At 39.2% G+C, this 72,089-nt stretch overlaps 2 protein-coding genes and 1 long non-coding RNA gene across 5 annotated transcripts in view; 1 reads left to right on the forward strand and 2 right to left on the reverse strand.

The window, feature by feature from the left end:
- The window catches only part of LOC128696559 (ferritin heavy chain), an 18,638-nt gene extending 997 nt beyond the window's left edge, over window positions 1-17,641 (forward strand). The window contains exons 2-6 of one of the 2 annotated variants that reach the window (XM_053787876.2): window positions 2,379-2,432; window positions 2,729-2,826; window positions 8,910-9,083; window positions 10,217-10,282; window positions 16,504-17,641. In XM_053787876.2, the coding sequence (XP_053643851.1) occupies window positions 2,379-2,432; window positions 2,729-2,826; window positions 8,910-9,083; window positions 10,217-10,282; window positions 16,504-16,743 (632 nt within the window). In that variant the 3' untranslated portion in view covers window positions 16,744-17,641. The remainder of the gene's footprint in view (window positions 1-2,378; window positions 2,433-2,728; window positions 2,827-8,909; window positions 9,084-10,216; window positions 10,283-16,503) is intronic. The other variant, XM_053787877.2, reaches the window with a different exon arrangement.
- A 3,499-nt stretch (window positions 17,642-21,140) lies between these two features.
- On the reverse strand, window positions 21,141-50,227 carry ENGase (cytosolic endo-beta-N-acetylglucosaminidase). 2 transcript variants are annotated; one of them, XM_053787875.2, is made up of 12 exons: window positions 49,995-50,227; window positions 46,698-46,904; window positions 45,890-46,038; window positions 45,469-45,632; window positions 43,043-43,182; window positions 38,175-38,340; window positions 36,502-36,708; window positions 34,876-34,938; window positions 27,686-27,780; window positions 25,348-25,488; window positions 24,579-24,755; window positions 21,141-23,921 (listed from the first exon to the last, which is right to left on the reverse strand). In XM_053787875.2, exons 1-12 carry the CDS (start codon window positions 50,141-50,143, stop codon window positions 23,795-23,797), a joined length of 1,785 nt encoding a protein of 594 aa, XP_053643850.2. In that variant the 5' UTR covers window positions 50,144-50,227; the 3' UTR covers window positions 21,141-23,794. The 2 variants fall into 2 exon arrangements, with proteins under 2 accessions (XP_053643850.2, XP_053643849.1); XM_053787874.2 differs by having other exon boundaries at window positions 49,999-50,138.
- A 19,671-nt stretch (window positions 50,228-69,898) lies between these two features.
- The window catches only part of LOC128696560 (uncharacterized), a 9,247-nt gene continuing 7,056 nt past the window's right edge, over window positions 69,899-72,089 (reverse strand). Inside the window, exon 3 of the long non-coding RNA XR_008408176.2 lies at window positions 69,899-71,402. This is a non-coding gene — a long non-coding RNA (uncharacterized lncRNA). The remainder of the gene's footprint in view (window positions 71,403-72,089) is intronic.

The raw sequence follows: 72,089 nt of genomic DNA on the forward strand, positions 1-72,089 counted from the left end.
CACCGCGTGTAGTTCACCATGTGTAGTTCAGTCATTCACCGCGTGCAGTTCAGTCATTCACCGTGTGTAGTTCAGTCATTCACCGTGTGTAGTTCAGTCATTCACCGTGTGTAGTTCAGTCATTCACCGCGTGTAGTTCAGTCATTCACCGTGTGTAGTTCAGTCATTCACCGCGTGCAGTTCAGTCATTCACCGTGTGTAGTTCAGCGTGTAGTTCAGTCATTCACCGTGTGTAGTCATTCACCGCGTGTAGTTCAGTCATTCACCGTGTGTAGTTCAGTCATTCACCGCGTGTAGTTCATTCACCGTGTGTAGTTCAGTCATTCACCGCGTGCAGTTCAGTCATTCACCGTGTGTAGTTCAGTCATTCACCGTGTGTAGTTCAGTCATTCACCGCGTGTAGTTCAGTCATTCACCGCGTGTAGTTCAGTCATTCACCGCGTGTAGTTCAGTCATTCACCGTGTGTAGTTCAGTCATTCACCACGTGTAGTTCATTCACCGTGTGTATTTCAGTCATTCATCGCGTGCAGTTCAGTCATTCACCGTGTGTAGTTCAGTCATTCACCGCGTATGGTTTATATGGAAAATTGCATTTATCTGAATGTAACTCATTATATACATAACAGAAAATGATAACAAAGATAATTATTATTTATCAGAGTTACATAGACAAGTAGGAATTTGGGACACCTAGGTCGCAAAAATGTCCCCCTTCGATACCTACCACTGTCATATCCACAAGTTGCTCTGGACCTATTAATTAAATGAAATATACATACACCAGGAATACTGGTAAATATATAAATTTGTGGACTGTATATTAAAAATTAAAGAATAATTATAGATATACACAATTACCTAACAGAAAGAGAATATCTTAATATCACTCACCAATTTGACTGGAGATTAAGTTGTATCATACTCAGAAAAACCTCACTAATAAATTTATGAAAACACTGGCCAGAATTATACACAAATCTAGAGAGCTTATCTGAGGTTCCTGGAGCTGTCGTCCAGTCGTCTGATATCTCAAGTTATGCAGGAATGCACATCCACCAATTTCGCCTCCTATTTGAGAGGTGTCAGCCCAAATTTAACCTCTAGAGCACGAAAAATTCTTCCCATTACTCACAACGTGTTATTCAATTCAAACAAAAATGGCGACTGTCCCTTCTTTTAAAAATACACTTTTATTAATACAATATAGGGCATCTATTTACCTATAAATTACCGTATTTCCGGAAAATATACAGTATTTTCCACAGTTTAGTCATTCACCGCGTGTAGTTCAATCATTCACCGCGTGTGGTTTAGTCATTCACCGTGTGTAGTTCAGTCATTCACCACGTGTGATTTAGTCATTCACCGCGTGTAGTTCAGTCATTCACCGTGTGTAGTTCAGTCATTCACCGTGTGTGGTTTAGTCAAGCCCGAAATGCACTGCATGTTAGTGGCTTTCTTTTGTACTTAATATTTTAGTTCATGTAAACTACATTTTGTAATATTGCAGAAGGAAATAAAGTTTATTTGTGTAATTTAGTTATTCAGTGTGATTTACTTGAGGATTAAGGATTTTATTTCTTTGCATAGTTTACTATGTGTAATTTATCATCCTGGGGCATTTCGGGCAGTTATTCAGTGTGTGTGGTTTAGTCATTGTGGTTTAGCAGTCATCTACTGCTTGGTTTAGTATTCACAGTATATGGTGTAGTAGTTATTGTATGGGGTTTTCAGCTATTGACAGTGCATAGTTTGGTAGTCACTGCATGCAGGGACGGATCTACTATGAAACTAATGAAGCTTAAGCTTCAGGGCCCCTAATCCCGAAGGAGCCCCAGAAGAGACTTTAGTCCACACTGCTTAAAATTTTTGGGTCTACCGTATGAGAAGGTTCTTTTTTTTAATAATAATATTAATAATATAGTGGAATTCAATACAAAATAATAGCTAAAATTAAAAGGCTATTAAAGTACCATGTAGGCTAGCTGTAACAGTTCAAGCTTCAGGGTCCCAAAAATGTAGGTCCACCATTGACTACATGTGGTGTAAGTCATTTAGGAAAATCAGTTAGCTGGAGTTGAATTTGCTGGAGTTGAATTCACAAAAATAGTGCCTGCACTCTGAAGGAAGAGTAATGTGGTGTGGAGGGTATCTGATGTTACGTATGCATATTTCCTGGAGGATAGCTGCATTATTACTGTAAAATTTGTAAGCAAGGGATCATACATCGCCTGAGGAATAAGAGGTAATGAAGGGAAAGGTAGAAACCGTAGAGTAGCCCCAGTTCGGGGAATCAAAAACCCATCTTTAGGTCATTACCTTGGCAGGAAATGACAGACGTGTAAAATAACAACATTGTTTTTTTTCTGTTCAACAGGTTGCATGGCTTCCCAGTCTGCATCGGGGGAATTCAACTGTGTAGCTACTACTGGTAAGGAGGGTACAAGTAAATTAATAATATTCACTCAATAGGGAATAGTAAAAGGTGTTTTTGTTACAACCCTACTGTTGAAGAATGGTACGCTTTTGATACACTTGAGAACCATTATTAAAGAAACGTTTTGCCAGCCAGTGGCTTCTTCAGTTCATTACAGAGAAGAACGGTGGAGGAGGAGGAGTTTGAGGTAATCAGTCCCTGAGCCTGGAGTCAATGTGTTCAGTCTATCAATCTTTGAGAAAGGTACAGGCTAGGGGACTGATTACCTCTAATAAATATTTCCTTTACAGGTTACCCGAAGGAAGTTTGCCACATCTCAGCCTGTACTACTGCCATTAATGACCACATCCAGCATGAACTGAATGCAGCATTTACATACATGTTGATGGTGAGGGCAATTATATTATTATTATTCTTATATTCAGGGACTGTCACACTCCTGGGTCTCATCAGGAGGTTTTGGGGGTTCATTATTATTACATTGATGGGGGAGTTTTAAACTCGCAGGGGTCATACAGTGCATGAAGAATGAGAGGCATTCAGGTTCAATCCGAGGCAAGAGAGAGCATACATGTCCAATTCCTTAGATATCAAGAAACCTCCCACAAGAAGTTAAGGGATTCAGTCTCAGAAGGACGAATGGAGTAGGCTTCAGAAGGAAGTTCATCTCCATCATTTCACAAAATTACATAAAATGAGCATCATCACTTACGAACAAGTTCCATGAGAAATATGTAATACATAGTTATCTTACAGATGTCACTCTGCAGTTACAAGTGTCACACACAGCCATCCTTTGTACTAATGTCACCCATGTAGGTGAATACAAATAGGTAGTGTGTCTCATGCTCAGCAGATGGAGGATCAAGCCTCCACGTTGTCTTGTGTTGAAGGGCCGACATGGGTTTAGGTAATGCTTAGCATGAATTATTACTTCTTGTACTAATGTCAATGAATAAACAGACATTTACTAAAACTTGAGTTTATAAACTCTATATAGTTTTGAGGGTTATTAGTGTAGATGTACCATGAAAGCTTCTTGGGCTGTGGGAAGAGGAAGTAGGGTGACAGTTGGTGCCACTGATGCAGTCTTTTCACAGAAGTGCTGCTGAAGAATCATCCTATTGTAAGCTATGTAGCTAAGTGAATATGGTGAATATATATTGGCCAAATTCACATCCAAAAACCTAAAAAAAAAACATAGCAGTTGGAGCAGTCTACAGATCACCTCACACTAATACTTAAGGAACACAATAACTGACTCAGAGATGAATAAACACCACCTGTTACTTGCTGGTGACTTTAATATAAACCTCAGCCAAGCAGCTGACCCCCCAAGTAACTGATTTCATAAACACTATGAGCAACTGCTTGCTGGAATCACAGAGACAAGTGCTTCATTACCCAATCATATCTGGACCAATAATATGTCCCCACTAAAAGCAGGGATATTCACAGACAACACTATGGACCACTACCCAACTTTTCACATAACCAACTTGGGTAGACTTCCTAAGGACATGACTAAAATCTTTTCAACTACATGATGGGCCATCAGTAAATAATTTTATAACTGCCTTATGTAACAATGACTGGCTGGGTGAGCTAGCAGACAGCCATGATATTGATGAACGTGTCAAAATATTTCTACACAGAACCCAAAACCTCTATAATAGATATTGTCCAATGAAAACGAAGCAGATCTCAGCAAAGAGACTAAACAGCCCATGGCTTACAAATAGTACACTTAATTCCATCGACAAAAAAACTATATGAAAAACAATTCAGACAGGGCCTATTAACAAAAGAACTAACTAAACGATATGCATCAATACTCACTAAGCTAATATGGAAGTCCAAACAAATGTATTATGTAAACAGGTTTAATGACATAAAAGGTGATTAGAAAAAGACCTAGAAAACCCTCACTGAAATTTTGGGCTCTAGAAAACTGTCTAGAAACAGATTAATTTAGGGAAAACAGACAAATCACATACAGCCTGTAGACACTGCCAACAAACTTAATGTCTTCTTTTCTGCTGTGTATATAATTAAAGCTAGCAAGCAAAATCCTAAACGCAAATACTCAGCCATAAGACTACCTTGCCGGTAATTACCCAAATACTCTGTATCTCACACCAACAAATCCTACTGAAGTCTCCCAATCATATATAAAAAAGCAGTTCATGTGCTGTCCCCCATTATTGCAACACTGTTTAACAAATTTGTTGAATCTTCAACATTTCCATTCATACTCAACACAGTTAGGGTTACCCTGATCCTCAAAGGAGGTGATCCTACAGAACTAAATAACTACAGACCAATATCTAACTTGATAAATTAGACACGTGCAACACTTTGGTATCTTTAATGAGGAAACGTTTTGCCACACAGTGGCTTCATCAGTCCATACCAAGGAGAATGGTGAAGAACAGGAGGAGTTTGAGGTAATCAGTCCCTCAGCCTTGAGTTGATGTAATCAGTCCACCAATCTTGAAAAGAATACAGCATATGTGTGAAGAAGTGACTTATATACTGTAGGCAGGAAAGATGCAGCAGTCATAGGTGGTGTCACATATGACAAATGTGGAAGTAGGTCGTGCCTAAAGGTTAGGCAAGTGAAGAATCCCCTGTATTAGATACTCATGTGTTGCACACGTGTCTAATTTATCAACTATCGGTTCTCTGAACCATTCATCGATATCTAACTTGCCTCTACACTCTTAAAATCTTCGAAAAAATAATACATAAACAAATCTACTCCTACCTCGTATCTCATCACATACTGAACCCCTGCCAGTTTGGGTTTAGGCCGAAAAAAAAGCAAAAATGATGCTGTTATTCAGATGCTCGAACTTCTATATACATGTACAGCACTTGAAAAAATTAATATCCTCTGGGGCTCTTCAAAGACCTACGGAGAGCATTTGATACAGTAGACCACAATATCTTGCACCTAAAACTAGAACATTACGGGATCAGGATACTCCCTCAGTTACCTAAAATCTTATCTTAGTGATAGACACCAGTATGTACATGTATATACAAATGACCTCCAATACTCAGCCTGTAGTTGTTGGAGTACCACAGGGAAGTGTCCTTGGTCCTCTGCTCTTTCTTATTTAAATCAGTGACCTCCCAAATGCATCTTGACTCCTGAAACAGTTCTATTTGCAGATGGCACCACTTACATCATCTCCCACCAAAACCCGGCTATATTTAGTGACACTGTAAACAGTGAGCTAATGAAATATCAAATTGGATGATGACCAACAAACTCACTCTCAATACAGACAAAACCTATTTATGTTTTTTTCCAAACAGAGCATTAAATATCCAGCACTAAATCTCCAGATACACTGAGGGCAAATTTCTAGGTCTCCACCTTGACTGCAGTCTTAAATTTCAGACCCACATCCAGCATATAACTAAGAAAGTTTCCAAAACAGTAGGCATCCTTTCCAAGATATGATACAATGCACCCCAAATGGTGCTCCTTACTTTATATCACTCTCTAATATACCCTTACCTCACCTATGGTATTTGTGCTTGGGAATCTACCACGGCCCATCACCTTAAACCTTTAATAACCCAACAAAAAACTGTGGTGAGGATGATCACAAATTTCTATGCCAAACAACACACCTCACCACTCTTCAAGAGCTTGAACTTACTTAATACAGCCTCTCCTCACTTAGCGATGTACTTGTTTACCAACACCTCAGACATACGACGGGCTCTCTGACCAGTATTTATACCTAAATAATGTATATTAGAGCTGATTTCCTCTATTCTGCTTATTTCAGTATACAGTACACTACTGTATAAACATTTAAAAATATACCAAAATGTTGTAAATGGTGCAAAGGTGACATTAAAACAATATCAAAGTTGGTTGACACAAACCCACTACCATTATAGTATGGTCCTTACATAGCGACGAATTCGTTTAACGACGTGGTCTCAGGAACGGAACTCTGTCGTTAAGTGAGGAGAAGCTGTATACAAAATATGCACACTTATTATTGTGCCTACTATATATACAGAACATTAAACTCCAATATAAACCCTCCGCTCAAACGTCTCCTAGACAGTTACAACAGAACACACACACATATCACAGGCACAAAACACGTTTTGACATCCCTCGTGTCCGTCTCACACTGTGCAAAAATTCAATGCAAATAAAGAGCTTGAAGATCTGGGACTCTTTGCCTGAACCAGCAAAAGGTCCCCTGCCCACAAATCAATGTAGGACTATACTTAAAAATCATCTCATCTCTCAATAATAACTATACCCACACTATGCTAATCTCTAACCAAATTAGAAGCAACTCTCCCAAATATTATTACAAACCTAAAAATGTATATTTGTGTCAGAAATTCTACTATCTCATATTAAAAACTGAGTAAAATGTTGAATATTTGAAGTTTGTCTAGATTTAAGTACTAGTCTAAGTATTAGGTTAAGTCTGCTTGAAATACCTCAGCATGATAGTGGCTTTCTTTTTTTTTTTTTTTTTTTTTTTATTATCACACCGGCCGATTCCCACCAAGGCAGGGTGGCCCGAAAAAGAAAAACTTTCACCATCATTCACTCCATCACTGTCTTGCCAGAAGGGTGCTTTACACTACAGTTTTTAAACTGCAACATTAACACCCCTCCTTCAGAGTGCAGGCACTGTACTTCCCATCTCCAGGACTCAAGTCCGGCCTGCCGGTTTCCCTGAATCCCTTCATAAATGTTACTTTGCTCACACTCCAACAGCACGTCAAGTATTAAAAACCATTTGTCTCCATTCACTCCTATCAAACACGCTCACGCATGCCTGCTGGAAGTCCAAGCCCCTCGCACACAAAACCTCCTTTACCCCCTCCCTCCAACCCTTCCTAGGCCGACCCCTACCCCGCCTTCCTTCCACTACAGACTGATACACTCTTGAAGTCATTCTGTTTCGCTCCATTCTCTCTACATGTCCGAACCACCTCAACAACCCTTCCTCAGCCCTCTGGACAACAGTTTTGGTAATCCCGCACCTCCTCCTAACTTCCAAACTACGAATTCTCTGCATTATATTCACACCACACATTGCCCTCAGACATGACATCTCCACTGCCTCCAGCCTTCTCCTCGCTGCAACATTCATCACCCACGCTTCACACCCATATAAGAGCGTTGGTAAAACTATACTCTCATACATTCCCCTCTTTGCCTCCAAGGACAAAGTTCTTTGTCTCCACAGACTCCTAAGTGCACCACTCACTCTTTTTCCCTCATCAATTCTATGATTCACCTCATCTTTCATAGACCCATCCGCTGACACGTCCACTCCCAAATATCTGAATACGTTCACCTCCTCCATACTCTCTCCCTCCAATCTGATATTCAATCTTTCATCACCTAATCTTTTTGTTATCCTCATAACCTTACTCTTTCCTGTATTCACCTTTAATTTTCTTCTTTTGCACACCCTACCAAATTCATCCACCAATCTCTGCAACTTCTCTTCAGAATCTCCCAAGAGCACAGTGTCATCAGCAAAGAGCAGCTGTGACAATTCCCACTTTGTGTGTGATTCTTTATCTTTTAACTCCACGCCTCTTGCCAAGACCCTCGCATTTACTTCTCTTACAACCCCATCTATAAATATATTAAACAACCACGGTGACATCACACATCCTTGTCTAAGGCCTACTTTTACTGGGAAAAAATTTCCCTCTTCCCTACATACTCTAACTTGAGCCTCACTATCCTCGTAAAAACTCTTCACTGCTTTCAGTAACCTACCTCCTACACCATACACTTGCAACATCTGCCACATTGCCCCCCTATCCACCCTGTCATACGCCTTTTCCAAATTCATAAATGCCACAAAGACCTCTTTAGCCTTATCTAAATACTGTTCACTTATATGTTTCACTGTAAACACCTGGTCCACACACCCCCTACCTTTCCTAAAGCCTCCTTGTTCATCTGCTATCCTATTCTCCGTCTTACTCTTAATTCTTTCAATTATAACTCTACCATACACTTTACCAGGTACACTCAACAGACTTATCCCCCTATAATTTTTGCACTCTCTTTTATCCCCTTTGCCTTTATACAAAGGAACTATGCATGCTCTCTGCCAATCCCTAGGTACCTTACCCTCTTCCATACATTTATTAAATAATTGCACCAACCACCAGTCAAATTATGAAATGTAAACACATTGTAACCTTTACAAAGAAATAAACTTTTGATTTGATTTGATAAGTGGTTACAGTATTGGGCCCACATTTTGCACTGATGAAGGTTCGAGTCCCTACCTATTCTTTTGTTCATTCAGCACTATCCAAACTGGAAGACCAGGAATGCAACTTGTTCTTTAGTTGGGATTCCTCACATGAATATTCTTTTACTAAAAAAAACATGTTTTTTGTCATGCTTCTGGTAAGCCCTTGAGGTTATTCAATTTTTATTTATTTTAGGGAGTTCAATTTGGCCAGTACACAATAGACAGACCAGGTATTTCCAAGTTCTTGCTGGAAGCTGCAACAGAAGAGCGAAGCCATGCCATCCAGATGTTAGACTACCTCAACACTCGGGGTATCAAGTCAAGTATGATGACCAGCCCTGCCTACAACTTTAAAACTATTGAAAAGGTCAGTTCATGCTTTCATATGCAGTTTGCATTGATACACTATAAAATAAATACTTTTAGTGCTGATACAAGATTTGAGTTGTTCTATGATATTGTTATTAACCCTTTCACTGTCAATACCCACCCTTTCCCAAATTGAAAGCCCCTTTTGTGTTGCTGTTTTCAAAACATAAAAAAAAATAATTTTATCTTCTAAAATTGTACAGAATCTTTTTTCTAAAGGTAATGACACCAGAAATGGAAAAATTGATGTGATTCTTACATAGTTACACAGATGTGAAATTGGAGGTTGAAGACCATTTGATGTAACAGTAATTTTGTTCAATTTGAGGCCTATTTTAGACCAATAACAGTTTTCAAACTACATACTGGTATGCCTTCTATATTATTCAGCGATTGCAAGAAACTAACCACTTAGTCCTCGATCAGTAATTTAGCCAATTATACACTAATTTCAACAAATTCCAATTTAAAAATAGTCCAAAACAAACATTGTAGGCATTCCAGCCACTAAAGCAACTCTCCCTCTGTTTACTGATCATGTTCCTAGACTTCTATATAACACTTGCCTTCATTTTGAATCTATCGTCAAGCAAAAATAAAATACAGTACCTGTTTTTCCTCAATTTCTCAGATAATAAATCATATTGCTACTGTATATTAAATAGTATAATGTCGCCATGGTTGTTCAATATATTATAGCTCGGTAATTATGTTTCATCTCCAAAGTATGTACAGTAATTGCCTTGGCATCATCATGGTCAAAATATCATAAGCTGAACTATCGTAAGTCGAGGAGCACCCGTATATACAGTATTCTTTTATTTTTACTTGGCAGTTTGGAGGGGTATGTTATATGTCTTTATACACTGTATATGCTTCTAAACTGTTGTATCTGGGTGCCTCTGCAAAGATAGTGATTATGTGTGAGTGAGGTGAAAGTGTTGAATGATAACGAAAGTATTTTCTTTTTGGGGATTTTCTTTCTTTTTGGGTCACCCTGCCTCAGTGGGAGACAGCCGACTTGTTGAAAAAAAAATTAATAACTTTAAAAATTTGGGCAATATTTTTTAAGGCAGTATTTAATGTACATGTATTCATACACAGTAAAATAATTTATTGTTTGACTTTCAGATCAATGGAATTAAAAACATGACATACGACAAAGCTTTACAGGACGCTCTCGATATGGAAATTCAGGTTTGTGATTGAACAGTACCATAATAATGCACAGTATGACATTACCATACTGAGTAATGTTCAGTCTAATGTTTCTCCCAATATTTAAAATGGTGTAAAAGCAGTAAAGTCAAATCTATTGGGAGTTCCTCTAAATCAAGATGTACAGTATATTTAGCAATTAGTTATTTTAGGCAAATATACATTAAACCACTTATACCCAAGCTTCTTTATTGTATCTTATTCTGGTGCCCCGTGGCCTGGTGGTAAATGCTCTCGCTTCACATGGCGAGGGTCCGGGTTTGATTCCCAGCGATGGGGTGGAAACATTGGGGATGTTTCCTTACACCGGTTGTCTATGTTCACCCATCAGTAAAATGGGTACCTGGGCATTAGTTGACTTGTGTGGCTTGCATTCTGGGACAAAACTGACTTATTTGCCCAAAAAGCTCTGCATAGCAAGTGGCTTTCTATATAGTAGTATGTCATTGATGTCAGGTAGGCCTATATACCTTGTACATGTTTTTTTTTTATTTTATATTATCACACTGGCTGATTCCCACCAAGGCAGGGTGGCCCGAAAAAGAAAAACTTTCACCATCATTCACTCCATCACTGTCTTGCGAGAAGGGTGCTTTACACTACAGTTTTTAAACTGCAACATTAACACCCCTCCTTCAGAGTGCAGGCACTGTACTTCCCATCTCCAGGACTCAAGTCCGGCCTGCCGGTTTCCCTGAACCCCTTCATAAATGTTACTTTGCTCACACTCCAACAGCACGTCAAGTATTAAAAACCATTTGTCTCCATTCACTCCTATCAAACACGCTCATGCATGCCTGCTGGAAGTCCAAGCCCCTTGCACACAAAACCTCCTTTACCCCCTCCCTCCAACGTTTCCTAGGCCGACCCCTACCCCGCCTTCCTTCCACTACAGACTGATACACTCTTGAAGTCACTCTGTTTCGCTCCATTCTCTCTACATGTCCGAACCACCTCAACAACCCTTCCTCAGCCCTCTGGACAACAGTTTTGGTAATCCCGCACCTCCTCCTAACTTCCAAACTACGAATTCTCTGCATTATATTCACACCACACATTGCCCTCAGACATGACATCTCCACTGCCTCCAGCCTTCTCCTCGCTGCAACATTCATCACCCATGCTTCACACCCATATAAGAGCGTTGGTAAAACTATACTCTCATACATTCCCCTCTTTGCCTCCAAGGACAAAGTTCTTTGTCTCCACAGACTCCTAAGTGCACCACTCACCCTTTTCCCCTCATCAATTCTATGATTCACCTCATCTTTCATAGACCCATCCGCTGACACGTCCACTCTCAAATATCTGAATACATTCACCTCCTCCATACTCTCTCTCCCCAATCTGATATCCAATCTTTCATCACCTAATCTTTTTGTTATCCTCATAACCCTACTCTTTCCTGTATTCACTTTTAATTTTCTTCTTTTGCACACCCTACCAAATTCATCCACCAATCTCTGCAACTTCTCTTCAGAATCTCCCAAGAGCACAGTGTCATCAGCAAAGAGCAACTGTGGGAACTCCCACTTTATGTGTGATTCTTTATCTTTTGACTCCATGCCTCTTGCCAAGACCCTCGCATTTACTTCTCTTACAACCCCATCTATAAATATATTAAACAACCACGGTGACATCACACATCCTTGTCTAAGGCCTGCTTTTACTGGGAAATAATTTCCCTCTTTCCTACATACTCTAACTTGAGCCTCACTATCCTCATAAAAACTCTTCACTGCTTTCAGTAACCTACCTCCTGCACCATACACCTGCAACATCTGCCACATTGCTCCCCTATCCACCCTGTCATATGCCTTTTCCAAATCCATAAATGCCACAAAGACCTCTTTAGCCTTTATTTACTACAAGTACATGTACTTGTAGTAAACAAAGATTTTTTTTTTTTAACACGTCGGCCGTCTCCCACCGAGGCAGGGTGACCCAAAAAAGAAAGAAAATCCCCAAAAAGAAAATGCTTTCATCATCATTCAACACTTTCACCACACTCACACATTATCACTGTTTTTGCAGAGGTACTCAGAATACAACAGTTTAGAAGCATATACGTATAAAGATACACAACATATCCCTCCAAACTGCCAATATCCCAAACCCCTCCTTTAAAGTGCAGGCATTGTACTTCCCATTTCCAGGACTCAAGTCCAACTATATGAAAATAACCGGTTTCCCCGAATCCCTTCACTAAATATTACCCTGCTCACACTCCAACAGATCGTCAGGTCCCAAGTACCATTCGCCTCCATTCACTCCTATCTAACATGCTCACGCACGCTTGCTGGAAGTCCAAGCCCCTCGCCCACAAAACCTCCTTTACCCCCTCTCTCCAACCCTTTCGAGGACGACCCCTACCCCGCCTTCCTTCCCCTATAGATTTATATGCTTTCCATGTCATTCTACTTTGATCCATTCTCTCTAAATGACCAAACCACCTCAACAACCCCTCTTCTGCCCTCTGACTAATACTTTTATTAACTCCACACCTTTTCCTAATTTCCACACTCCGAATTTTCTGCATAATATTTGCACCACACATTGCCCTTAGACATGACATCTCCACTGCCTCCAACCGTCTCCTCGCTGCTGCATTTACCACCCAAGCTTCACATCCATATAAGAGTGTTGGTACTACTATACTTTCATACATTCCCTTCTTTGCCTCCATAGATAACGTTTTTTGACTCCACATATACCTCAACGCACCACTCACCTTTTTTCCCTCATCAATTCTATGATTAACCTCATCCTTCATAAATCCATCCGCCAACATGTCAACTCCCAAGTATCTGAAAACATTCACTTCTTCCATACTCCTCCTCCCCAATTTGATATCCAATTTTTCTTTATCTAAATCATTTGATACCCTCATCACCTTACTCTTTTCTGTGTTCACTTTCAACTTTCTACCTTTACACACATTCCCAAACTCATCCACTAACCTTTGCAATTTTTCTTCAGAATCTCCCATAAGCACAGTATCATCAGCAAAAAGTAACTGTGTCACTTCCCATTTTGAATTTGATTCCCCATAATTTAATCCCACCCCTCTCCCAAACACCCTAGCATTTACTTCTTTTACAACCCCATCTATAAATATATTAAACAACCATGGTGACATTACACATCCCTGTCTAAGACCTACTTTTACCGGGAAGTAGTCTCCCTCTCTTCTACACACCCTAACCTGAGCCTCACTATCCTCACAAAAACTCTTTACAGCATTTAATAACTTACCACCTATTCCATATACTTGCAACATCTGCCACATTGCTCCCCTATCCACTCTATCATATGCCTTTTCTAAATCCATAAATGCAATAAAAACTTCCCTACCCTTATCTAAATACTGTTCACATATATGCTTCAATGTATTATTTTTTAAATACACTACCTAACAGAATCACTACCTAACTGAATGCAACCATATGACCTGTCTTTGTAATACTCACTTGTGCTTCATAGTAATCTGTTTACATTAATGTTTTATCACTGATTTCATCATTGCTTAGTTAATCTTAAGTTAATTTTAAGCCAGCCCGTAATGCTATGCATAGTATAAGTGGCTTTGGCATGCTGCTCTTATCTGTATTTTTTTTGTACCTCTGTATGTTTGCTCAAATTGGAAATAAATAAATAAATAAATAAATAAACACTTGATCTACACATCCCCTACCCACTCTGAAACCTCCTTGCTCATCCACAATCCTACATTCTGTCTTACCTCTAATTCTTTCAATTATAACCCTACCGTACACTTTTCCTGGTATACTCAGTAAACTTATTCCTCTATAATTTTTACAATCTCTTTTGTCCCCCTTCCCTTTATATAAAGGGACTATACATGCTCTCTGCCAATCCCTAGGTACCTTCCCCTCTTTCATACATTTATTAAACAAAAGTACCAACCACTCCAACACTATATCCCCCCCTGCTTTTAACATTTCTGTCATGATCCCATCAGTTCCAGCTGCTTTACCTCCTTTCATTCTACGTAATGCCTCACGTACCTCCCCCACACTTACATTCTGCTCTTCGTCACTCCTAAAAGATGGTATACCTCCCTGGCCAGTGCATGAAATTACCGCCTCCCTTTCTTCCTCAACATTTAAAAGTTCCTCAAAATATTCTCGCCATCTACCTAATACCTCCCTCTCCCCATCTACTAACTCCCCTACTCTGTTTTTAACTGACAAATCCATACTTTCCCTAGGCTTTCTTAACTTGTTTAACTCACTCCAAAATTTTTTCTTATTTTCATTAAAATTTCTTGACAGTGCCTCTCCCACTCTATCATCTGCTCTCCTTTTGCACTCTCTCACCACTCTCTTCACCTTTCTTTTACTCTCCATATACTCTGCTCTTCTTATAACACTTCTGCTTTGTAAAAACCTCTCATAAGCTAACTTTTTCTCTTTTATCACACCCTTTACTTCTTCTTTCATCACACCCTTTACTTCATCATTCCACCAATCACTCCTCTTTCCTCCTGCCCCCACCCTCCTATAGCCACAAACTTCTGCCCCACATTCTAATACTGCATTTTTAAAACTATTCCAACCCTCTTCAACCCCCCCACTACTCATCTTTGCACTAGCCCACCTTTCTGCCAATAGTCGCTTATATCTCACCCGAACTTCCTCCTCCCTTAGTTATATACTTTCACCTCTCTCTTACTTATTGTTGCCACCTTCCGCTTGTCCCATCTACCTCTTACTCTAACTGTAGCTACAACTAAATAATGATCTGAAATATCAGTTGCCCCTCTATAAACATGTACATCCTGAAGCCTACCCATCAACCTTTTATCCACCAATATATAATCTAACAAACTACTTTCATTACGTGCTATATCATACCTTGTATATTTATTTATCCTCTTTTTCATAAAATATGTATTACTTATTGCCAAACCTCTTTCTACACATAGCTCAATTAAAGGCTTCCCATTTTCATTTACCCCTGGCACCCCAAATTTACCTACTACTCCATCTACATTTTTACCCACTTTAGCATTGAAATCCCCAACCACAAGTACTCTCACACTTGGTTCAAAACTCCCCACATGCTCACTCAACATTTCCCAAAACCTCTCTCTCTCCTCTACACTTCTCTCTTCTCCAGGTGCATATACACTTACTATTACCCACTTTTCACATACATCCTTTATTTTACTCCACATAATCCTTGAATTAATACATTTATACTCCCTCTTTTCCTGCCATAGGTTATCCTTCAACATTATTGCTACTCATTCTTTAGCTCTAACTCTATTGAAAACCCTCCATTCAAAACCTCTCTGTTTCTCTCTACATCTACCCAGTTTTATAAACTTTTTTAGTAATTGTATACAGGAGAAGGGGTTACTAGCCCATTCTCCCGGCATTTTAGTCGTACGACACGCATATCCACTTCCCCATGGACTTACTATTAGAAAAAGGAGGAAAACCTAGATGTATGTATATATATATATGCACTGTTGTCAGCAAGATATCCCATCTTAGCGTGTTTATGAGACAGAAAAAGAAAACCAGCAATCCTATTGCAAAACAGTTATCTAATCCCATTTACTTCTCTCCACTAAAACTCTCCCACCCCCTTCAGCTTCTCATTCATAACATCCACAATCACCTCTTTTTTTATCATTCGCACAACATCCACGCACATTCAGACATCCCACTTTGACAATTTTCTTCTTTTTAGTAATCTGTACAGGAAAAGGGGTTACTAGCCCATTGTTCCCAGCATTTTAGTTGACTTTTACAACAGGCATGGCTTATGGAGGAAAGATTCTTATTCCACTTCCCCATGGATATAAAAGGAAAAGTAATAAGAACAAGAACTATTAAGATAAAATCAAAGAAAACTCAGATGAGTGTGTATAAATAAACGTGTACATGTATGTGCAGTGTGACCTAAGTGTAAGCAGAAGTAGCAAGACGTACCTGTAATCTTGCATATTTATGATACAGACAAAAGACACCAGCAATCCTACTATCATGTAAAACAATGACAGGCTCTCATTTTACACTCACCTGGCAGAATGGTAGTACCTCCCTGTTTGGTTGCTGTCTATCAACCTACTACTTATAATATTATACAGTACTACAGCTGATCTTGAACAAATTTTTTTGTGTATGTGTATATTAACTGCCTGTACCTGTATATGTATTTTTTGACAGGTGACAGTAAAGATTTACGAAGTGGTGAAGAATTGTGAAAATGACTACCATGCAGCTGATGTATTCACCAATCCTATTCTGGAGGAGCAGCATGATGGCATTCGCAAGCTTCAGGGAGCTATTCGTGCCTTTAATGATTTGACCCGAGGTTACACTAATAATGAGTCAGCATATGCTATGGCAGAATATATCTTTGACCGCAAAATGCTGAAAGGCGAGATTATCCAGGGGATGCACTAAATGAATATAACTACTAAAGCTTATGTGTTGTAGAAACCATAAAAAAGTAGAAAACATGATGCATTCATATTTCTTTTTCTAATTTTTATAATACACAGGTTAACTTCCACCAAGGTAGAGTGGCCCAAACAATGGATAACTCATTGTTATTCATTCAATAAATGTATTGCCAGAAGTGCTGACATTGTAGTTCATATGGCTCTCCAAACTGCAACATCCTCCACCTCTCCTTCAGGGTGCACGCACTGTACTTCCCATCTCCAGAACTCAAGTCCGGCTAACTGGTTTCCCTGAACCCCTTCATAAATGTTAACCTGCATGTTATGTCATAAAAACCACTTGCCTCATTTTTCTAATATATTACTGAAATCTTGCAAACTGAAAATACACCTCTACACAATTTTGTATGTACAAACAAAGATTTTATTAATTCAGTCTGGGGAAATATCCAGTACAGTATTAATCAAATATTATACCATTTCCACATTAGGTACAAGGTTTTTTTGAATGAGATACTTTTAACATTTTTTTTTTTGCAATTTATCATGATCTACAATTCAGAATGTGGATAATAATTTTTTTTATATAAAGATAAATTAACAGTTTGATTTGAGAGCCCCCTAGAGTTTGGGATCTAAAAATGTTAACATTACCAGACTTCTGTAAACTTTTTCATGTCCTGTTGCTAAATTTATTGTCTTTCCTAAGAGCATAAACTTAGCTAGTTTTTGTGTTTTATTTTACAGGTGATATTAATATAACTTTATTGTATAGCTTCTCAGTATTTGTATGTTTAACAGCACTACCTTATGAGATTATTGTAGTGGTAAACAATGTATTGTATATGGCTGTAATGAAAACTTTCGAGTAACCAATAAAGACTTCACAGCCTGAAAAATATTAATATCCTAAATAAAAATCTTGTAATAAAAAAAGTATTGTTTCACACTAATTATGATGAAAACTTCAATTCACTTCTTATAAATTCTAAACATACAGAAATCCCTGGTTATTAGTGAATGGTTAAGTTTCACATAACTGTTACAAACCCTGTAAAGGGATTATTAACAGACTCCTGACTGTCTTCAAGAGCGAATTCAGTTTCACATAACTGTTACAAATCCTGTGAAGGGATTATTAACAGACTCCTGACTGTCTTCAAGAGCGAATTCAGTTTCACGTAACTGTTACAAATCCTGTAAAGGGATTATTAACTGACTCTCCTGACCGTCTTCAAGAGTGAATTCAAGTTACTTAAGATCATGCCTGATTAACCAGGCTGCAATGCCTATATTGAACTGAGAACACCAAGTGACTGACCAGCCAAAGCAGGATTAAAGGTCAGGCCAGCTATCTAGGGCACTGACCTATAAGGAGTTCCAAACATCAGTGAGAGATGTATTTCAGTTTCTGTGCAGTCCAAGGAAGGTATCCTTGTATCTCAAAAACCTGGCCCCCTTTACTTTAATGCATGCAAAAGCAATATTACAAGACAATCAAAATTTTCATGCAGCAAAATATGAAAACCATGTATGAAGTGCTGAATAAATATTTAAAAAATAATGGTACCTGACTGTAAGGATGCCAGAACAAAAAAAAAAGCCTGTCTGGGGAACTCAAATTTCTGTCTGGCCCTGGCCAGGCCAATAAATGAGAAGATTGGTCTGAGACCAGGACATGGGAGAAATAATCCCCTAAACACTTAACAAAGGCAATCATAGGTTGTGAGCCATTTTGTCTGAACCCACATATGGTAACCTTCCAAATGTAGTCTCCACTAATTTAGCTCTCTTACTCACAGAGACATGCAAGTCTTTTCCTTACCTTCTTCTCTCACTGCCTTGTCAGAGCAACTCCTTATAACCATTCCTAAGCTAAAATACAATTTTACCAAGGCAGATATGATTGAAGAGGCAACAACAGAGAGGCTTAGACCTTGGATACTCTATTAGGGATAGTCAACTGGAAACAGAATGATACACGGAAAAAAAACAAAATTATCAAAAGAATGTCTTAATTAAATGGAACTTCCTGATACTTGACAGCTATGTCAAGGCCATAAAAATTTAATAAAATAGGATGAAGGAAGCTGAAAAGTGTTCATCTTAGGCACCAACAGCAGCTGTCATTCAGGAAATGGCCAAAGTTCCACTTGACACTCAGAGTTAGGTCATAGAAAGCAAAAACTGTGGCATTCCAGCTGATTTTTGCTCAAGGAGAGGATCCTAAACAATGTAAATTATTTTTTTAGCAACTTTGTTGTGTCCCAGAGTAGCAGTTGCTATTCTGTGACCCTAGGAAAAAATCTTGCTTTGAGAACATGCTGTAGCCTCCTCACATTACTGGTTTGCTTATACCACAATAACTTTCCTCTAACCTCTGACTTGTAGCTTAGTGGTTAAAGCATTATGCTTACAATAAAAAAATTCTGAGTTCAATTCCCTGGTAAGGCTGGATGTATGAGCAAGTCTTCTTGTACCTAGTGCCTCTGTTCACCTAAGAATCAACAGGTAGTCATCTCTACAAATTCACAAAGGATTATGTTCCTAGAGGTTCCACAAAGTAAGAAACTGTGAATACTTTATGTACTGCAAATACAAAATTAAGTCTGCTTGACATATTTTTTTCAAATTTGGGCTCATTCTGTGTTTCAAAAGATCATATGTTAGTAATACGTTGCTCAACTCGAGTTAATACTGACAGTCACAAGAAATAATGACCAGAATAAAAAATAGATATAGTGTAAGAAATCATTGAGATCACTGAACCAGAACAACTTTGGATAACTCAATCTGTTTGCAGGTTGCCCACAAATAGACTGAATTATCAAAATTCACAAATACTAAAGCCTGTGAACTTATAGGAACAAATGCATCTGGGTATTAGTTGACTGCTGCTCTGCTCCTGTAATTATAACTAGGTAATCACGCTATCATCAAGAGAAAATGTTGGTGCATCATTTCTTGCTGACCCACTTCCAGCCATCTCTAACCTGATAAGTGCATGCAAAGTTGTCTCGTACCCAAGATTTCAACAGATGAAGCAGCACCTCAGCAATGCTCCCAGACCAATATAATAAACCCAACAAGTGCCAAGCCCATGTTGGTCACACAACACTGTTCGTGGACACTGTGCAACTAACCTGACCACTTTAAATTTTGTAAGGAGAATACTTGTGCAAGTGTGTTAGATCAGAATGAGTGGAGAAAAGTAGTTTTTATGGTTTGTGGTGCTGTTGGAGGGTAAGCAAAGTAGCATTTATGAAGGGATGCAGGAACAGCAGTCAGCCAGACTTGAGTCCTGGAGGGACAATACAGTGCCTGCACTGACGGAGAGGTGGAAATGCTGCAGTTCACAGAGTCATTAAAATTGTGATGTCTCCACACTTCTGGTAAGACAGCTGTTGAATGAATAATGTCAATTTTTTTTTTTGGTCACCTCACCTTGGTGAGATAAAGCTACTGCATTAAAAATAATAAATAAAAACTACATCAACACACACAGGAGGGGTGTTAATGTTGCAGTTTAAAAACTGTAGTGTAAAGCACCCTTCTGGCAAGACAGTGATGGAGTGAATGATGGTGAAAGTTTTTCTTTTTCGGGCCACCCTGCCTTGGTGGGAATCGGCCAGTGTGATAATAAAAAAAAAAAATAAATAAATAATCAACACACAGTGGAACAGAATTCTTCCTCCGTAAGCCATGCATATTGTAAGAGGCGACTAAAATGCTGGGAGCAAGGGGGCTACTAACCCCCTTCTCTTGTATACATTACTAAATTTAAAAGGGAGACTTGTTTTTCTTTTTTAGGTCACCCTGTCGGTGGGATACTGATGGTTTGTTGGAAAAAAAAAATCAACACACACTCCCAACCCTACCTATGCTAAAAGCCAAGAATGCTGGACCAGGGCAGTACTCTACCTTGGTTTATTAGCAGTTTTCTCTATAAACCTAACTGATAATTGTTCCTTCCAATCACTTCTGCCTTGGATATCTCTTGACAAATGGAACTAACTTTTTACTCCAGTTTAGCAGTGAGGCTTTAGGCATGGGATTATGATCAGACATGTCTGATATGTGAAAGGGAAGAAGTGCTTCAGTTTTCTATAAGAGGATATGACTTATAGATAAGATGGGATTAAACCTCTTAAAGAAAATTCCACAATGAGAGGTGCATGTGATAACGTATGGCACAAGAACAAGAACAATTTCCAGCTCAGCTGCAGTATGATGACAGTACTGTAAAACTGATCTAACAATTATGAGCATAAATAGTATTAAGAAATCCTCACTCCTGGTGATGGACTAGTTTCAGCATAACCACTACTCAGTGTTGTGGCAAACATTATACTGTATACAGCAATGAATACAAAATAAGTGGTTAGTAAAACATACAGATAACAATGCACACAATATATTACTTAATCCTATTACACTGTAAACTTACATACCACTGGAGATAAAAAAAAATTCTCTCAATACTTTCTGGTTAAAACACACAATAATAATATAAAATCACAAGATATAAATATTCCATAGGCACATACAATTACATAAGAAGAACATAAGAAAGAAGGAACACTGCAACAAGCCTAACGACCCATGCAAAGCAGGTCCATGCCATGCCACCCCCTGGCCTAGAACAATGACCACCTAGTCAGGTCACTTCCACTTAAGGAAGGAGCATGGCACCAGACCTGGTAGCCCAAGCTAGTCAGGTCCAACTCACACTCACCCACACCCACTCATGTATTTATCCAACCTATTTTTAAAACTACACAAGATCTTAGCTTCTATGATGGTACTCGGGAGTTTGTTCCACTCATCCACAACTCTATTACCAAACCAGTGCTTTCCTATGTCCTTCCTGAATCTGAACTTTTCCAACTTGAAACCATTGCTGCGAGTCCTGTCTTGGCTGGATATTTTCAGCACACTATTTACATCCCCTTTATTTATTCCTGTTTTCCATTTATACACCTCAATCATATCCCCCCTAATTCTACGCCTTTCTAGAGAGTGCAGATTCAGGGCCCTCAGTCTATCCTCATAGGGAAGGTTTCTGATACATGAGATCAGCTTTGTCATCCTCCTCTGTATGTTTTCCAGTGCACTTATATCCATTCTGCAATATGGTGACCAGAACTGTGCAGCATAATCTAAATGAGGCCTAACCAAGGATATATAGAGTTGAAGAACAACCTGAGGACTTCTATTATTTATACTTCTTGATATGAAGCCAAGGATTCTGTTAAGTTTATTGGGAACACTTATGCACTGTTGTCTTGGTTTCAGATTACTGCTAACCAGAAATCCTAAATCCTTTTTGCAATCAGTAGTATTAAGATCTACACTATTTAGTTTATAAGTGGCATGGTCATTGTCCTGTCCAACATTTAGAACTTTGCATTTGTCTATATCAAACTGCATCTGCCACTTCTCCGACCACTGCATCAGTCTATTCAAATCATCCTGGAGTACAGTAACACTAATTTTAATTACTGTAAGCCAGAGCATGGTACGACACGTCTGTCCCCTCATGTATTAATGGCATACAAAACCGACAAGTAAATGAATAAGACACGAGATACTGTGTAGACATTCTTCTGATGTCTCCCCTATTATTCTCAATTTTGAATTGGCAAAGTCACTGCTGGGTGAAACATCTCCACAATAAAGATACCTAAGTGTTGAACATGTTTTATTCATCTGTCCTTTCTTAGTCCAAGATATTAATGATGTGAAAAGACCCTGTCCAACTGCTATGATTTTCTCACCAAAGCACAAGGCTGGGATTCCTCATCCCTTTATTATGCACTCTAATACTGAATTAAATATCACATACAGTAGAGTTTACCTGCTTCTGAGAGAGTTACAAAAATATACAGCATATCACTATTATTATCTTGTTTAAACAGGATTATGCACATGTTATCTAGACAATAAACTGGGTGAGGCATGAGGAGGAAGAAAGAAACTGAAATATGTGCAGAGGTGGGGAAGATCATCTGGTGTGAGCAGCGAACCACTGCACCTCTCACTGCCCTCTCACTCAGTGGTATCAGCATCAGTGACTTTAGTAGCAATCATGGCGCATGGGCACGTGCCACAGTTTAAGCCAAGGCACAGGCTTTAAGTCACAAAATTTTTTGATGAAAAAACATCCCCACTATTTATGGGAGAAAAAGGGGTATGGGGCATTTAGGACTGATCCAAGGAAAGGGAGGTAACTCAGATTCACTGTATCAAGAGCCTTTCATTGCAGCAAAGAATCCCCTTGAAGGGTAAAGAATAAAATAATTTGCATAAACCAAAGTCAAAAATTGTATAATACAGTATATATAGTTGTTAATACTGTAGTTAACATGGAAGTTGAACGTTTTTATCTGATACTGGAGAGTCTAGTGACAACAATTAGGTGGCTTGACAAATTGGTACCATGTCTCTTTATATTCTGGCCCATAAAATAAAATTTTTTATTTACATAAATCATTGCAATTATTTTCTCCACAACTTAAGTAAAATTCAGGAGCGTAATCGTGTTTATAATTTTTTTCATGAATGAAGGCTTTCAAGCAGGTGTCTATATAAGCCAATATTTCACCTCATAAAAAATTTATATTAAATTTAAATATTTTGTTTAAAAACCACAAGCACTTAAAACAGTAAATGGAAACCCATAGTAAAGTCACAATTTAATGGACTAATAAGGGTAAGAGGATGGCCAGTAATGGTGACTGTGGTGATAGAAGTGAATCTGATTGTAACATTACTCAGCACTTCTGTGACTAATGGACTTTGTCCACTGTTTCCGAGTCAGTTGACACCACACTTTTTCTTTGTGTTTAGCACATCGGCCATTTCCCACCAAGGTAGGGTGACCCAAAAAAGAATAAACACTTTCATCATCACTAACTCCATCACTCTTGCCAGAGGTGTGCCGATACTACAGTTCAGCAGATTCTGTCCCATATTATTTGAAGCCCATAAATGGAGGTCCATTAAATCGAGGGTTTACTGTACAATACATACTTTGCCAAGCCACAACTCGGCTAACCAAGACCTTTTATACAGCGGTTAGTTAAGTCCAGTTCTCCAACTAACACTGATGAGGCTCCTTCTAGTTTAAGGTCTATTTGCTTTAATTCATTTCCTTCCACTTCTTTAATTGAGAATGATCTGAGTATAAAGAATTAAGCTAATTAATGCATATCCTAAAAAGATGGAAAAAATCCATTTTAAATTATATTTTTTTTTATCATACTGGCCATCTGGCACCATGGCAGGGATTGTCCAAAAAAAATCATTATTAATTCAACAGCTGTCTTGCCAGAGGTGTACAGACATACATAACAATTCAAAAGATTTACAAGTCCTTTTTATTATAAAAGAACTATTATAATATAATGCACAAAAGATTTGAAGATCTAGAGTATTTTTTTTTTAACACACCAATCATTTCTCACCAATGTGTTGTGAACCAAGAAAATGAGAAAACACATTCACCATCAATCATTCAATTATTGTCTTGCCAGAAGTGTGCTGACATCAGTTCAGATGTCTCTCCAAACTGCAACACTACAGTCTCATTATGACTCCACCACAGATATTGGTTTACCTAAAATTCCCCCACCACAAACTTTCACTTTGATATATGTGACACTGCTGTAAAGCCGAGAATGTTGTATTGGAGCTGGATAAATTTCACTTCTCGCACTCAAACTTGTAAAATAAGCTTGTACTCTCTCACATTTTACTTCAATTTGTAAAAATATGCTTATCCTATCTCACAACCACACTTCTACAAGCTAAATAAAATGATATATGCAAACTAACCTTATCGTCCATCCATTTTCTTCAGTATCTACCACCATTGGTGGTTGATCAGGATTTTCTGTCATTACTTGCTCTGTGCTTTCAAGTGAATTTCCTGATGCCAAATTTTCATTCTCTTCAATATGAGCATTATCCTCAAGTTTTCCAGAGTTATTCTCACATATCAGAGTTACTATCCTGAAAAGCAAAGGATTAATAATTAATACAGTTACCCTTGCAAAACACAGGGAATACATTACTGAAAAATAGGCATGTAATTAAAAATTGTATTATGTGGGGTGAAGAATGAGTCAAATAAGGCTTCATTTTAGACAGCTTAATATATACCAAGTAGTTTTCTTTTATTTTTGCACCTGACAATATTAAAAAACTTGATCAGGATTATAACTGTCCTCAGAAAATAATTTGTGCAGAGACAGCCGAGTAGCTTCCCATGACTAAATGATCAGCTGATGAGCCCTTGCAACCAAACATTTTTATGAAGCACTTAGCATACTTAGCATACACTATTGTGAAGACTTTCCTTTCTTCTCACACATGATTTAATAGCACAGGAGGCTTTCTTTTTTCTCTTAGTATCTACGTACTAAGCAAGGCCACTTTTTTTTCCAACTTAATCCACACTTTAGAAACTTTCCTGTAGTCAAATTCAGACAAGACCAAGGCTGAATGATAAGGATTTAAAAAACAAATTGTCTCTTGGCTCCCCAGGAAAACAGAATTTTTTCGATAAAATTTAATCAACGAAGATAATGAACATGAACTTTGCCTTTGTGTTACAGGTGTATCACTGGTGACTGTGGCTGGACCCAGATGTAGCTCAAGGCTGAAGGGAACAACTGGCCCACACCACTTGTAACACAATGACACAATTAGTGCCACCCTCCAGCTTATTCCACACACGAATAACCTGAAACAAATGTAGACTCCATGGATTAAATCAAAATGATGTACCAGTAGTCTACATGGATTAAAGAAGGGTGTAGTGTATACAGATTAGAGTAGCATGATGTAGTTTATACAGATTAGAGTAGCATGATGTAGTTTACATGGTTTAAATCAGAATGCTCTAGAGTCAAGTTCTAATGGCAATTCACTGGGTTAGCGGTGCACCTAGGAGTCTGTGGAGACAAAGAACTTTGTCCTTGGAGGCAAAGAGGGGAATGTATGAGAGTATAGTTTTACCAACGCTCTTATATGGGTGTGAAGCATGGGTGATGAATGTTGCAGCGAGGAGAAGGCTGGAGGCAGTGGAGATGTCATGTCTGAGGGCAATGTGTGGTGTGAATATAATGCAGAGAATTCGTAGTTTGGAAGTTAGGAGGAGGTGCGGGATTACCAAAACTGTTGTCCAGAGGGCTGAGGAAGGGTTGTTGAGGTGGTTCGGACATGTAGAGAGAATGGAGCGAAACAGAGTGACTTCAAGAGTGTATCAGTCTGTAGTGGAAGGAAGGCGGGGTAGGGGTCGTCCTAGGAAAGGTTGGAGGGAGGGGGTAAAGGAGGTTTTGTGTGCAAGGGGCTTGGACTTCCAGCAGGCATGCGTGAGCGTGTTTGATAGGAGTGAATGGAGACAAATGGTTTTTAATACTTGACGTGCTGTTGGAGCGCGAGCAAAGTAACATTTATGAAGGGGTTCAGGGAAACCGGCAGGCCGGACTTGAGTCCTGGAGATGGGAAGTACAGTGCCTGCACTCTGAAGGAGGGGTGTTAATGTTGCAGTTTAAAAACTGTAGTGTAAAGCACCCTTCTGGCAAGACAGTGATGGAGTGAATGATGGTGAAAGTTTTTCTTTTATGGGCCACCCTGCCTTGGTGGGAATCGGCCAGTGATAATAAAAAAAAAAAAATGTATTACACTGGACAGTAATAACATGTAAGAATATTCTGAGTGTTATCTGTGACCCTCACCACAGTACAGCTGGGATGCCAACTTATGATGTTATGGTACACCTGAAAATCATTTGTTATACAGATGTTCAGAACTCAGAACCCAGTTTTCCATAGACATCCATGTTATAATCAAAGATGATTTCCTGAAGCATAAAATTATGGGTTTAATTTAATTTAGTTTTAATAATGAAATAAAAAATATTTTATGATACTACTTACATGAGTCCTCCTCTATTCCCTTTCCTCCCTCTCCCATTCTCTAGCCTCCCTCCTTCTCTTGCATTCTCTTTTGCCCACTCTTTCTTTCTCTCCCACCCTCTCTCCTACCATATCTGACAACACTACACAGGTGGCAGCAACTGGACTGCCTCAATCTCTTCCATTTTCTTCCTCACTTTCTCCCTCACTCCTGGTGAGGGTTGGTGCAGACCAGACTGTAGCTTGGGAGGGAGGGTGAGTGACAGCCAAGCTGCTGCACCTTACTCATTTACACACACTGGACGATGTGGCCAGGGCGCCACCCGGTGGACTAATGTAATTATTTATTCTACAGGTCTTGACCAATCACTGCTAAACATACTTAAGTCCTATACACATGCATAAAACTTATCAGCTGCCTCCCATCAAGGAAGGGAACCTTAAAGAAGAAAACACATCCACCAACATTCACTCAATTGCTGTGTTTCCAGAAGTGTGCTGATATCACAATCAAATTAACCCTTCCTTCAGAGTGCAGGCATTGTACTTCCCACCTCCAGGACTCGAGCGTGGCTAACCAGTTTTCCCGAATCCCTTCATAAATGTTACTTTGCTCACACTTCAACAGCATGTCCAGCACCTCAACAACCCCTTCTCAGCCCTCTGGATAATAATACTCTTAGCAGCCCTGCACCTCCCTCCAGTCTCCAAACTACAAATTGTCTGCATAATATTCACACCACATGTTGCCCTCAAACACATCATCTCCACTGCCTTCACCCTCCTCCTCAATGCAACATTCACAACCCATGCTGCACACCCATGTAAGTGTTAGTACCACTATACTCTCGTACATCCCCCTTTTTGCCTCCATGGAAAATGTTCTCTGTCTCCAGAGGTGCTTCAATGCATCACTCACCTTTTTCCTTATTCAATTCTATGATTCACCTCGTCTCTCTCTCACTGTACTTATATATTTTACTTTACATGCTAAACAATTTTTCAAGTATTTTACAGTACCTGACAGTTGAAGGAGAGACTGTGGTTAGTCGTAAGCAGCCACCGCCAGTGAAGGCTTCAGTTGTTTCAAGGGTCATTGTGGCAGAGCCTTGTTCCTAAGCCCATAAAGATACAATGTAGATTATTTATGTTATAATCAATGCTAATTGGGAATCTGAGGTATACAACAATTTTTTAAATCAGAGATCAGGAGTTTAATTAACGAATCAAATTTACAAAAATGCTGCAGTTTAAGTAGGATCTAGTAATTATTACCCCTATTACATTCTTTGCTAAATTATTTCTCTTTTACTATCCTCCCAAAAGAGATGTACAGTCATGAAATTAGTAGGCCAGTGTGCTGACCACTGTACCATGGCCTGCTATTTTAGGACTGGCTCACTGTTGGTTTCAATTCCAGCTTTCTCAGTGGATCTAAGAGCATTACCATGTGATAATTATGGGTGAAAACTACCAGACATTTGCATGGGGGCTAAAACATACTAGTCATACTGTCCACTGTTACCAAAAGTATTTCAACCCATCCTCCAAAATAAAGAATGCAGTTGACCCTTGAACAACATGGGCTTGAACTGCATGGGTCCACCTATGTGAAATTTTTTCAATATATTGGAAATTTTTTTGGAGATTTACAACAGAAAAAAATAAGCAAAAGTTAGGTATATCATGAATGCATAAAATATACATGTATGTAGATACTAGTCTAATTTATCATTTAATACCATAAAATATACACAAATCTATTATAAAAAGTTAAAATTGATCAAAACTTATGTACACAAACAATTACAGATTGTACCTGTTCCATTCACAGTCGAGAGAAATGTTAACAAATGTAAAGACCCAATAATATAATAATAATATAATAATAGGATGAGGTTAATCATAGAATTGATGAGGAAAAAAAGGTGAGTGGTGCATTGAGGTATATGTGGAGTCAAAAAATGTTATCTATGGAGGCAAAGAAGGGAATGTATGAAAGTATAGTAGTGCCAACACTCTTATATGGGTGTGAAGCTTGGGTTGTGAATGCAGCAGCGAGGAGACGGTTGGAGGCAGTGGAGATGTCCTGTCTAAGGGCAATGTGCAGTGTAAATATTATGCAGAAAATTCGGAGTGTGGAAATTAGGAGAAGGTGTGGAGTTAATAAAAGTATTAGTCAGAGGGCTGAAGAGGGGTTGTTGAGGTGGTTTGGTCATTTAGAGAGAATGGATCAAAGTAGAATGACATGGAGAGCATTTAAATCTGTAGGAGAAGGAAGGCGGTGTAGGGGTCGTCCTTGAAAAGGTTGGAAGAGGTAAGGGAGGTTTTGTGGGCGAGGGGCTTGGACTTCCAGCAAGCGTGCATGAGCGTGTTCGATAGGAGTGAATGGAGACGAATGGTATTTGGGACCTGACGATCTGTTGGAGTGTGAGCAGGGTAATATTTAGTGAAGGGATTCAGGGAAACCAGTTATTTTTATATAGCCGGACTTGAGTCCTGGAAATGGGAAGTACAATGCCTGCACTCTAAAGGAGGGGTTTGGGATATTGACAGTTTGGAGAGATATATTGTGTATTTTTATACGTATATACTTCTAAACTGTTGTATTCTGGGCACCTCTGCAAAAACAGTGATTATGTGTGAGTAAGGTGAAAGTGTTGAATGATGATGAAAGTATTTTCTTTTTGGGGATTTTCTTTCTCTTTGGGTCACCCTGCCTCGGTGGGAGACGGCCGACTTGTTGGAAAAAAAAAAATAATAGATAACTAAAAATAATAATAATAATAATAATAATTAAAAAAAAAATAATTACTTGTCACCCTGCCTCGGTGGGATATGGCTGGTGTGTTGAAAGAGAGAAAAATAATATATATAACAACATTAATAATAATAATTTTTTTAACATGCTGGCTGTCTCCCACCAAGGCAGGGTGACCCAAAAAAGAAACAAAAGTTTTTCTTCTTTTTACATTTAGTAATTTATGCAGAACCGGTTCTTCTCCACTTTCCCATTGGGAAATAAAAAGAACGATATATTATTACAGATCATACATGTTCCATTTGCAGTCGAGAGAAATGTAAACAAATACAAAGATGCTATATTAAATCACAAATAATTATGAATTTTCTTTTCATATTTAATGTTGAGTGTTCGTAATACATCTAACATCTACAGTGTTTTGTATCATATAAGACAATACGATGCCCCGTGGCCTGGTGGCAAAAGCTCTCGCTTCACATGGTGAGGGGTCTGGGTTCCATTCCCAGTGAAGGGGTGGAAATATTAGACATGTTTCCTTACACCAGTTGTCTATGTTCACCGATCAGTAAAATGGGTACCTGGGTGTTAGTCGACTGGTGCAGGTCACATCCTGGAACAAAACTGACCTAATTTGCCCGAGATGCTCTGCATGACAAGGGGCTTTCTATGCAGTAGTATGTCATTGATGTCAGCTAGGCCTGTATACCTTGTACACGTACTTGTAGTAAATAAAGATTTTTTTTTTTTTTTTTTCAACAAGTCGGTCGTCTCCCACCGAGGCAGGGTGACCCAAAAAAAGAAAGAAAATCCCCAAAAAGAAAATACTTTCATCATCATTCAACACTTTCACCACACTCACACATTATCACTGCTTTTGCAGAGGTGCTCAGAATATAACAGTTTAGAAGCATATACGTATAGAGATACACAACATATCCCTCCAAACTGCCAATATCCCAAACCCCTCCTTTAAAGTGCAGGCATTGTACTTCCCATTTCCAGGACTCAAGTCTGACTATATGAAAATAACCGGTTTCCCTGAATCCCTTCACTAAATATTGCCCTGCTCACACTCCAACAGATCGTCAGGTCCCAAGTATCATTCGTCTCCATTCACTCCTATCTAACACGCTCATGCACGCTTGCTGGAAGTCCAAGCCCCTCACCCACAAAACCTCCTTTACCCCCTCTTTCCAACCCTTTCGAGGACGACCCCTACCCCTCTTTCCTTCCCCTATAGATTTATATGCTTTCCATGTCATTCTACTTTGATCCATTCTCTCTAAATGACCAAACCACCTCAACAACCCCTCTTCTGCCCTCTGACTAATGCTTTTATTAACTCCACACCTTCTCCTAATTTCCACACTCCGAATTTTCTGCATAATATTTACACCACACATTGCCCTTAGACAGGACATCTCCACTGCCTCCAACCGTCTCCTCGCTGCTGCATTTACCACCCAAGCTTCACATCCATATAAGAGTGTTGGTACTACTATACTTTCATACATTCCCTTCTTTGCCTCTATAGATAACGTTTTTTGACTCCACATATACCTCAACGCACCACTCACCTTTTTTCCCTCATCAATTCTGTGATTAACCTCATCCTTCATAAATCCATCCGCCGACACGTCAACTCCCGAGTATCTGAAAACATTCACTTCTTCCATACTCCTCCTCCCCAATTTGATATCCAATTTTTCTTTATCTAAATCATTTGATACCCTCATCACCTTACTCTTTTCTATGTTCACTTTCAACTTTCTACCTTTACACACATTCTCAAACTCATCCACTAACCTTTGCAATTTTTCTTTAGAATCTCCCATAAGCACAGTATCATCAGCAAAAAGTAACTGTGTCAATTCCCATTTTGAATTTGATTCCCCATAATTTAATCCCACCCCTCTCCTGAACACCCTAGCATTTACTTCTTTTACAACCCCATCTATAAATATATTAAACAACCATGGTGACATTACACATCCCTGTCTAAGACCTACTTTTACCGGGAAGTATTCTCCCTCTCTTCTACACACCCTAACCTGAGCCTCACTATCCTCATAAAAGCTCTTTACAGCATTTAGTAACTTACCACCTATTCCATATACTTGCAACATCTGCCACATTGCTCCTCTATCCACTCTATCATATGCCTTTTCTAAATCCATAAATGCAATAAAAACTTCCCTACCTTTATCTAAATACTGTTCACATATATGCTTCAATGTAAACACTTGATCTACACATCCCCTATCCACTCTGAAACCTCCTTGCTCGTCCGCAATTCTACATTCTGTCTTACCTCTAATTCTTTCAATTATAACCCTACCGTATACTTTTCCTGGTATACTCAGTAAACTTATTCCTCTATAATTTTTACAATCTCTTTTGTCCCCTTTCCCTTTATATAAAGGGACTATACATGCTCTCTGCCAATCCCTAGGTACCTTCCCCTCTTTCATACATTTATTAAACAAAAGTACCAACCACTCCAACACTATATCCCCCCCTGCTTTTAACATTTCTGTCATGATCCCATCAGTTCCAGCTGCTTTACCCCCTTTCATTCTACGTAATGCCTCACGTACCTCCACCACACTTACATTCTGCTCTTCTTCACTCCTAAAAGATGGTATACCTCCCTGGCCAGTGCATGAAATTACCGCCTCCCTTTCTTCCTTAACATTTAAAAGTTCCTCAAAATATTCTCGCCATCTACCTAATACCTCCCTCTCCCCATCTACTAACTCCCCTACTCTGTTTTTAACTGACAAATCCATACTTTCCCTAGGCTTTCTTAACTTGTTTAACTCACTCCAAAATTTTTTCTTATCTTCATTAAAATTTCTTGACAGTGCCTCTCCCACTCTATCATCTGCTCTCCTTTTGCACTCTCTCACCACTCTCTTCACCTTTCTTTTACTCTCCATATACTCTGCTCTTCTTATAACACTTCTGCTTTGTAAAAACCTCTCGTAAGCTACCTTTTTCTCTTTTATCACACCCTTTACTTCATCATTCCACCAATCACTCCTCTTTCCTCCTGCCCCCACCCTCCTATAACCACAAACTTCTGCCCCACATTCTAATACTGCATTTTTTAAACTATTCCAACCCTCTTCAACCCCCCCACTACTCATCTTTGCACTAGCCCACCTTTCTGCCAATAGTCGCTTATATCTCGCCCGAACTTCCTCCTCCCTTAGTTTATACACTTTCACCTCCCTCTTACTTGTTGTTGCCACCTTCCTCTTTTCCCATCTACCTCTTACTCTAACTGTAGCTACAACTAAATAATGATCCGATATATCAGTTGCCCCTCTATAAACATGTACATCCTGGAGCCTACCCATCAACCTTTTATCCACCAATACATAATCTAACAAACTACTTTCATTACGTGCTACATCATACCTTGTATATTTATTTATCCTCTTTTTCATAAAATATGTATTACTTATTACCAAATTTCTTTCTACACATAGCTCAATTAAAGGCTCCCCATTTACATTTACCCCTGGCACCCCAAAATTACCTACTACTCCCTCCATAACATTTTTACCCACTTTAGCATTGAAATCCCCAACCACCATTACTCTCACACTTGATTCAAAACTCCCCACGCATTCACTCAACATTTCCCAGAATCTCTCTCTCTCCTCTACACTTCTCTCTTCTCCAGGTGCATACACGCTTACTATAACCCACTTTTCACATCCAATCTTTATTTTACTCCACATAATCCTTGAATTTATACATTTGTAGTCCCTCTTTTCCTGCCATAGCTTATCCTTCAACATTATTGCTACTCCTTCTTTAGCTCTAACTCTATTTGAAACCCCTGACCTAATCCCATTTATTCCTCTCCATTGAAACTCTCCCACCCCCTTCAGCTTTGTTTCACTTAAAGCCAGGACATCCAGTTTCTTCTCATTCATAACATCCACAATCATCTCTTTCTTATCATTTGCACAACATCCACGCACATTCAGACTTCCCACTTTGACAATTTTCTTCTTCTTATTCTTTTTAGTAATCTTTACAGGAAAAGGGGTTACTAGTCCATTGTTCCCGGCATTCTAGTTGACTTTTACAACACGCATGGCTTACGGAGGAAAAATTCTTATTCCACTTCCCCATGGATATAAAAGGAAAAGTAATAAGACCAAGAACTATTAAGATAAAATCAAAGAAAACTCAGATGAGTGTGTATAAATAAACGTGTACATGTATGTGTAGTGTGACCTAAGTGTAAGTAGAAGTAGCAAGACGTACCTGTAATCTTGCATATTTATGAGACAGACAAAAGACACCAGCAATCCTACCATCATGTAAAACAATTACAGGCTTTCGTTTTACACTCACTTGGCAGGACGGTAGTACCTCCCTGGGTGGTTGCTGTCTACCAACCTACTACCTACAAATAAAGATATTATATATTATAATACTGATGTAGGTACTGAACAGACAGACAATTCATCTTGTAAGCAGACAACGTAAACTTATGGTTTTGATAAATACAGTACAGTACTGTAAATGTATTTTCCTTATGATTTTCTTAATTTTTTTTTTTTTTTTTCAACAAGTCGGCCGTCTCCCACCGAGGCAGGGTGACCCAAAAAAAGAAAGAAAATCCCCAAAAAGAAAATACTTTCATCATCATTCAACACTTTCACCACATTCGCACATTATCACTGTTTTTGCAGAGGTGCTCAGAATACAACAGTCTAAAAGCATACACATATAAAGATACACAACATATCCCTCCAAACTGCCAATATCCCAAACCCCTCCTTTAAAGTGCAGGCATTGTACTTCCCATTTCCAGGACTCATTTCTTAATGACACTATCTATTTTGTAGCTTACCTTATTATAAGAATACAGTATATAATACATATACAAAATACATGCTAATCTATGTTTACGTTAGCAATAAGGCTTCTGGTCAACAGTAGGTGCTTAGTAGTTAATTTTTTGGAGAGTCAAAAGTTATACATGGATTTTCAACTGCATGGGGAAAGGTCGATGCCCGTAACCCCCACGTTGTTCATGGGTCACCTCTATGTGAATACTAACTAGTTCAGTGATGATGATGATGTCTCTCCACTACCAGACATAACCTTCCCATATATGTAATTTGAATATTGCTATTTAAATATATATGTAACTATAGATCAATTAAGATAAAAGTAAAATAATGTAACCTAGAATAACATATATTCTTTTTTTCGGCTTACACTGTGCAGAAAATGTGGCACATTAACATGTCACAGAACCAGAATGATCTTTGGAGGAGAGGCTCACAAGGATAAACTTAAATATTATTCAGGGCTAGTGATTCTCATCTCATTTGGTACACTCAGTGTTTTCAACTTTAATTATAAATAAACAGTAAAGTTTGACTAGTTAAATTTCAGTTGCATCATGAAAACATACTTGGGACCAAAGAGGTTGGTACTGCTGCTTGCTCAGATCATACCAAGGATTACTTCCCTCAATCTGAAAGCACAAAACAATTAATATCCTATTTATTCTCAGGTCTAAGCACTGTCTGTGTTTGAAGGACCAGGCAAAACAAATGAAGATTTGCCTTCATTTTCCTCAAAAAAATAGCACTGTAATCCTTGTGGATTCAGATTCATTTGATATATTTTTTTATGTTTGGAGAAAAGTAAGTGAAGCTCAAGAGTGTTTTACAATATATGGCACATAAGGTGAACACTGCCATTCGCCAGCTATTTTTTAATGTTCAGCATAGTCTTCTGTGCATGTCACTGACAGCAGCTTGTTACAATTTGCTATGGTCAAAATTTACTAAACACAATGTGATTTTATGTTATCAGACTGTCCCAGGCTCCTCAACTTATTTCTCTTTCATTTAAGTTGCTAAGGAATGGATCTAAGCAGCGTGCTGCTGGCAACAGTGAAGAACATGCCTTTATTGGGAAAACATTTCAATGTGTTGATATTTACTGCTAGCAATCAGACTGCAGAGCACTTAAAAACTGTCACAATAGAAAGACATGGGGTTCAAATCCCATTCTGCAAGTTATTCACAATTGTGTCATTGTGATTTTGCAAGCCAGTGATGTTGGCACAAACTTACTGATGGGTGTTCCACAACAGCAAATATGTATATGTATACAGCAATGAGTTGGAATTACATCAATACAAATCAAAGTACATAAAGTGTATTTAAAAATATGCACTTAACACCCTTTTCTTACAGTCTTGAAATCCTACAAAGTGTCAAGGTCATGTTTTACACAACAGCTACAAAAAATGAAACACAGTCTGTAAATTCTGTTTTGGGACTCACAAAGAGTTAGAGCTTACCTGCTCTTTAACTTGTACGGAGTTTGAAAACCTGTCAAACTGCATGCCTGGCTTGACCACTCACAAAGTATGAGCAACACTAAGTATTAAAGCTCTGAAATTTTGATCTGACCTTCATATAATTCTTTATTGTAAGTAGGATATGTTAAACTACTTCAAACTATTCTATTAAGAATGGGCAATCTTTGGACCAACATGCAATGTTGTTAGCAAGTAAAGGAAGTACAAGAGGGCCCCGTTTTACAGCACTTAGTTTTACAGAGTTTCACTAATGAATTGGTTTTCAATTATACCAATTCTTCATTTATTCAGTTTTCCTACAACAAATATATTCACCACTCACTATAAGCTAGGGATGAAAATATTTTAAGGTAAGTAATGTGTGTACTGTATATGTATTTTTTAGACCTAGATCTATTGCTCAACATAAAATTGTGTAAACATGTTATCATTTGAAAGAGAAAAATAGATGTTTCACTTTACAGCAATTTTCACTTTACAGCAATTTTCACTTTACAGCAGTAGCCCAGAACCTAACCTGCTGTATAAAGCAGGCCCTCCTGTAGCAGGTTAGCTCAAGGCAGAGGCATAGTTCAGTGGGTTTCAGTCACTTTCTAAAATGGTTTATTTCATTCCATTGATTTAATTTTAAAAGCAACTTTTTTTTACAACATTTCACAACTATTTATCTAGAAAAAGATAAAATTCCCTCAAAATAATGCCAACCTTCCCTCGCAGAAAATGTTTTGATCCAAAGCCTTGGCAGAAAGATGTTCGAAATGGTAAGCAGGAAGGCCCATGATGTGCAAGGTAAGGGGCCAAGGAGCTCCACATCATCTTCTCAGCTTCTACAAAATTATCTTGAGTTTCATGTGTCCATCCTTGGGCAAATATAGCAGCTGATAAATTGTGCAATCGTGCTGCCTCCAGAGCCTAAAAATATAATTGCAAGTCATTATTATAAACATATTTAAGCTTAAACTTTTTATGTAAGTGAAAATAGAATATGGGTTACTAGCCCAGCGCTCCCATCATTTTGGTCACCTTTTACAATATGCCTGACATACATGGGAAGAAATTCTATAGCCCATTTTCAGAGCAATGTGTGTGAATATCATGCAGATGATTTGGAGTGTAGAAATTAAAAGGTAATATGCAGTGATCAAAGGTATGATTCCGAGAACAGTAGAGAGATTGTTGAGGTGGTTTGGGCATATAGAAAGGATTGATAGGGACAGGTCAATTAAGAGGGTGTATAAATCTTAGGGGGAAGGTAGTATGGGAAGGGGTCATCCCAAAAATGGTCTGAGGGAAGGGGTACAAGAAGTTTTGAGTTTCAGGTACTTGACGAACATCCAATAGGCTTATTTGTGTGTTTGATACGAGTGAATGGAGACAAATGGATTTTAATGGATGTGCTGTTTGAGTGTTAGCAGGGTAACTTTTATGAAGGGATTCAGGGGAAAACTAGATAGCCAGATTCCAGAAGGTGAAGAGGGCAGTGCCTGCACTATAGAGGAGGACTGGGAATGTTGCAGATAGAGGGGGGATCTGACAGAGTGAATGTGTTGTTTTCTTTGGGTTGCCCTGCCTTAGCAAGAAATGGCCATTGTGTTTAAAATAAGATCAATAGAGAACTACTCTTGGTTATTGAAAAAATATGTTTCATGTATAAAATTACCACAGTAAAAGCAAAAATGCAGAAGCCCAGGAAAGAATACATTTATACACAGTTAAAAATGTTTCTGCTATAATAACTGTTGATTAAATGAAATTATTTTTTTTTCATAATAGAATTTCCTGTCTTAATTTTGTTTAAAATTCTCAACGAATTCAAACAAGATCATCCAACCAGAAAAGTTTCCTACAATTATAAGGTCTAATAATTTTTTAAAGACACAAAGGTTAATTACAGCAATTAAACTACACATCTGTTTCACCACTTACAGTAATAATAGCAGAATCAATAATAGTAATAACATTAATATAATGCAGTAATAATAATCCAATAATAGAATAATAATAATAATAATAATAATAATGCAGTAGAATCCCCATATCCACTGATTCATTATCCACGGTTTACTGTGGCCCAAAAATACCACTTAATTTTACATAATAATGGCCCCAAAATGCAAAAGTAGACAAACTGGCAGTTCTTCAAAGCCTAAGAGAAGCATTGAAGTGCTTCCCATCATTGAAAAAGTAATAACTCTCCACTTATTGTGCATAATTTATTAATTAAATTTTATAATAGGTACCTACATGATTACACAAAGGGTTTGCTACTATCTGCAGTTTCAGTATCCACGGCAGGTCCTTGAAACGTATCCCCCCATCGATATGGGGGTCCTACTGTATAATAATAAGATAATAATAATTAGTTACTGTTACAGTACTTTATGGGTGTTAAATTTTCCTCCTTCATAGAAGTTACGGCCAAATACATCCAGACCCACGTAAACCTGGCCAGTCCTCTCACCAGCCACTTCTCGTGAGCGTATCAGATGATCATTTGTCCAAGTGTAGTTCAGAAAAATCCCATCACAAGCATCAAAAAATGGCCTGTGGTAAAAAATGCCCAGTGTATAGCAAACAAATTTTCACACAAGAAAAATCATTAATTAGTAACAACTCATATATTTTTTTTTTTTTTTTTTTTTCAACAAGTCGGCCGTCTCCCACCGAGGCAGGGTGACCCAAAAAAGAAAGAAAATCCCCAAAAAGAAAATACTTTCATCATCATTCAACACTTTCACCATACTCGCACATTATCACTGTTTTTGCAGAGGTGCTCAGAATACAACAGTCTAGAAGCATACACATATAAAGATACACAACATATCCCTCCAAACTGCCAATATCCCAAACCCCTCCTTTAAAGTGCAGGCATTGTACTTCCCATTTCCAGGACTCAAGTCCGACTATATGAAAATAACCGGTTTCCCTGAATCCCTTCACTAAATATTACCCTGCTCACACTCCAACAGATCGTCAGGTCCCAAGTACCATTCGTCTCCATTCACTCCTATCTAACACGCTCACGCACGCTTGCTGGAAGTCCAAGCCCCTTACCCACAAAACCTCCTTTACCCCCTCTCTCCAACCCTTTCGAGGACGACCCCTACCCCGCCTTCCTTCCCCTATAGATTTATATGCTTTCCATGTCATTCTACTTTGATCCATTCTCTCTAAATGACCAAACCACCTCAACAACCCCTCTTCTGCCCTCTGACTAATACTTTTATTAACTCCACACCTTCTCCTAATTTCCACACTCCGAATTTTCTGCATAATATTTACACCACACATTGCCCTTAAACAGGACATCTCCACTGCCTCCAACCGTCTCCTCGCTGCTGCATTTACCACCCAAGCTTCACACCCATATAAGAGTGTTGGTACTACTATACTTTCATACATTCCCTTCTTTGCCTCCATAGATAACATTTTTTGACTCCACATATACCTCAACGCACCACTCACCTTTTTTCCCTCATCAATTCTATGATTAACCTCATCCTTCATAAATCCATCCGCCGACACGTCAACTCCCAAGTATCTGAAAACATTCACTTCTTCCATACTCCTCCTCCCCAATTTGATATCCAATTTTTCTTTATCTAAATCATTTGACACCCTCATCACCTTACTCTTTTCTATGTTCACTTTCAACTTTCTACCTTTACACACATTCCCAAACTCATCCACTAACCTTTGCAATTTTTCTTTAGAATCTCCCATAAGCACAGTATCATCAGCAAAAAGTAACTGTGTCAATTCCCATTTTGAATTTGATTCCCCATAATTTAATCCCACCCCTCTCCCAAACACCCTAGCATTTACTTCCTTAACAACCCCATCTATAAATATATTAAACAACCATGGTGACATTACACATCCCTGTCTAAGACCTACTTTTACCGGGAAATAGTCTCCCTCTCTTCTACACACCCTAACCTGAGCCTCACTATCTTCATAAAAACTCTTTACAGCATTTAATAACTTACCACCTATTCCATATACTTGCAACATCTGCCACATTGCTCCTCTATCCACTCTATCATATGCCTTTTCTAAATCCATAAATGCAATAAAAACTTCCCTACCTTTATCTAAATACTGTTCACATATATGCTTCAATGTAAACACTTGATCTACACATCCCCTACCCACTCTGAAACCTCCTTGCTCATCCGCAATCCTACATTCTGTCTTACCTCTAATTCTTTCAATTATAACCCTACCGTACACTTTTCCTGGTATACTCAGTAAGCTTATTCCTCTATAATTTTTACAGTCTCTTTTGTCCCCTTTCCCTTTATATAAAGGGACTATACATGCTCTCCGCCAATCCCTAGGTACCTTCCCCTCTTTCATACATTTATTAAACAAAAGTACCAACCACTCCAACACTATATCCCCCCCTGCTTTTAACATTTCTGTCATGATCCCATCAGTACCAGCTGCTTTACCCCCTTTCATTTTACGTAATGCCTCACGTACCTCCCCCACACTTACATTCTGCTCTTCTTCACTCCTAAAAGATGGTATACCTCCCTGACCAGTGCATGAAATTACTGCCTCTGTTTCTTCCTTAACATTTAAAAGTTCCTCAAAATATTCTCGCCATCTACCTAATACCTCCATCTCCCCATCTACTAACTCCCCTACTCTGTTTTTAACTGACAAATCCATATTTTCCCTTGGCTTTCTTAACTTGTTTAACTCACTCCAAAATTTTTTCTTATTTTCATTAAAATTTCTTGACAGTGCCTCTCCCACTCTATCATCTGCTCTCCTTTTGCACTCTCTCACCACTCTCTTTACCTTTCTTTTACTCTCCATATATTCTGCTCTTCTTATAACACTTCTGCTTTGTAAAAACCTCTCATAAGCTACCTTTTTCTCTTTTATCACACCCTTTACTTCATCATTCCACCAATCACTCCTCTTTCCTCCTGCACCCACCCTCCTATAACCACAAACTTCTGCCCCACATTCTAATACTGCATTTTTAAAACTATTCCAACCCTCTTCAACCCCCCCATTACTCATCTTTGCACTATCCCACCTTTCTGCCAATAGTCGCTTATATCTCACCCGAACTTCCTCCTCCCTTAGTTTATACACTTTCACCTCCCTCTTACTTGTTGTTGCCACCTTCCTCTTTTCCCATCTACCTATTACTCTAACTGTAGCTACAACTAAATAATGATCCGATATATCAGTTGCCCCTCTATAAACATGTACATCCTGGAGCCTACCCATCAACCTTTTATCCACCAATACATAATCTAATAAACTACTTTCATTACGTGCTACATCATACCCTGTATATTTATTTATCCTCTTTTTCATAAAATATGTATTACTTATTACCAAATTTCTTTCTACACATAGCTCAATTAAAGGTTCCCCATTTACATTTACCCGACAGGTTGTTAGGTAAGACACATATGCAACAGTTAGGCGAAACGTTTCATAATAAAGATACCTAACTGTTGCATATGTGTCTTACCTAACAACTCATATATATTACATTTTTTAAAGACACTGGCTATCTCCCACTGAGGTAGGGTGACCCAAGAATGAAGAAACACATTCACCATCATTCATTCAATCATAGTCTTATCAGAAGACAACAAAATGAAATAGTCTACACTGAGAGTGCACTACAAACACTTGTTATTGTAAATAGCAATGTATTATATGAAGTGCTAAACCTGTGTGGGTTAGTTAGTGCAAATATAAGACGAGCATCACTTCATCATAAAAGCAACTTAGTTACAAACCTTGACTATGAAAGAGACTGGGACAGGCTATCCAAAGAAATCAAAGGAAAATTACTTGTACTACAAGGTTCCTGTTTAGTAAGCACACAACTGAAGTCACCTGAGGAAACCTTTTTAGACCTGGTTCTGACAACCAAAGGAATAGAAGACTAATCATGGACTGAGTGGGGTTGGAACCCATGGCAAGTGGTTAACGCACTGGCCTGTGAGTTTTAGAATTCACTTATCATGGGTTTAAATGCCATTCGTTTCGTGATTCGTTGGCAATTGTGTTATTACGATTTCACGAGAATAAAAGACTAAATTGAAGTTGGTCGAAAATTCATCCTCACCTTGGATCACTGCAGCATACGACAGAATGCTGTACAACCCTTGAAACCCCAGTGTGACTACCAATTTATGAGAGAATTACTAGAGCAGCATCATATTTAGAGACACAACCTCTAACAATCAAAGTGGTATTGCAATATTTAGATTATGTAGAGGAATGAAAAAAATGTTCACCTCATGCAAAATTTAATATCACATAATATATGGTACCATAATAAAAATCCTACATAACACTCAAAAAAAGAAAAAAAAATTGTCCTAAGACCTATGGATGAAGCAGAGAGCAGAAAGATCCATTACAAGAAAACACCTGATGACGGGAAACCCAGTGGAAATTGGAAGAAAATGATAAAAATGATCCCAAATAAGAAGTACATATGCCAGAAATAAAAAAACAAAAAAACAAGTGAAGGTCAAAAAAACAAATATAATTATTTTATAATAGATTAATAAAACAGGCCACATATATCCAAAACAAATATTTTGTAATGGAACTCATACAGGAAAATATTGAGGGTAAAATAGTTCCTGCGAGGGTGTATAATGACCGAGGAGCGTTGCCAAATACGTACTATAGATACAGCAAGGTGCTTGACTTAACATGTGGAGCCGAACAGTACACAGCTAGGAAGATATAATGTGTCCTTTTATAGTCTAAATACTGTATTATAAATGGAATTTATAATATAAAGGATATGTAATTTACAGTAATAATAATATTAATAGTATATCTGTAATGTTATTATGACTGCATACTCTGACTCCCTATGAAAATAATTCATTATCATTGTAACATGCTTAGGCCCAGGTAGTGGATCCATTATCCTCTATTATGTTTTTGAATGTTGTTATGTGTTAATGAGAATAGAATGCATAACAACAATGTCAAATGAATTACAACAGGCTGCTACAAGAGGATAAAAGCATGCAATTAGTAAGGTTAGGGATACTCTTTACAGATCTCCAGGTTCGTCATGAACATTAAATGTAATTACAAGACACCGTATAATATATGTACATATATACATTGAATGATGGTGAAAGTGTGTTTCTTTTTTGGGTAACCCTGCCTTGGTGGGTGATAGCTGGTGTGTTAAAAAAAAATACAGAATCTGAAACTCAACCATCTTACAAAACTCTACCTGTTGTAATTATTGAGCTCATTCTGCCAACACAACTCTCCTCTTGTGGTAACACTGTCATACCACAAGACAAGAGCATCAGGGAGAGATTCTTTCATTGCCAGTGTTAACTTCTGCACAAAGTCTCTCAACTGCTCAACCTGCAAAAAGACTGTGATACAATTTTAAGGTTATCTATGCAGAAATGCTTTAACCCTTAAACTGTCCAAACGTAGATCTATGTTTGTGCGCACAGCGCTCCAAACGTAGATCTACTTTTTTTTTACATGATAAACAATGTAAGATCAAACGTAGATCTACGTTCGGAGAACTATGCGTGTGAACGTAGATCTATGTTTGGACAGTTTAAGGGTTAATGAAGAAAATTTATAAATCAGTGACATCAAGATAAAAAACTGCAATTAGTGTTGCACAATTTTTTTGTAACACATCAGCCATCTCCCACTGATGTAGGGTGACCAAAAAAAAGAGGAAACACTTTGCTGTTATTCATTCAATCACTATCATGCCAGAAGTATGCTGACATCACAGTTCTGATGGCTCTCCAAACTGCAACATCCTCATCCTTCCTTTAGGGTGCAGGGACTACACTGTACTTCCCACCTCACCTCTAGTACTCAAATCCAACTAACTGGTTTCACAAAATCCCCCTCATAAATACTGTATTGCTTTGCTCACACTCCAACAACATGCCTAGTCATAACAACCACTTGCTTCCACTCACTCTTATCAATCATTTACACATAAGACTGTTGGATATCCAATCCCCTAGCAATTAAAACCTCCTTTACCCTCCTTGACCATTGAACCTTTCCTGGAATGACCCCTACCCCTTCTTTCCTCCACCAAAGACTGATACACTTCTATTGTGCTCCATCCCCTCTTAACTGTCCAAATCACCTCAATAACTCTTCAACAGCTCTCTGAATAGTGCTCTGAATTCTCTGCATAATATTCACACCACACAAGATATGTACAGTGGTACCTTGACTTACGAGTTTAATTCGTTCCGTGACCGAGCTCGTAACTCAATTTGCTTGTAGTATATCAAATCAATATCCCTCACTGAAATTAACTGAAGTGCCATTAATCTGTTCCAGCGGAATTCCTGGCTTTCAGGAGGCAGGAGAAAATACTTCATTATAACGCTAATATCAACTCTACGGCTCATTTATCTATCACAATTGATCTAATATGACATAATAAACAATATAAATAACATAGAAACATGATATACATATACTCTAGAATGAATAAAATATGTCATTATGTGACGAGTGGTGGCAGCCACTCCTGAGGTAAAAATAATTATCACTCTGACCATATCTTCCATTCTTGCCCTTCTGAGGTCTTATTATAAGAGAATATGGAGTGTTTGTGAGGTTAACTGCACTAGATCACTAGTTTCATAAGGAAAATACTGAAACAAAAGCAATTTTCTCGTGTTTTTCTATGATTTCATGCTTTAATTCAATGGACATCCTCCTCTTCTTCTCAGCACTGTCCTTTCCACTTACTTTTTTAGGACCCATGGTCAGAAAAAAGAAATTTGGCAAAATAACTTCACAAAAAGCACAAAACGCTGGGATGCTGGGCGGATGTTGTGGCATTCGCTGCACCAACCACTGGTGCCAACTAGTGGCAGCATATCTGAAGCTTGCTTGTAACACGGATTTTGGCTCGCAACTCAAAGCAAAAAATCAACCGAGCGATGGCTTGTAACTCGGAAAACTCGTAAGCTGGGGCACTTGTAAGTCAAGGTACCACTGTATTTGAAATACAGTGGACCCCCGGTTTACGATATTATTTCATTCCAAAAGTATGTTCAGGTGCCAGTATTGACTGAATTTGTTCCCATAAGGAATATTGTGAATTAGATTAGTCCATTTCAGACCCCCAAACATACACATACAAACACACTTACATAAATACACTTACATAATTGGTCGCATTGGGAGCTGATCGTAAACCGGGGGTCCACTGTACTAATTTTAGTGGTACAGTGGACCCCCGCTTTACGATCAGCTCCCAATGCGACCAATTATGTAAGTGTATTTATGTAAGTGCGTTTGTACGTGTATGTTTGGGGGTCTGAAATGGACTAATCTAATTCACAATATTCCTTATGGGAACAAATTCGTTCAGTACTGGCACCTGAACATACTTCTGGAATGAAATAATATCGTAAGCCGGGGGTCCACTGTATACGTATTATACAAAATACTTAGTATATTATTTCAACTAATAGTAGCATATACGTATATAACTGGATACAATATACAGTAACATTTTTTAACAAATTCAGTATTAAAGTTTTATATGAGTTTTTCCTTCTGATGGAATTTGTTTTTTAACAATGGCCATCTCCTGAGGCAAGGTGACCCAAAACAGAAATGATTACTGAAAGTTATAATTAAATAATTTACCTGCTCAGGATCTATTTTATTTTCAATATTGATAAGCCATCCTTCAAAACTGTGGTAATTGGCAATCTTGACCAACTGAGACACACAAGCTGCAACTGAGTCCTCATTTGCTAACATTTTTTGACAAATATTAGCTCCTTCATCCCACTCTGTGATAAGCGTCCCTAAAATACAAATGCAATGTCAGGTAGAAAATGTTACTTACAGACAGAATGAATGCCAAAATTGGTTTAATTAATAAATAAAGTATAAATGTACAGTATTTGATACTGAATATATTCTCAATCCTCCCTGCCATTTTATCTAAAATTAAAACCAGTACAGTACAGTACAGTAAAACTTCCATGGTATTCAACTGAATACAGCAATATGATGTAAGTATTTTGTATTTATATAGTATATAGTTTGTAGCTTAACTTACCAAGCACTTTCACTCCATGGTGATGAGCTGTGTTAATCCAACCAGGTGGTGGAATTGTAACAAAGTGATGACTGAAGTACACAAATGTATCAATTCCCGACCAGTGATAAAACCTGTAGGCGTCTTTGTTTTTGCTTCCGCTAAACAACCTACACCCCCAAAAAACATAGTAATGGCTTAAGTCTGTAATACCTGTCTCATGTGGTATAAAAATCTCATATTTAAGGTTTCAACTACTAGAGGCCTATATCACATATGTGATAAAGTCCTCAGTGGGTTAAGCATCATATAAACAGACAGTTCTACTTGGGTATGTTTTTAAAACACTATTCATCAGCTTAAAGCCATATACTGTATCCACATACAAACCTGTCTCTGATATGAGTACAATAAACCCCTGACATAATGGACCGATCCCATTATAACAGACTTTTAAATTAAGGGCAAAATAAACTGAGTAAATTGTACTTTTAACTCCTATATTTTCAATGTTTATTGCAGTATATCTCTGTAAATTGTGAACAGAATGAACGGGGCAGCAGGTGTAAGGAGACATGCTTATATTCCCCACTTCATCTGAGATTTAACTTTAGTCCTTTGTTTGTGAGCTGAATGCATTACAATGAGCTATTAGTTACCACTGCATACATAAATGAAAACTATATACAGTACAGCACATTTTAAGTTTGTGAATGAACATTTCAGAGATTAAAACTAAAGACAATTATAATGGAAAAATAAATATCCTTCAAAATTTTAGTTTTTCTATGGAACATCATTTTAGTATGACATGAACCTACATACATACCTGTCCTCTAAATATCCACCTTTCATATCATGACAAACAAGGGTTTTTGGATGTGATGGTGAATGAGGAGAAACACGAGAGCAAAGCTTCTTAGTGTTAACAATCACGTTGTGAAGATTTTGCCCTGTCCACTCCAGAAGTTCTTCCCAAGTCTTCAGTGGATAAATTTCACCAGAGCTAAGCTCCTCTGTTGGTGCCATTGTTTCTCTGGGGATAATAATATAATATTACAACCACACTAGTGAGAAATAATATATTCATTATTATACATGTATGTATAATAACAAATAATAATATAAATAATATCTTTATTTCTACAAGCATATGTACAAGGTATACAGGCCTATCTGACATCAATAACATACCACTATATAGAAAGCAGCTTGTTATGCAGAGCATTTCGGGCAAATTAGGTCAATTCTGTACCAGGATGCAACCCATACCAGTCAACTAACACCCAGGTACCCATTATTACTAATGGGTGAACACAGACAACTGGTGTAAGGAAACATGCCCATTGTTTCTACCCTCGCCGGGAATCGAACCCAGACCCTCAGTGTCTGAAGCGAGACCTTTTGCCACAAGGCCCTGGGCCACCATACACATACACATTCATACACGTACACAAAAAGCAAAGAATAATTTGCAATAAGGAATCGAATCAATGCATCTCCACTGGGGATTCAAATTTGCCATTTCTTTGATAGTCAATATGTCTCTAATGGATTGCCAGACTGAAGTTCCTCTAAAGAAAAGCACAGCGTCTACCTACTGAGGCTCACAGGACCCTATGTCTTGCCCTTATACAATGTCATATGGACTATGCTTGCTCTTCATGGTACTCTGCCTTGACCAAAAAAACTGATAGACTGCAAATCACCCAGAACAAAATGGTAAGACTCATCCTGGACCTGGGTCCAAGAGAACATGTAAGCCAGGATGAATTACAACAATTGGATATGCTGAATGTTGAAGACAGAGTAAAATAACTGAAGTTAAATCAAGTTTATAAAATTGCTCACACTGTCCAGAATATCTTGCTGTCAGTTTTGTCAAGGTTAGGAACCAAAGCAATCATAGCACCAGGGGGAGAGAGCACAACTTTGTATTTAAACACCTTTTATTGTACAGTAATAAAAAAATGGAACAGACTGCCTGTACATGTCACAGCCAGTCATAGCATGAACCAGTTCAAGAAGAGAACCAAAATGTACCTAATGAATATAGTGACAGAAAGGGAGAATTATTTTTTTTATTTATTTTTAGCTAACACACATGTAAATATAAATAACCCATTTTTACTTTATTCCTAGTATATCTCCTTTATAGTAAATAATAAGATATTATCACTTTTATAGTATAATAATAAGGTATTAAAAGTACCCCAATGGAAATAAGTCACTGACTTTTTGTTGGGTTATCTTGGGTTCTCTACACATATGCTTACTTACTATCTATAACATGCTATAAAAAACGCTAAACCCGCATGGCATTTACTATGGAACCCCCTCACTGAAACATTCTTATTATATATATATTATTGGGGTGACGGCCACCAAAATTGAGCTTTATAAAGCTCTACCGAGACCAGGGAAAAAAATATGCTGCCTAAAATAGGGCAAGAATGAAAAAGAAATGGGAGAAACGAGAAACATTAAATTTCCAATTTTGATCAGGTGGAGCCCAGGCTTAAAGTTTATTTAGTTACAGATACACATAAGTACAATTATCATACAGAGTAACGTGTAAATTACCTAGGACAACCCAAAGAAGTCAATGTGCCAGCATGTCTGTATTCCAGCAAGTTTGTACTCCACTTCACTTGTACTTCAACCTGAGAACTGAAATGTCAAAGGGGAACCTCATAGGTATGGTAACCTTAGACCTGCAAAAGGCCTTCGATACTGTCAACCACAATATATTATGTACGAAACTTCAAGCTATCGGTATAGGTTCTGTAGACTGGTTTAAGTCCTACCTTAGCAACCGGAGACAAATTGTCAAAATCAACAAAACGGCATCAGAACCCCTGCCGATAACATGTGGAGTTCCCCAAGGTAGTATTCTGGGTCCCTTATTATTCTTATGTTATGTCAATGACATGCCTATCAGTGTCAAGTGCAAACTCTTACTGTATGCAGATGACAGTGCCCTGTTAGTGTCAGGTAAAGACCCACAAGATATAGCTAATGTTTTAACACTGGAACTGGAGTCCTGCAGCAAATGGTTAGTAGACAACAAACTATCATTACACCTCGGGAAAACTGAAGCCATTCTCTTTGGCACGAAACATAAACTGAGAAGGGTAAATAATTTTAATGTCCAGTGTAATGGGGAGCCCATCACTTTGGTTTCATCAGTAAAATATCTGGGAATCCCCTTTGACCCATGCATGTCAGGAGAATTGATAGGGAACAGTGTAGTAAAGAAAGCGAATGCCAGACTGAAGTTCCTGTATAGACAAGCACAGTGCCTACCTACTGAGGCTCGCAGGACCCTATGTCTAGCCCTTATACAATGCTATATGGATTACACTTGCTCTTCATGGTACTCTGCCTTGACAAAAAAACTGAAAGATAGACTGCAAATCACCCAGAACAAAATCGTAAGATTCATCCTGGGGCTGGGACCAAGAGAACATGTAGGCCAGGATGAATTACAGCAGTTGGATATGCTGAATGTTGAACACAGAGTAAAACAACTGAAGCTAAATCATGTTTATAAAATTGCTCACAAACAGTGTCCAGAATATCTTGCTGTCAATTTTGTCAAGGTTGGGAACCAAAGCAATCATAGTACAAGGGGGAGAGAGCACAACTTTGTAGTACCCACAGTCAGTGGCCAGGCTTCAAACACCTTTTATTGTACAGCAATAAAGGAATGGAACAGACTATCCGCACATGTCAAAGCCAGTCATAGCATGAACCAGTTCAAGAAGAGTGCCAAAAGGTGTCTGATGAATGTAGCTACAGAAAGGGAGGGGAATGATTTTCTATTTTTTAGCTAACATACGTGTAAATTTTACCTTATTCCTAGTAATGACCCTCGTATTGTAGATAGTCTTAATGACCCTCGTGTAGTAGATAGTCTTTTTAGTATGATAATAAGATGTTATCTTCATTATAGAATAATAAGAAAATATTATAACCTTTATATTATAATAATAAGGTAAAAGGACCCCAATGGAAATAAGTCACTCGGTCTGACTTTTTTGGGTTATCCCAGGTTCTCTACACATATGCTGCTATGTATGATAATTCTATGTAACTGTATTTGTGTATACCTGAATAAACTTACTTACACGTTTGTACTCCACCAATGCCGCCGCTGAAGTCCTCAAAAAAACAAAAAAAAAAATGCAAAGTAAAACCTTGGAGGTTTTCCTTCCCCTCTGGTGTATTGTTAGTTTCTAGGGCCACCACACTTAGTGCCGCACTGTGCCACATCTCTCGGGTGCCAGGGAGACCTGGTGCCGCACTGAACCATGTCTCTCAGGTGCCAGGGAGACCTGGTGCCGCACTGAACCATGTCTCTCAGGTGCCAGGGAGACCTGGTGCCGCACTGAACCACATCTCTCGGGTGCCAGGGAGACCTGGTGCCGCACTGAACCATGTCTCTCAGGTGCCAGGGAGACCTGGTGCCGCACTGAACCATGTCTCTCAGGTGCCAGGGAGACCTGGTGCCGCACTGAACCATGTCTCTCAGGTGCCAGGGAGACCTGGTGCCGCACTGAACCATGTCTCTCAGGTGCCAGGGAGACCTGGTGCCGCACTGAACCATGTCTCTCAGGTGCCAGGGAGACCTGGTGCCGCACTGAACCATGTCTCTCAGGTGCCAGGGAGACCTGGTGCCACACTGAACCACATCTCTCGGGTGCCAGGGAGATCTGGTGCCGCACTGAACCACATCTCTCAGATGCCAAGGAGATCTGGTGCCGCACTGAACCACATCTCTCAGGTGCCAAGGAGATCTGGTGCCGCACTGAACCACATCTCTCAGGTGCCAGGGAGATCTGGTGCCGCACTGAACCACATCTCTCAGGTGCCAGGGAGATCTGGTGCCGCACTGAACCACATCCACACTGAACCACACTGTACTAAAGTACGCTTGAAAAACAGAAAAAGCACCTTATGCAAAATATGTAAGGGGTGGGTGCATGATGGATGTGTATACAATTATAGCAACGGTGCCAGAATTCATTTTGTGTGTAACAAATGCACTTTGGCACAGTTACCCTTTAGCAATGATGACATTGATTTACCTAATTTTAATACAAATGACCCATTGCCATATATTGATGATTATAATTGTTTTATGAAAACAGGCCTTCACTTTATTCATGTCAATGCAAGATCACTTCTTCCTAAATTGGCAGAGATTAGGATTCTAGCTAACAAAATTAGGGCGGCAGTTATAACCATCTCTGAATCTTGGTTGAATGATACGGTGACTGACGACGAGGTCAAAATAGAAGGTTACAATATATAACGCTTAGATAGGAACAGAAAGGGTGGTGGAGTATGTGCCTACATTAGAAATGACTTAGCTTACAACCCAAGACCTGATTTAAATAACAATAAACTGGAGATCCTATGGTTTGAAGTGTTGCTTCCCAAGACCAAACCCATCTTAGTAGGAACTAGTTACCGCCCTCCTACCCAGGACCAGTTCTTAAAAGACTTTTCCAGAGTCTTGTCCGGACTTGAAAACAATTGCGAGACAATAATACTGGGCGACTTCAATATATGTTTTCAGCAGCAAAATAACGGGCTATCGAAAAGGTATAAGCAAATTCTAGGTTTAAATAGTTACACTCAATTAATTAATACACCAACCCGGATCACACAGTTCTCAGCCACCCTAATTGACCACATACTTTGTAACCGCTCTGAGAACATTAGTCAGTCAGGCGTCATTACCACAGGTCTTAGTGATCATTTCATCATTTACTGCACCAGGAAAATCACTAGGGATAGGATAGGCCTACACAGGACAATAAAATTGAGGTCAACTAGAAACTACAGTAAAGAAACACTGGTAAATAGGCTACACAATTGTGACTGGACAGAGATAACAAGTTGCACGGACGTAAACGATGCCTGGGAAAAATTCAAAACAATGTTCACTACCATCCTTGATAATATTGCACCAGTTAAAGAGGTTAGGATTAAACGAAGAACTGAACCCTGGATGACTGAGATATTAGATAATATGAAATTCAGAGACCAGCTGCTAAAAAATTTAAAGCAAACAGACAGGATATTGCAGCACTAAATGAATTCCAAAGGGTGAGGAACAGAGTACAGACTTATAAAAGGAGCAAAGGCAAAGCACTATTGCTCAAAAATTGAAGAGTATAAGCATAACCCCAGAAAGCTCTGGCAACAACTAAAACAGTTGGGGTATACCTGGAGAGAGTTCCGGGGGTCAACGCCCCCGCGGCCCGGTCTGTGACCAGGCCTCCTGGTGGACCAGAGCCTGATCAACCAGGCTGTTGCTGCTGGCTGCACGCAAACCAATGTACGAGCCACAGCCCGGCTGATCAGGAACTGACTTTAGGTGCTTGTCCAGTGCCAGCTTGAAGACTGCCAGGGGTCTGTTGGTAATCCCCCTTATGTGTGCTGGGAGGCAGTTGAACAGTCTCGGGCCCCTGACACTTATTGTATGTATAGCCATAAGCCAGTAGATAGGTCTAACATAGTACTCACTGTCGATAATGAGGTATGCCACGAAACATCTAAGGTGGCAAGTTGCTTTAATTCCTACTACACATCTGTTAGTAAGTAAGTAAGTAAGTAAGTTTATTCAGGTATACACAAATACAGTTACATAGAATTATCATACATAGCAGCATATGTGTAGAGAACCTAGGATAACCCAAAAAAGTCAGACAGAGTGACTTATTGTTGCATCAACACTAGTAAGTAAACTACCAGCTGCATCAAATACCTTTAACACAGACTCTGATAAGTTTCAAACATACTATACCAATAAAGGGGTAACCCCAAACAGTTGTCAACTAGTAAGTATATCTCATGACTTTATTCAAAAAGAACTAAGCAGGTTAAACCCAACTAAGAGCACAGGCCCTGATAACATCCCGTCTAAGTTCCTAAAAGATGGTGCTTCTGAACTGTCAATCCCTATTGCTCACATAATAAATCTATCAATCACCTCTAATACCGTACCAGAGGGGTTCAAGGAGGCCAGAGTTACTCCTATCTTCAAGAAAAATAGTAGGTCTGATGTCAGCAACTATAGGCCTGTTAGTATACTCAGTATAATATCTAAAATTCTAGAGAGGGCGGTGTACTCTCAAGTAGTTAAGTACCTTAATGACAACAACATTCTCCGTAACTATCAATCGGGCTTTAGAAGATCCTACTCAATCGGCACCTCCCTAATTAATCTGATGGATTACCTGAGAACTGAAATGTCATAGGGAAACCTCATAGGTATGGTAACCTTAGACCTGCAAAAGGCCTTCGATACTGTCAACCACAATATATTATGTAAAAAACTTCAAGCTATCGGTATAGGTTCTGTAGACTGGTTTAAGTCCTACCTTAGCAACAGGAGACAAATAGTCAAAATCAACAAAACGGAATCAGAACCCCTGCCGATAACATGTGGAGTTCCCCAAGGTAGTATTCTGGGTCCCTTATTATTCTTATGTTATGTCAATGACATGCCTATCAGTGTCAAGTGCAAACTCCTACTGTATGCAGATGACAGTGCCCTGTTAGTGTCAGGTAAAGATCCACAAGATATAGCTAATGTTTTAACACTGGAACTGGAGTCCTGCAGCAAATGGTTAGTAGACAACAAACTATCATTACACCTCGGGAAAACTGAAGCCATTCTCTTTGGCACGAAACATAAACTGAGAAGGGTAAATAATTTTAATGTTCAGTGTAATGGGGAGCCCATCATTTTGGTTTCTTCAGTAAAATATCTGGGAATCCCCTTTGACCCATGCATGTCAGGAGAATTGATAGGGAACAGTGTAGTAAAGAAAGCGAATGCCAGACTGAAGTTCCTGTATAGACAAGCACAGTGTCTACCTACTGAGGCTCGCAGGACCCTATGTCTAGCCCTTATACAATGCTATATGGATTACGCTTGCTCTTCATGGTACTCTGCCTTGACAAAAAAACTGAAAGATAGACTGCAAATCACCCAGAACAAAATAGTAAGATTCATCCTGGGGGTGGGACAAAGAGAACATGTAGGCCAGGATGAATTACAGCAGTTGGATATGCTGAATGTTGAAGACAGTAAAACAACTGAAGCTAAATCATGTTTATAAAATTGCTCACAAACCGTGTCCAGAATATCTTGCTGTCAATTTTGTCAAGGTTGGGAACCAAAGCAATCATAGTACTAGGGGAGAGAGCACAACTTTGTAGTACCCACAGTCATTGGCCAGGCTTCAAACACCTTTTATTGTACAGCAATAAAGGAATGGAACAGACTACCCGCACATGTCAAAGCCAGTCATAGCATGAACCAGTTCAAGAAGAGTGCCAAAAGGTGTCTGATGAATGTAGCTACAGAAAGGGAGGGGAATGATTTTCTATTCTTTTAGCTAACATACGTGTAAATTTTACCTTATTCCTAGTAATGACCCTCTTATTGTAGATAGTCTTAATGACCCTCGTGTAGTAGATAGTCTTTTTAGGATAATAATAAGATGTTATCTTCATTATAGAATAATAAGAAAATATTATAACCTTTATATTATAATAATAAGGTAAAAGGACCCCAATGGAAATAAGTCACTCTGTCTGACTTTTTTGGGTTATCCCAGGTTCTCTACACATATGCTGCTATGTATGATAATTCTATGTAACTGTATTTGTGTATACCTGAATAAACTTACTTACTTACTTACTTACTAATCTCTCAGGTGCCACAGAGACCTGGTGCCGCACTGAACCACATCTCTCAGGTGCCACAGAGACCTGGTGCCACGCCGAACTATATCTCTCAGGTGCCAGGGAGACCCGGTGCCGCACATTGTTGTGGTCTTTGAAGGCGAGATCATCTGTCATTATCACTCCAGGTCCTTCACATTATTTTTTCGCTCTAATGTATGGTTAGAATTTGTTGTTTAACGTGATACAGTTTTAATTTCCTCAAGTTTTCCATATCTGGAAAGTTGAAATTTCTCTTCATTGAACTTCATATTGTTTTGAGTAGTCCATTCGAAGATTTAGTTGATGTCTTGAGGTGTCTTCGATGGAGGTCACTGTCATGGTAATTCGGGTGTCATCCGTAGAGGAAGACAGGTCGCCATGGCTTACATCTCTGTCTTTGTCAGATATGAGGATAAGGAATAGGATGGGGGCGAGTACTGTGCCTTGTGGAACAGAGCTTTTCACAGTAGCTGCATCAGACTTTACTCTGTTTACTATTACTCTTTGTGTTCTATTTGTCAGGAAGTTATAGATCCATCTACCAACTTTTCCTGTTATTCCTTTATCACTCATTTTGTGTGCTATTACACCATGGTCACACTTGTCGAAGGCTTTTGCAAAGTCTGTGTATACTACATCAACATTTTGTTTATCCTCTACAGCATCCAGGACCTTGTCATAGTGGTCCAGTAGCTGGAACAGGCAGGAGCGACCTGCTCTAAACCCGTGTTGCCCTGGGTTGTGTAACTGATGGGTATCTAGGTGGTTGGCGATCTTCCTTCTTAGAACACTTTCAAAGATTTTTATGATATGGGATGTTAGTGCTATCGGCCTGTAGTTCTTTGCAATGGCTTTACTGCCACCTTTGTGGAGTGGGGCTATGTCTGTTGTTTTTAGTGAGTGTGGGATGACCCATGTGTCTATAAAATCCACAAATACCCACACATACGAGAATGAATCTTACGTAACGTCGTCCCGTTTCACTCTCCTGTGTGCGGGTATTTAGTGGATAGTTTCATCACACAGATGGACGATTGAAAACTGGCATGGAAGTGTGTATCTGCTGAGCATGTATCATCCTAGGTCTTACTGACTGTTAGTTTCCTCCTTGCTATTATAATTATTATTATTATTATTATTATTATTATTATTATTATTATTATTATTATTATTATTATTATTATTATTATTACACTAAACCCGTGGGGGTCACGTAGTGCCTGGGTCGGGAAGGGAGGCAATCAGGTTCAATCCGAGGAAGGAGAGTTCAGATCCAATCCCTTGGATCAAGAACCCTCACCACCATCAAGGAACCTCCCTTGAGGAGCATAGGGGTCTCAGAGAGCACTCGGAGAATGGCAGACACGTAGGTTCGATCCGAGGAAGGGGAGCGGGCAGTTCCAGTGCCTTGGATCGAGCCCATCGTCAGTATCAAGGCCACCACCCTCATGGCAGGTACTAAACCCACAAGGGTCATATAGTGTCCGGCGAACGGAAGGTAAGTTTGATCCAAGGAACGGGGAGGTAAGGGTCGCTAACCTCTTGGGGAGGGCGTTGGTGCTCCTGCAAGCAGCAGATCCTGGCGCAACCTGCTGCTCTTTGCAAAAGACAGGATGGATAATGAGAACCTTCAAAACTAGGGAGGCCAAGCCCATGATGACACTCTTCAGGTCACTTGTTCTATCTAGGCTGGAATATTGCTGCACTCTAACAGCACCTTTCAAGGCAGGTGAAATTGCCGACCTAGAAAATGTACAGAGAACTTTCACGGCGCGCATAACGGAGATAAAACACCTCAATTACTGGGAGCGCTTGAGGTTTCTAAACCTGTATTCCCTGGAATGCAGGAGGGAGAGATACATGATTATATACACCTGGAAAATCCTAGAGGGACTAGTACCGAACTTGCACACGAAAATCACTCACTACGAAAGCAAAAGACTTGGCAGACGATGCACCATCCCCCCAATGAAAAGCAGGGGTGTCGCTAGCACGTTAAGAGACCATACAATAAGTGTCAGGGGCCCGAGACTGTTCAACTGCCTCCCAGCACACATAAGGGGGATTACCAACAGACCCCTGGCAGTCTTCAAGCTGGCACTGGACAAGCACCTAAAGTCAGTTCCTGATCAGCCGGGCTGTGGCTCGTACGTTGGTTTGCGTGCAGCCAGCAGCAACAGCCTGGTTGATCAGGCGCTGATCCACCAGGAGGCCTGGTCACAGACCGGGCCGCGGGGGCGTTGACCCCCGAAACTCTCTCCAGGTAAACCTCCAGGTAATGGCTGTCTGACTGTCCTGCCGAGGAGGGACAGGCACCTAGCAACATCTATTGTTGGGGCAATGATGCATTCCCTAGAATCTTTGTTAATTGCTCATTACTCTGTAATTTGTTCATGATTGTAACCATGTATGGACGTGTTTGTGATTCATTACCTTTGTAACCTGTCATGATTGTGACTAGCTCTACCTGGAGCTCATTACCTTTGTAACTTGTCATGATTGTGATCAGCTCTACCTGGAGCTCATTACCTTTGTAACTTGTCATGATTATGATCAGCTTTACCTGGAGCTCATTACCTTTGTAATTTGTCATGATTGTGACCAGCTCTACCTGGAGCTCATTGCCTTGGTAACTTGTCATGATTGTGATCAGCTCTACCTGGAGCTCATTGCCTTGGTAACTTGTCATGATTGTGATCAGCTTTACCTGGAGCTCATTACCTTTGTAATTGTCATGATTGTGACCAGCTCTACCTGGAGCTCATTGCCTTGGTAACTTGTCATGATTGTGATCAGCTCTACCTGGAGCTCATTGCCTTGGTAACTTGTCATGATTGTGACCAGATCTAGTTTATTACCTTTGTAACTTGTCATGAGTGTGACCAGTTCTACCTGGAGCTCATTACCTTTGTAATTTGGTCACGACTGTGACCAGATCTAGTTCATTACCTTTGTAACTTGTTCAGCTATCAAAACTTTGGAGTCCAGTCCCTGGACCAGTTGTGTACCTCTGTAATCTTTTGACTACCACCCACAGGATGGGTATGGGGTGATAATAAATATATTAAAACTAAACTAGACATTTCGCTTACTTCTCCGAGGCTAAGGGACAATATCCTCCAGGTATAGTCTCTCTCTCAGCTCGGCTGGTAGCTGCTTCAGATAATGAGGGACTGTGACTCCATCCCCATTATTATTATAATCAAGGGGGAAGCGCTAAACCCGGAGGATCATACAGCGCCTGGGGGGGGGGGATGTGGAAGGCATTCAGGATTAATTCGGGGAACTGGAGCACAGATCCAATTCCCTAAATCAAGAGCCCCTCACCAACATCAAGGAACCTTCCTTGAGGGGAACTCCATCCCCAGACGAGTGAAAACGTTGAAATAGTTTCCTTGCAGCAGATGCTATCCAGCTGGTATAACTGTGTGCAGCTGATGGGTAGCAGGGTATACCTGGAGAAGGTTTCGGGTCAACACCCCCGCAGCTCGGTCTGAGACCAGGCCTCGTGGTGGTTCAGGGTCTGATAAACCAGGCTGTTACTGCTGGCCGCACACAAACTGAAGTACCAACCACACCCCAGCTGGTCAGGTACTAACTTTAGGCGCCTGTCCAGTGGCTTCTTGAAGACAGTCAGGGGTCTATTGGTAATCCCCCTTATGTATGCTGGAAGGCAGTAGAGCAGTCTTGGGCCCTGGACACTTCATGAACAACATCAACAACAACAACAACAACAACAACAACAATAATAATAATAATAATAATAATAATAATAATAATAATAATAATAATAATAATAATAATAATAATAATAATAATAATAATAATAATAATAATAATATCTTTATTTCTACAAGTACATGTACAAGGTATACAGGCCTAGCTGACATCAATGACATACTACTATACAGAAAACCGCTTGTTGTGCAGAGCATTTCGGGCAAATTCGGTTAGTTTTGTTCCAGGATGCGACCCACACCAGTCGGCTAACACCCAGGTGAATAGGGACAGCAGGTCTTATGGAAATACGTCCATTGCAGTCTCAATGGAAATAAGTCACTTTGACTTTTTTGGGTTATCCCAGGTTCTCTACACATATACTGCTATGTATGATAATCTATGTAGTTAACTGTATTTATGTATACATGAATAAACTTACTTGTTCCAGCTGTACCGGAGATTCGAACTTCGGACCTCAGTGTGTGAACTGAGTGCGCCAGCGATCGAGCTACGGGACACACTTGTATTAAAATGTGCCAAAGTGGTTAGGCAACTTTATTACCTCACCTCCCCCACCCACCCTTTTCCAATATTTCCATCTTAGCCCATCCTTCTTCCTTCCCCATCTTACCAAAGTTCTGGTCATACTTCGACTCGCCTCGCTATCCTGTTCACCTAGCAGTATGCACAGTAGGTTCCTGGGTGTTAGAGGACCGGTATGGATGGCAGCCTGTGGAAGAGGCTTACAGCACCCCGATGAAAATAAGCCAGTCAGATAACATGGCTTTATTGGGTTATCAGGATTGTAATTCGTGAATCACTCTTCGGCAGTGTACTTCATCACTGCATTCCACTGATGAATCGCAGACAAAACATTTCGTCAATAAAGGTGTTGCACATATGCCACTGGGGTATCCTGGGTTCAAGGACGGATCTACTGTGAAACTAATGAAACTTAAGCTTCAGGGGCCCCTAATCCCGGAGGGACCTTAATCCCGGAGGGGCCCCAGAAGCGATTTTAGTCAACATTGCTTAAATTTTTTGGGTCTACTGGATGAGAAGGGGTTGCGAAGGATCCTCCATAACAGTTCCAACTTCAGGGCCCCAAAAATGTAGGTCCGCCACCACCTGGGTTACTAACTGTGGAAAATACTGTATATTTTCCGAAAATACGGTAATTTATAGGTAAATAGATGGCCTATATTGTATTTAATAAAAATTATGTTATCGAAAATGGGAAACAGCGCCTGCGCAGACGAAACTCGCCGTTGTTGTTTGAATTGAGTAACAGACGTTAGGGAATAATGGGAAGAATTTTCGTGTTCTAGAGGTGAAATTGGGCTGACACCTCTCAAATAGGAGCCGAAATTGTTGGATGTGCATTCCTGCATAACTTGAGATATCAGATGACTGGACAAGACAACTCCAGGAACCTCAGATAAGTCTGTTATGTTCGTAGCTCTGGCCAGTGTTATTTTCATGTATAGACAGTAAGGTTTTCTGAGTATGATACACCTTAATCTCCAGTCAAATTGGTGAGTGAGTTTAAGATATTCTCCTTCTGTTATGTATATGTGTGTATATATAATCCTTTTTTAATTTTAATATACAGTCCACAAATTTATATATTTACCAGCATTCCTGGTGATACATATTTCATTTGTAATTAATAGGTCCAGAGCAACTTGTGGATATGACAGTGGTAGGTATCGAAGGGGGACATTTTTTGCGACCTAGGTGTCCCAAATTCCTACTTGTCTAACTGATAAATAATAATTATCTTTGTTCATTTACTGTTATATACATAATGATACATTCAGATAACATGAAGACATGAAGATTGGGTTGTATTTTCTAAAAGTCTTTGTGATCATTATCTTTTGTTCAACACGTCAACCAAATTGCTAAATCTTACAATTTTTCATATTTGCATTCTCTATGTAGTCAAAAAAAATCTTGATAGGTAGAGTATCTGGGTCTTTACCCATTCGTTTTCCTCTTTTTTTTTTTTTTTTTTTTTTTTTTTTGAATTTTTGGGGGTTTGCCTAATTAATTGTTAAAATGACTTCAGTCTACTGAAACTTGCAACTAAGACTGATAATTTTTCCTCTCAAATGCTGTTCTTGTTAGTCTCTCCTTGTATCTATTGCATTGGCTCCTAGAGTTAATTTATTATCTGTATTATGCACCCCATACCCATCCTGTGGGCGGTAGACAAAAGATTACAAAGGTACATAATGGGTCCAGGGACTGGACCCCAAAGTTTTGATAGCTGAACAAGTTACAAAGGTAATGAACTCGAAGATAGATCTGGTCACTATCATGACCAAGTTACAAATGTAATGAATCATCTACACGTCTATACATGGTTACAATCATGAACAAATTACAAAGTAATGAGCCATTCACACATCCACACCCGGTCACAACTGTAATGAGTTATTGGTGTAAATATTAATTGGGTGACACACACACACACACACACACACACGAGAACAAAAATGGCTCCTAGAGACGCAAAGACTGAATTTAAACGCTGTTTATGAACATTTAAAGCTATTAAGTGACTAGTTAATGGTCCAAGTAGGACTGTAACGTCGTCAAATAAGTTTCATTCACCTGTGTGTGAAAGGTGAAAGGTGCTGTACTAATGTACAGTTGTGTGTAAGTAGAGGAATAATGGTAATGGAGAGATAGAGGTGCTGTACTGATGTACAGGTGTGTACATCGGTACATTACGTATTTTTAGTGGTAGCCTAGGGTACCACTAAGATTACCCCCATTTTTAGCGGTAGTCTCGGCTACCACTAAAAATTAAACCCACCCATTTTTAGTGGTAGCCTAGCTACCACTAAAAATACCGAAGTACTCAAACAAGTAATTAGTTTTACTTGTTTGGTTCATGGTTTAGGGTTCCATGAACAAAGGCTTGCCTTTGGACGAGTAACCCTGGCCTGGTCTGGCCTGGCCTGGCCTGGCCCCTTGTCGTAGACCTCATCGTGGTGGGCCAGTGAACATGAAAGAGAATTTTTAATTCACTACAAATTAATCCAACATATTTAGAAACAAAGCGTATTAATATTTACTTCTGTTAAGTTTTTGCTTTGGTTAAACACTAGCTGGAATAGGAAATTCTGTTTCATGGCCAACTTACGACATTTACCTTCATATATGTTATATCCTTTGTACCAAATTCCATGATGGTGGTGTGTCAAATATCACACATGTGTAACACTTGGATATCTTTTATGATGAGATGTTTCGCCCTCTTACCAAGCTTTAGATTGGAAGAAACTTGTTAAGTAGGTGAAACGTCTCGCTAAAAAAACTACCCAGCTGTTCCCCTCAAGGAAGGTTCCTTGATGTTGGTGAGGGGCTCTTGATTTAGGGAATTGGATCTGTGCTCCAGTTCCCCAAATTAAGCCTGAATGCCTTCCACCCCCCCCCCCAGGCGCTGTATAATCCTCCGGGTTTAGCGCTTCCCCTTTGATTATAATAATAATAACAATACCCAGCTGTTGCACAAGCCTCATCACTTGTCCATGTTATTGATATATTATTTACATTTATCTGTTAAGTACATTTTTTACATTTTTTAAGTATATTTTTTACTACTGTTCATTAAATCCATTTTAAAGCATTTTGTTAAATACTAATCAGGTTTCTACGAAGTAAAACAAAACTCATTTAAAGAATTTATTGAAAATATCATCTAATGTTTTACGAAGTTTTTTTTATTTTATGCATGTGTATTTATATAATATTTTGAGGGATTTTGTTTTTCGAAGAATTTGACGTGACATCCATATACTTCAATAGTTAATTTAAAAGTTTGAGAAATTTATTAAATCCAGTATTTAAGAAACTGCTATAATTTTGTTTCCCATAATCGTTTTTATGGACATTTGGCCATCTTATGTCAATACTTGTGACCAGTTTCAGAAGATTTCCTACTCCTGGGCCAGGTCTCCCTGTTGATTGCCTGGTTGACCAGGGTGTTGCTGTTGGCGGCCCTCCGGTTCACGCATGCATCACACCCTGATAGAACTGGGAAACAGATCCAGTATCTTAACCTCTGGTTCCAGCAACAACAGATCGAGAAGTTCAGGACCACGGATGTTGCTGTAGATTTTCCTGTATCAGCAGCCACATAGGATACACCTTCGTCATCTACAGGAACCAAACGCACTTGACTTCCTGAACGCCCCACTTTTAATGCAGACTTAACTTTTTAATGGAAATTAACCTAGTGTATCGATTATTGAGCGCCGTATGATCCTTGTGAGTTTAGCGCTTAGTTTTGATTGTAATAATGTACTCATTCAAATTTTAATTAAACCCTTCCATTGACTCATACCCGGAGCACTGTAAGACCCATATGGGTTTAGTGTATTAAATTATTTTACCTCTCTCCTTTGGCCAAACTAATTTACATTCCATGTGCTGAATGATCTGTGTGGATTTAGTGCTTCCTCAAATTTAATATGGATTTTGTTTTTTGCCCCGTTTCCCTTATGGGTTTAGGGTTCCGTCCCCATGAACGTAATAATCTCCATGGATTACATACCCGGGGCTCTTACGTAACACCTACCAGATTAGCGCTTCCTTCTGATTAAAATAAATTATTGAAGGTGTCCCAGCTCTTATGAGCCTAGTGCCCCCTGGAGGGAGGTTGCTTGACGCTGGTGAGGGGCTCTTGATCTACGGAATTGGATCTGTGCTCCGGTTCCCTGAATTGAGCCTGAATACCTTCCATATAATCCCCCCATGCGCGCTGTATAATCCTACGGGTTTAGCGCTCCCTCATGATTATGATCCTAGTAGGTTTAGCGCTTTTTGATGGTGAGACTGATTAGTAAGGATGTAGTAGCGACGTAGATAAAATGTAGATACTGATAAACGATTATTTGGATATAGGTAACCCCATTCGAGAGGGGGGGCTCTTAATCCAAGTAATTGGACCTGCTCAATCTCCCCTCCCTCCCATGACTGGTGAGGGGCTCTTGATCTAGGGAATTTGATCTGCCCGATTCCCTGCATTGAGCCTGAATACCTTCCATTCCCCCCCCCCCATGCGCTGTATAATCCTACGGGTTTAGCGCTCCCCATTATCACCCCTCCTTGGATCAAATTTCCATGCCACCCAGACACTACAAACCCTACGGGTTTAGCCCTCCCCTCTTAAATAGCCATATATGTGTAAGGAATTTCTTTTTATGGATTTGGGAAAAGCATGTGATAGGGAAGTAAGCCACAAAATCTGGAGGGTTAATAACCCAGGATAATCTGAGAAGCTATCTGGCTTTTCCATAAATGATGATAATGAAAAAGTCCACTGGGTAGACGAAAAGTCAATAAAGAATTGTATTATACTGCTTTTATCCATAGTAATATTGAGACCGAGGTGTAGGCTTCGCACTTGTAACCAACTAAATGTCTAACCAACCTCATCTTTGGTGAGATTTGTCAGGAGACAGGACAAGTGGTTCCTGACGCGGGTCTTAAGTCATACGATGACCCGCAGCTGGAGCTCTTGGCCAACTGACTGAGGCCTTCCACCGGCTTACCCTTCCGCACCTTTAAAAAATTACCCCCCTCCCCCCTACCTTCCCTTCCCACTTCTCTCCCCAGCACTTGGTATGTCATTATTTTAAAATATTATGTAAACCATTACATGTATACGGATAACTTTTTCCCAACACTTTAATATATTCCAGCAAGTTCTGGAGTTTATTTCCATACTAGCATTTATTGTTATTTTATTCTTATGGATTGATAGATACTCTTGAGAATTAATATGGTGTGGATATTTTAATGTGCTTAAACTGATTAATTTATCTAATTTTTAATAAATGATCCTAGTGTTGACAATTCCTTCGTCACATCTTCATATATATGCTATTATGAGTGACGCACAGAGTTATATAAGTGTGACTAATACCTTCACATGTGTAGATTAAAGGAAGAACAGGTTAATTATGTGTGGGTTTTGACTGATAACTTCAAGGTGAACTGCATCTATGGTGGCTGATCCTATGAATTCCTTGAACTATGAAGGGCGGGGCGGAGAGAGAACAGGAAGGAGAAAGGATAGGACAGGACGATTAAGAAAGAAAGAATAGGTAAGTTTATTCAGGTATACACAAATACAGTTACATAGATTATCATACATAGCAGCATATGTGTAACGTACCTAGGATAACCCAAAAAAAGTCAGACAAGAAATGAAGAGAGGATAGGAATTAATAATAAGAGATGTATGCAGTTTGATGGTATTTTTGGATGAAAGGATCTAAGTCTCTGGCAGGCCATACAATTTATGTTGAGCCTTATTCTAAAGGAAAGGCAGGAGAAAGTAGAAGACAGGAAGCTAGAAACGGTATAGGAGAGACGAAGAATAAAGAATTATAATGGAGGAGAGATAGAAGAGATGAAGAAGGCTTGGATAAGGAGAGAAGAAAGGACCCCAATGGAAATAAGTCACTCTGTCTGACTTTTTTGGGTTATCCCAGGTTCTCTACACATATGCTGCTATGTATGATAATTCTATGTAACTGTATTCGTGTATACCTGAATAAATTTACTTACTTACTTACTTACTTATGAGGAAGCTAGGGAAAGATAGAGAACGGGATAACAGAAGAGGAGATACAGAACAAGCGAGATACGGCACCTACTGACTGAAATTTTTGCCTAAGTGACACCATTTAGGGGGTGACACCATAGAGTCTCTAAAGAAGGTGACACTAATGCACAAAACAGTGCTGCACCAACATAAGAGAAGAATCCTTCGTTTCTATATAGCTTATTACGTATTAACAAAGTACAAATAAGCCTATATAGGGAAAATCATTGATTTTGATGATGTGATAGATGATTTTGCATAATTGAGGGCAATGAAATGTAAGATCAGATTCACTGAGATGTTACCTGTACTCAAGGTCAAATGTAAGATCAGATTCACTGAGATGTTACCTGTACTCAAGGTCAAATGTAAGATCAGATTCACTGAGATGTCACCTGTACTCAAGGTCAAATGTAAGATCAGATTCACTGAGATGTTACCTGTACTCAAGGTCAAATGTAAGATCAGATTCACTGAGATGTTACCTGTACTCAAGGTCAAATGTAAGATCAGATTCACTGAGATGTTACCTGTACTCAAGGTCAAATGTAAGATCAGATTCACTGAGATGTTACCTGTACTCAAGGTCAAATGTAAGATCAGATTCACTGAGATGTCACCTGTACTCAAGGTCAAATGTAAGATCAGATTCACTGAGATGTCACCTGTACTCAAGGTCAAATGTAAGATCAGATTCACTGAGATGTCACCTGTACTCAAGGTCAAATGTAAGATCAGATTCACTGAGATGTCACTCCTGTATCTCTGAAGTCACCTGTACTCAAATGTAAGATCAGATTCACTGAGATGTCACCTGTACTCAAGGTCAAATGTAAGATCAGATTCACTGAGATGTCACCTGTACTCAAGGTCAAATGTAAGATCAGATTCACTGAGATGTCACCTGTACTCAAGGTCAAATGTAAGATCAGATTCACTGAGATGTCACCTGTACTCAAGGTCAAATGTAAGATCAGATTCACTGAGATGTCACCTGTACTCAAGGTCAAATCGGAACTAGTGTTTCGCTGATATTGCAATGTTTTTCTTTATTTTTCAATTTTTTTTTTGTTTTGGCATTGATGAAGATGAGTAAATGTAGGATGTGTTGGTGTACTCAAAGTGGTAGTTGAGTTAATGTTTCCTCAATATTACTACCATTATTTATTTTATCATTAATAAAGTTGAGAAGTATTCTCCTGTTCAATGGTTAAACGTTCTTATTGTTAAACATTAAGTCATGCAGTAGTGACGTCTGGTCATGCAGTAGTCATAACTGGTCATGCAGTAGTGGTAACTGGTCATGCAGTAGTGACGTAACGTCATCTGACATACTGGTTGCAGTAGTGACATAACTGGTCATGCAGTAGTGACATAACTGGTCATGCAGTAGTGACGTAACTGGTCATGCAGTAGTGACATAACTGGTCATGCAGTAGTGACGTAACTGGTCATGCAGTAGTGACGTAACTGGTCATGCAGTAGTGACATAACTGGTCATGCAGTAGTGACGTAACTGGTCATGCAGTAGTGACGTAACTGGTCATGCAGTAGTGACATAACTGGTCATGCAGTAGTGACGTAACTGGTCATGCAGTAGTGACGTAACTGGTCATGCAGTAGTGACGTAACTGGTCATGCAGTAGTGACATAACTGGTCATGTAGTAGTGACGTAACTGGTCATGCAGTAGTGACGTAACTGGTCATGCAGTAGTGACATAACTGGTCATGCAGTAGTGACATAACTGGTCATGTAGTAGTGACGTAACTGGTCATGCAGTAGTGACGTAACTGGTCATGCAGTAGTGACGTAACTGGTCATGCAGTAGTGACATAACTGGTCATGTAGTAGTGACGTAACTGGTCATGCAGTAGTGACATAACTGGTCATGTAGTAGTGACGTAACTGGTCATGCAGTAGTGACGTAACTGGTCATGCAGTAGTGACATAACTGGTCATGTAGTAGTGACGTAACTGGTCATGCAGTAGTGACATAACTGGTCATGTAGTAGTGACGTAACTGGTCATGCAGTAGTGACATAACTGGTCATGTAGTAGTGACATAACTGGTCATGCAGTAGTGACGTAACTGGTCATGCAGTAGTGACATAACTGGTCATGTAGTAGTGACGTAACTGGTCATGCAGTAGTGACGTAACTGGTCATGCAGTAGTGACGTAACTGGTCATGCAGTAGTGACATAACTGGTCATGTAGTAGTGACGTAACTGGTCATGCAGTAGTGACGTAACTGGTCATGCAGTAGTGACGTAACTGGTCATGCAGTAGTGACATAACTGGTCATGCAGTAGTGACATAACTGGTCATGCAGTAGTGACATAACTGGTCATGCAGTAGTGACATAACTGGTCATGCAGTAGTGACGTAACTGGTCATGCAGTAGTGACGTAACTGGTCATGCAGTAGTGACGTAACTGGTCATGCAGTAGTGACGTAACTGGTCATGCAGTAGTGACATAACTGGTCATGCAGTAGTGACATAACTGGTCATGCAGTAGTGACATAACTGGTCATGCAGTAGTGACATAACTGGTCATGCAGTAGTGACATAACTGGTCATGCAGTAGTGACATAACTGGTCATGCAGTAGTGACATAACTGGTCATGCAGTAGTGACATAACTGGTCATGCAGTAGTGACATAACTGGTCATGCAGTAGTGACATAACTGGTCATGCAGTAGTGACATAACTGGTCATGCAGTAGTGACATAACTGGTCATGCAGTAGTGACATAACTGGTCATGCAGTAGTGACATAACTGGTCATGCAGTAGTGACATAACTGGTCATGCAGTAGTGACATAACTGGTCATGCAGGAGTGACGTAACTGGTCATGCAGTAGTGACATAACTGGTCATGCAGTAGTGACATAACTGGTCATGCAGTAGTGACATAACTGGTCATGCAGTAGTGACATAACTGGTCATGCAGTAGTGACATAACTGGTCATGCAGTAGTGACATAACTGGTCATGCAGTAGTGACATAACTGGTCATGCAGTAGTGACATAACTGGTCATGCAGTAGTGACATAACTGGTCATGCAGTAGTGACATAACTGGTCATGCAGTAGTGACATAACTGGTCATGCAGTAGTGACATAACTGGTCATGCAGTAGTGACATAACTGGTCATGCAGTAGTGACATAACTGGTCATGCAGTAGTGACATAACTGGTCATGCAGTAGTGACATAACTGGTCATGCAGTAGTGACATAACTGGTCATGCAGTAGTGACATAACTGGTCATGCAGTAGTGACATAACTGGTCATGCAGTAGTGACATATCTGGTCATGCAGTAGTGACATAACTGGTCATGCAGTAGTGACGTAACTGGTCATGCAGTAGTGACATAACTGGTCATGCAGTAGTGACATAACTGGTCATGCAGTAGTGACGTAACTGGTCATGCAGTAGTGACATAACTGGTCATGCAGTAGTGACATAACTGGTCATGCAGTAGTGACAACTGGTCATGCAGTAGTGACATAACTGGTCATGCAGTAGTGACATAACTGGTCATGCAGTAGTGACATAACTGGTCATGCAGTAGTGACATAACTGGTCATGCAGTAGTGACATAACTGGTCATGCAGTAGTGACATAACTGGTCATGCAGTAGTGACATATCTGGTCATGCAGTAGTGACATAACTGGTCATGCAGTAGTGACGTAACTGGTCATGCAGTAGTGACATAACTGGTCATGCAGTAGTGACATAACTGGTCATGCAGTAGTGACGTAACTGGTCATGCAGTAGTGACATAACTGGTCATGCAGTAGTGACATAACTGGTCATGCAGTAGTGACATAACTGGTCATGCAGTAGTGACATAACTGGTCATGCAGTAGTGACATAACTGGTCATGCAGTAGTGACATAACTGGTCATGCAGTAGTGACATAACTGGTCATGCAGTAGTGACGTAACTGGTCATGCAGTAGTGACGTAACTGGAGTTTACCCCCCCTCCCCCGCCCTCGAATTTCATGGGGGTGGTACCAAAGCTTCCGCCCCGGGTGACACCAAAGCTTCCGCCCCGGGTGACACCAAAGCTTCCGCCCCGGGTGACACCAAAGCTTCCGCCCCGGGTGACACCAAAGCTTCCGCCCCGGGTGACACCAAAGCTTCCGCCCCGGGTGACACCAAAGCTTCCGCCCCGGGTGACACCAAAGCTTCCGCCCCGGGTGACACCAAAGCTTCCGCCCCGGGTGACACCAAAGCTTCCGCCCCGGGTGACACCAACTCTAGCGACGCCTCTGGAGGTAAACTCTATTCACAAAATGCACTCAACCCGCATGGGTCAAAGGGAAGTTAATTTTGTAGATAAAAGTAATAAACAAGTATATTACTCATCAAACTGTTGAGAAAAAGTTTGTTATTTTTGATGATTAAGACACATGAGCAACAGTTGGGTATTTTTGTTGTTGAAACGTATCACCTACACAGTAGACTTCTTCAGTCAATGTGTAGCAGTGAAATGACGTAATGACGTAATCAGTCCATAAATAGTATCTGAGGTGGTCAGTCCCTCAACCTGGAGAAGAGTTCATCTCCATGGTCTGGAACTATAGTTCCAGACCATGGAGCTGAACTTTTCTCCAGGTTGAGGGACTGATCACTTCAAATACTATTTATCCAAGGTTGATGGGCTGATTAAATCATCTTCATTTCACTACTACACATTGACTGAAGAAGCCTACTGTGTAGGTGATACGTTTCAACAACCAAAATACCCAACTGCTGTCCCATGTCTTATAATCATCACCTTATCGGTATTTTATACCATTATAAACAGTTTATTTTTGCTTTCAGTAAGGAACGCTAAACCCACAGGGGTCACACAACAGCTAAACTACAACTTTTAGTTGCAAACATGTGATAATGAAAGGCAAATAACAGTAATTAACATTTATTTGATTACTGGCCCTAATAAACATACGTGACACTTAAATAGCGACTTATTATAAAATAAGTCGCTTGTTAGCCATGAAAAAAACCATTTATGCCTGAATAAGCCATGAGCATTTCAAAATATGTATACAGAATTTTTGTGTGTATAAAAATTGCTAAGTTTAAAAGAGAAATGTAATGAATACAGGTAGATAAGACATACCAGAGTGCTAAAATCTATGGCAGTATGGCTGGAAAAAAGCATAACATTCATGGAATATACTATTCCTAATATTTTGGAAACAATAGATTTACATGTTTAGCGGCTCACCATGATGAGGTCTGCGACTAGTGAGTTGTATAGCCCTTCTGGCTTAGCGCTTCTTTTTGATAATAATAATAATAATAATAATAATAATAATAATAATAATAATAATAATAATTATAATAATAATAATAATAATAATAATAATAATAATGATAATAATAATAATAATAATAATAATAATAATAATAATAATAATAATAATAATAATGATAATAATAATAATAATAATAATAATGCGACTAGTGAGCCGGACAAGGGTGAATCGTCCAAATGTTCACAGTGAAAATCTTACGGTTCGAAGGCTTTCGTAAGAAAGAAAATCTTAGTCTTGAGGATCTCAGTGAGAAAACGTTTGTTACATGGAACCCTAAACCACGAACCGAAGGGTACTTTAGGATTTCCAGAGGTAGCCAGGTTACCACTGGAAATCTCTCACCAACAGCTTGAGAGCTAATGGTGATATGCTGGTGACCACTCGTAAGGAGTGGCAAGTTTGGAAGGAGGGAGAAGGGATATGGAATATAAAGGTAAAGCACCCAGCAAGCAGAACATGGTTTACACTGTATCAATATAATCTAAACTTCAGGTCCTTCCTAGCATGTAAACTACACGATTTGCCATTGTAACGGTGTTATCTGAACGTCATAACTAGTAACCTCCACATTATGGTGGCTACCTGGAGTTTACCTTTCCAGTTAACTCCAGGTAACCACCGTAATATGGCAGTTACTAGTTATAACGTTTAGATAACTTTGCTACAATGGCAAATCGTGTAGTTTACATGCTATGAAGGAACGGAAGTTTACAGTGGACATAATGCAATAATACTGGACAGAGTACAACAATTTTGACAACAGTCCAGTATATGAAGTCTGTGGATAAAGTCCACAGCATCAGTCATTAAACTAAAAATAAGCCACGAATAGGTAATTCTTGGCTAGGATAATGACTTTGAACAGAGTACACTCTAAGAAGGTCCTACGAGAGTGCTCTTATCAGTTAAGGATACACTCTGGGAGCCCTCACTACGGACGGGCTCTATTAAAGAAGGCAGTCACTAGATGTGCTTCACTGTGGGAGGCACTATGGGCGGGCTCCACTCAGGAAGACCCTGTGGGTAGGTTCCACTTTTCGTAGGCGGCGGTGCACTCCTGGAGGTGTGTACTCTTCGGCTGCAGGCGCCGTGGGCAGAGTCCCTCTTAAAAAAAAAATATATATTAACCTGTTGAAAACATATACATAATACAAACAGGTTTTAGTATACAGAGAAACTAACAAAAACTTGAAGTGTACGAAGGAAGATACTTGGGATTCAACGAGTTTGATTAAAAAATGCACTGAACATCACGTAGCTGCATAAATTAAAATAAAAAACTACTTATAAAACAGTATAAAACTACATACTGCACACATAAGAACCTATAAACATAACTGTTTACAGTACTTTATATAAACATTATTAGGGAGTTTGAGAGAAATGTTAAACTGTAAATAAGATTATGGAATAATTTTTTTTACCTGTAGTTAGTATTTAGGCTCTAATTAATATGCACTGTAATTAGGATGTGCTAAATTATATGTAATTGGGCTATAATAAATACACCTATAATCAGTATATTATTTAATTAGGATCTAATACATGAAATAAAGCTGTAGCATATATATAATTATGCTACTACAATAAAAAATATAATTAGGCTGCAATTTTAATTAGGTTCTAATGATAAATATAAATTGCCTGCAAATGAAGTCACATTTAACTCTGCATAATCCCTCTCCTTCCATTAATGGCTACAAGATCCTCAAATGTTACCAAACACTGTGAACCAAGATCAAGTGAGAACCATGATCATGCCATGAACCAGACAGGTAAAAAATCAGATCA

This window comes from Cherax quadricarinatus, chromosome 47, assembly GCF_038502225.1.
Source record: "Cherax quadricarinatus isolate ZL_2023a chromosome 47, ASM3850222v1, whole genome shotgun sequence".
NCBI classification, from domain to species: domain Eukaryota; kingdom Metazoa; phylum Arthropoda; class Malacostraca; order Decapoda; family Parastacidae; genus Cherax; species Cherax quadricarinatus.

Excerpts from the sequence above, each read along its gene's own strand:
- ENGase (XM_053787875.2), bottom strand. The coding sequence starts at position 50,143 with ATGTGGCACAGTGCGGCACTAAGTGTGGTGGCCCTAGAAACTAACAAT. Across the intron at positions 34,939-36,501 it reads AACATTTTCTGCGAGGGAAG|ATTGAGGGAAGTAATCCTTG; the intron begins GTTGGCATTATT and ends TTGTGCTTTCAG. Across the intron at positions 23,922-24,578 it reads GAAAATGGATGGACGATAAG|ATCATTCTCAATTAAAGAAG; the intron begins GTTAGTTTGCAT and ends CTTTATACTCAG.